The 63,591-nt window shown below is 39.1% G+C and overlaps 2 protein-coding genes across 3 annotated transcripts; both read right to left on the bottom strand.

The window, feature by feature from the left end:
• Positions 1-4,188: 4,188 nt before the first annotated feature.
• LOC135767084 (polymeric immunoglobulin receptor-like) lies at positions 4,189-10,061 on the bottom strand. Its single transcript, XM_065276685.1, has 7 exons — positions 9,992-10,061; positions 9,593-9,706; positions 8,973-9,290; positions 8,587-8,883; positions 8,429-8,494; positions 4,679-4,712; positions 4,189-4,584 (listed from the first exon to the last, which is right to left on the bottom strand). The coding sequence occupies exons 2-7, from the start codon at positions 9,702-9,704 to the stop codon at positions 4,542-4,544; spliced, it is 870 nt and encodes a 289-aa protein (XP_065132757.1). The 5' UTR covers positions 9,705-9,706; positions 9,992-10,061; the 3' UTR covers positions 4,189-4,541.
• An 8,292-nt stretch (positions 10,062-18,353) lies between these two features.
• On the bottom strand, positions 18,354-34,425 carry LOC135767083 (polymeric immunoglobulin receptor-like). 2 transcript variants are annotated; one of them, XM_065276683.2, is made up of 8 exons: positions 34,248-34,425; positions 33,744-34,076; positions 33,320-33,619; positions 33,201-33,234; positions 19,415-19,471; positions 19,205-19,299; positions 18,856-18,911; positions 18,354-18,775 (listed from the first exon to the last, which is right to left on the bottom strand). In XM_065276683.2, exons 1-8 carry the CDS (start codon positions 34,303-34,305, stop codon positions 18,707-18,709), a joined length of 1,002 nt encoding a protein of 333 aa, XP_065132755.1. In that variant the 5' UTR covers positions 34,306-34,425; the 3' UTR covers positions 18,354-18,706. The 2 variants fall into 2 exon arrangements, with proteins under 2 accessions (XP_065132755.1, XP_065132756.1); XM_065276684.2 differs by having other exon boundaries at positions 18,354-18,772.
• Between the last annotated feature and the right edge of the window lie 29,166 nt (positions 34,426-63,591).

The raw sequence follows: 63,591 nt of genomic DNA, 5'->3' as shown, positions 1-63,591 counted from the left end.
GCGATGGAGTACGAGCAGAAAACCCCTCACGCTCACTCTCTGTCTCCAAACTAAGTGCTGTCTTTGCTCTCTTCCTCGCACATATTAATAACAACAAAACCAAAGTGAAAGTGAGATGTTCACTTCAATTGTTTTTTGAGTATGTGTCCGGTCAAGGCATGAATAAAAGGCCGAAACATTGTGTGTTATGTGAGCTTTAACTCATCTTCATCTGTACCGTTTGTGTATATTCAAGAGCCATCATATATATTCATTTGTGACTACAAGACTTTCATCAGCTTTGTTTATTTCCTTTGAAACGTGATCACTAGAACATTCAATGCCTATTATAATGTTTAGTAGTAATGTCACAAGGTGACGATCTTTTTGGGCGGAACCAAAAGTTGGGAAAGTTTGGTTCCGCCCGGATGTTTCCACCCAGACCGGGGAGAGGAAACACCGGACATCCGGCAGCATCGCGAAGGGCTGTAATCAGTAGATTAAGCACAGCTGTGTGTCGTTAAGGAGATCGCCGGGTGATTGGACGACTGGAGTACACGGAGGAGTACTTAAGAGCAGCTAAATCACAGTTGGAGGAGTTGGAGTGTGTGCTGAGGTTCGGAGCTGTGCTCGTGTAATAGACATTGGTGGCTGTCTACATTTTCTCTCTCTCTCGTTTACAGTCTGCGGTGAAGACGCTGGAGTTAAAGGAAAATCCTACGGGTAGAAGAAACATTGGTCTAAGTGGCACATTTAAAGGAGTACAGCAGGAAGGAAACAGACTTTGTATTGCAACGTAAACAAAGGCAGACCGCTGTGAGTATCCACTCTTGTGTTGAGCAACGTGTAAAGCTAACCTGTGCAATTGTTGGATACCTCCAGGAGAAGGAGGGCGGCCCTACCCCTGAAACAGCGTGGTGGGTGAGCTGCAGAAGCGTCCATCCAAGCAGCCACAGCAACGAACTACTTATTCAGGTCGTATTTCCATCGCCCTTATTCCAGCCCAAGTGAAGTGGAGGACGCCGGGCGTTTCCCTTGTTGTGTACACTGATGGTGTGGTGAGTGAGTCTTTGTAATTAGTAAACTTTTCACGTTGAAGTGGTGCTGTGTATTTGCTGTGGGTTGCTGTGTGTCTTGTCAGACGAAACCCCGCATCATCCCTTTTTCACTGAGCGAAGGACGGAGAGGCTAACGACCTCAGGAATTACCAGCTACTATACGCAGTGTGCTGTTTGGAGTGTGAAGTGACGCAGATTAAGAGCTGTCAGCGAGTGTGAGTACGAAATTGGATTAATTGCATTGAAAACTTACCTGTGTCTGCCCCTGGTCGCAGAGTCAGAGGCGGAAGAGTTCCGCCGCCCCGTGGTCTCTACAAAGGGCGCCCCTGTCCAGTGTTTCGATCGCCCTACGGGTAGTGAGGAGAGGGCAGCGCTCGACCCGGTGAGGCGGTGTGTCATCTTCGCCCCTCTGCTTGACCTGTGGAGAAGAAGGAGAACGAGAGTGAACATTAGGAGAACAGACTGTGGAAAGCTATACCTACCAAGAGCTGTACATAGCAGAGCCGGTGAGAGGTATTCGAAGTCCAAATTAACAGTGCTTTTGTGTCCCAGCAGCCACCTGTGGAGAAAAAGGAGAACGAGAGTGAACATTAGGAGAACAGACTGTGGAAAGCTATACCTACCAAGAGCTGGAAACAGCAGAGCCGGTGAGAAGTGTTCGAAGTCCAAGTTAACAGTGCTTCTGTGTCCCAGCAGCCACCTGTGGAGAAAAAGGAGAACGAGAGTGAACATTAGGAGAACAGACTGTGGGAAGCTATACCTACCAAGAGCTGTAAATAGCAGAGCCGGTGAGAGGTATTCGAAGTCCAAGTTAACAGTGCTTTTGTGTCCCAGCAGTCACCTTTGGAGAAAAAGGAGAATGAGAGTGAACATTAGGAGAACAGACTGTGGAAAGCTATACCTACCAAGAGCTGTAAACAGCAGAGCCGGTGAGAAGTGTTCGAAGTCCAAGTTAACAGTGCTTCTGTGTCCCAGCAGCCACCTGTGGAGAAAAAGGAGAACGAGAGTGAACATTAGGAGAACGGACTGTGGAAAGCTATACCTACCAAGAGCTGTAAACAGCAGAGCCGGTGAGAAGTGTTCGAAGTCCAAGTTAACAGTGCTTTTGTGTCCCAGTGGCCACCTGTGGAGAAAAAGGAGAACGAGAGTGAACATTAGGAGAACAGACTGTGGGAAGCTATACCTACCAAGAGCTGTAAATAGCAGAGCCGGTGAGAGGTATTCGAAGTCCAAGTTAACAGTGCTTTTGTGTCCCAGCAGTCACCTTTGGAGAAAAAGGAGAACGAGAGTGAACATTAGGAGAACAGACTGTGGAAAGCTATACCTACCAAGAGCTGTAAACAGCAGAGCCGGTGAGAAGTGTTTGAAGTCCAAGTTAACAGTTCTTCTGTGTCCCAGCAGCCACCTGTGGAGAAAAAGGAGAACGAGAGTGAACATTAGGAGAACAGACTGTGGGAAGCTATACCTACCAAGAGCTGTAAATAGCAGAGCCGGTGAGAGGTATTCGAAGTCCAAGTTAACAGTGCTTTTGTGTCCCAGCAGTCACCTGTGGAGAAAAAGGAGAACGAGAGTGAACATTAGGAGAACAGACTGTGGGAAGCTATACCTACCAAGAGCTGTAAATAGCAGAGCCGGTGAGAGGTATTCGAAGTCCAAGTTAACAGTGCTTTTGTGTCCCAGCAGTCACCTTTGGAGAAAAAGGAGAACGAGAGTGAACATTAGGAGAACAGACTGTGGAAAGCTATACCTACCAAGAGCTGTAAACAGCAGAGCCGGTGAGAAGTGTTTGAAGTCCAAGTTAACAGTGCTTCTGTGTCCCAGCAGCCACCTGTGGAGAAAAAGGAGAACGAGAGTGAACATTAGGAGAACAGACTGTGGGAAGCTATACCTACCAAGAGCTGTAAATAGCAGAGCCGGTGAGAGGTATTCGAAGTCCAAGTTAACAGTGCTTTTGTGTCCCAGCAGTCACCTGTGGAGAAAAAGGAGAACGAGAGTGAACATTAGGAGAACAGAGTGTGGGAAGCTATACCTACCAAGAGCTGTAAACAGCAGAGCCGGTGAGAAGTGTTCGAAGTCCAAGTTAACAGTGCTTCTGTGTCCCAGCAGCCACCTGTGGAGAAAAAGGAGAACGAGAGTGAACATTAGGAGAACGGACTGTGGAAAGCTATACCTACCAAGAGCTGTAAACCGCAGAGCCGGTGAGAAGTGTTCGAAGTCCAAGTTAACAGTGCTTTTGTGTCCCAGCAGCCACCTGTGGGGAAAAAGGAGAACGAGAGTGAACATTAGGAGAACAGACTGTGGAAAGTTATACCTACCAAGAGCTGTAAACAGCAGAGCCGGTGAAAAGTATTCGAAGTCCAAGTTAACAGCACTTTTGTGTCCCAGCGGCCACCTGTGGAGAACAAGGAGAAAGAGAGTGAACGTACGACGGAGAAACGTGAAGGCACGCGGGGCGAAGACCCCCTGCCGAACAGAGAAAGGTACGCAGATAGCGAAAAGTCCACTTACCTGTCACACTGTTTGTACTCTGCCTCCAGGAAGGAAGAAGGAGGGCGCCACAGATAGCAGGGACCAGGCCGGAGCTTGACGTTTCCCTTCCCCCCCCCCCGGCTTAAGGTGGTCTGGACCCCCGTTGCCCTTTGTCCCTGCCTGCCCGTGGCTGCAGCCTCCCTGGAGGGAGGAGCTAGAGATCCCTTTAGTTTTAATTGCCCTTTCCCCATTCCCCTTATTCTTTTAAATATTTAAATAAAGTTTGTTTTATTACTTACCTGCTCTCGTGTTGTCTGGTCATTGGGTTGGCTTTGGGGACCTCCTCGAGGTGGAAGTTGAGAAGGGGCGTGGCTTTAGTCAAACATAGCCAGCCCCTGGGGGTGACAGTAATACAGGAAGTAATAATTGGTTTAGAAAGGAGCTGCTTTCTGTATATGACATCTTTTTGTTCATGTATCTTGTCTTCTTGTAAGTTGACTATAACTAATATTGTACTGTACACTTCCTTTTTGACACAGCAGATGAAATGCTGCTATATTTGCCACATGTATAGAGAACGGACAACAGATTAAAGGTCATTTGTGCAGCTTTGTAACAACAGACACAAAAACACAAGAACAGAATTCAAATGCATTTATCTTTAATAATCCAAATGGTGCAAACAGGGATGTAGGATACATAAGCACAAAAACAATCACAATAACACAAGATCAGAGAGAGAACAACACAAGAGCTGACTACACACAGATGAATCAGAGATAACTACAATGAGCTGCTCTGTAAAACACAGAAGTCTATAATGCAGCAAAAGCTGTAAAACACTGAATGATTGTGAGATCCTGTTGATGACTTTTAACAGAGATTATAGTCTGACACGTTTAAAAAAAATAGTAATACGTTTTAAGCATTTACAAAACTTAAGAGAAACAGGAGAAGAGCATACAGTACATTGTGCATTGTTATACTTCAGTGAAAGATTATTTATTATTTTTTGAAACACAACCTTTCATTAGATCAATTCTTATCCTTTGAAAGACAGAATTGTTTTTGAACCCATCTAAAAAAAGAAATGAAAAATAAATGACTTTTCGGTTTGATCATTAAATACTGTGCATATTTGTTTATTATTATTGATTATTGTTCATACTAACAGTTGTTTAGTGCTCACGTCTGTGCTCACGGCTGCTGTAAAGAATAAAAATAAGTTTCTTTTGAGAGAGAAAGGAAATCAAACAAAAAGTTAGGCCCAGTGTCCACCAAAGTGAAACATGTAGAACTCTAGGGCTTCTTACACCTGAAACAGATAATTCTGGTATTTAACACTCTGGGGTCGACTGCGACGCGGGCGCCGCAAACTCTTCATTTTTCAATCACTCCGCAAAGAGACTTAGATTACCTCTGCTGATTTTGGACATACAGATATGATTTACACAGCATTTAAAACGTTAAAGTGTTTAGGACCAATGTTGCCTATCCCTGGTCTATACGCTAGACACCGAGTTCCATCCAGCGTCCTTGTACGGCAAAGTGGTTGTCGCCATCAAGTGGTCGGGAGTGTGCTAACGCTTCAGACTCAAATATAGAGCGGAAGTATATACGCGGTTGTGAGGTATCTGAAAAAATAGTTTCACTATAGCAAATAACACGGATTGAAATCATACATTGCGCCGATATATTTGTTTTTTGTCAAAATTTCAGTGTCCATCATTGTAGATCATCCAAAACAAACCAGAAATGAGACTCAAAGTGTTAAATACCAGAATTATCCTTTAAGCCTGGGTTACTCTGAACCTGGTTAAATGTAATCTGACCTATTTTTAAGAGATAGTGACAAAAACATGCATATCTTTCTTGGCCCCTGCAATGTTTTTTTTTTAATCACCTTTGACAGTATTTCCTCAAATTGTGAAATGACTGTTTAGACAGTGGAGTTTCTATGACTGTATACACAGATTGTGATGTGAGGTAGATGTGCTCTTCAGTTTCTGATTGGCTGTCTGTTGCTAAATATTGAGTCCTAACATTCTAACCCAGGTTTGTTTCACACTGTACATGTTTGGCATCGCAATGCAGGGTTAAATTCAGGGTTCAACTCCGCTTCTAAATTACAAGTGTGAAACAATTCTCAACCCAGGGTTAAAAGAGGGGATAAGATGGTTATAAGCCAGCATTAAGAACAGTGTGGAAAGCCATTTTGAGTTCGTCAATATCACTTTTCACTCAGTCGCCCAATCACAGTAGAGGAGAGGCGGGACAAATACCACATCAACCAACCAGCCAACCCAGTCTCACCCCATTTCGTCAATATTTGATGACACTTGACCATTCGTCATATGTTGACGTGAAGGGTATACCTTTCGCGTCATTTTTTGACGAACTGGGGACTTCAATACTATTACGTCCGTTGCATTCTCTTTCCTATTTTATTACCATTTGCGCGTCGGTTTAGGGTTAGATTTACGTAATGACATCCCTACCCAAACCTAACTCTAACCCCAACGCCAGGTGACAACTGTTTCTAACCCCAACGCCAGGTGACAACTGTTTAATTTCGCGTACACTGTTTAATTTCGCGTACACTGTTTAATTTCGCGTAATCTAACCCTAAACCGACGCGCAAATGGTAATAAAATAGGAAAGAGAATGCAACGGACGTAATAGTATTGAAGTCCCCAGTTCGTCAAAAAATGACGTGAAAGGTATACCCTTCACGTCAACATATGACGAATGGTCAAGTGTCGTCAAATATTGACGAAATGGGGTGAGACTGTGTTAAACCAGCACATCGTACAACTACTGCTAAACCAGAGGTTGTGTCCGAAATAGCCCCCTATTCCCTCTTTCACTATTTCCTACATTATAGTTAATTTATATATGTAGTTGTGAATTACAACATTGGCTCAGTCCACAGCTCACCCTTCCTTTTAAAACGAAGCAATGGGAAGCTACAATAGACGCCACAGGACAAACACGTCATCGTCTGAGACAACATTGTGATAAAACATTGTAGATCAGTTTATAGTTTAGGGCTACTATAGAAACATGACAGCGACTTCCATGTATCAATTTATCACATTCACCCTGCTGAAAAAAAGCAGGGCAGCCTGTTCTGCTGCACCTCTATGGGGCTAAGAGTAACTGGGGCTCCATGATCCACCATTTTGATTTGATTTACTGCATGAGTCTGTATTATTTGTAGGGATGCACCGATAGGATTTTTTTGGGCCGATACCGATACCGATTTAAGCAGACAACTTCTGGCCGATACCGATGCCGATACCGATATTAAACACTTGTATACAATCTATACAGTTGGTCTATTAGCTAGTTTATTTCTGCATCAAATTATTTTTACTGAACATGGATTTGATCTAATTAACATTCAACTGACCAACATAATAAGAGAGGCACAAATTAAGCTAAAACAAATATAATAAGACAACATGACAACCTTCAATGGTGGTTTTTGCTATTCAGCATTTCTTTTATTAACAACATTAACTATTTTTTTTTACAAATAATGGATTTCTTTAATAAACATAAATAATGCCAGTGCTATTGCTTTAAACAGAGTATAAATATTGCTACTTCAAAAAAGTTGGACTTTTGGTTATACCACTAAAGTGCAGTCTGTTTCTTTTATTGTCCAAGACATTTGAGCCAGCTCAATAAAGGTTTTCTGTCGGTGCTTAAGTATAGTGCACACTAGGGCTGGACCAGAATGTTCGAATATTCGTTCCGTTGGTTGACATCCGATTTTCAGTTTTGAGATTCGAATATATATATATTTTACAGCGTTAATGCAGAGCTTTTGCCAAGCAGGAAGTGCGCTTCACGCTCCAGCTCTATAGGGGGCGCAGAGAGACCAACATCCATAGCAAACAGCCATCAAACGCAGCCAGTAGAAGAGATCAGAAAGAGATCGCCTCGAACGGAAAGCGGGCTTCCTGCTTTGGCATTCACGCTAATAGTGTTGTAAATAACGTTCAGTTTCTTGCAAAAACTGATTGATTTGCTTCACAAGACATCAATATGCCACACGGAGTTATGGGGGATTACTTTTGTATTAGATATACATGTTTAAAGTGGTGGATCGGTTGACTTGCATGCCGGACCACTGGGGTTTCTGCAAAATATCTTCTTTATTGTTCTACTGATGAAAAACATATTGGATGGTGTAAGTGTTAGTAAATAAACTTGATTTTGAAAGTATGCTACCGTTTTATTACAGTTTGTTGAACTTCATTCATTCCTTCATTTATTTACGTTGTTTTATTTAAATAGCCCAAGTTACCCATTACGTTATCAGTAATTAACGTTACTATGCTTCTAATTTCTGATACGGGAGTGTTAGTTTGTTAGAAAAATGTTAGGCTAACGTTACCTTATTAAAAGTATTGCTCGTGTTTTGTTTCACTAATGCTGTTTTCGCAGCACGCGTGACAGGCACGCCGCTACATACGCACACAGATTCCTGCCTTTATTAAAGAGAAAAATATGTTCAGCCCCTCCTTCCGAAGCTTTGAATATTTGATTTGATTTCTACTAGAGCTTTGAAGCTCAAAAAATGGTATTCGGAACAGCCCTAGTGCACACCCAAACATTAAATCATTTTAATTGAACAACAGACATGCAATTCATTGACTTTATGTGGTTAATTAATAAACAATCGGTATCGGCCTTTCTCGTGCTATTGCCGATATGCCGATGGTTTCAAATTCATCAAAAATCGGCCGATAAATATCGGCGGCCGATGCATCGGTGCATCACTAATTATTTGTTGTATAACGTTCTTCAGGTAAAATAGGTAATACATTTATTTTTTTATTTGCTACTGTTATGTAATTACCACCAGCAAACCTTAAATCATTTTCTGACTTTATTTACTGACTCTGTATTACCTGTTGAAGGTTCTGCATCATTCAATTCAACAGGAGTCTGTAGATTTCCAACAGAGACTTTAGCAACTAAACACAGAGAAATTAAACATTTTAGTAATTAAACCCTTTAGTTAGTTTTCTTTATATAGCAGGAAAAAAGATAACAGAATGAGTTTTACCATTGACTGTGAGTTGAACAGGAGCCTGTAGATCTCCTACAGAACAGTAATACCAGCCAGATTCACTTTTCATCAGTCCAGACATCACCACAGTCAAAGATCCTCTCCCATCATCACTGATCTCAACTGATGCATTCTGGGATGTGTCAGATCTTCCCACTGTGTAACATCTCTTGTCCTTATATCTGCACCACTGTTTGTGTTTATTCTTATATTTAACGCTGTAGAGACACTGTACACTGATATTACCACCTTCATCTACAGTTACACTGCTGGACTTCACAGAGAGATCAGGTGCTGTCATCACACAGACAGATGATATTTGTCATTGACATTTATCAGAAACAAGAGCAATCTGATGATGAAGTGTAAAATAAATCTCATACCTGATTGGATTTTGAGATAAAGCTGCTCTTTCACATCCATGTATACAATTCCTTCAATTTCCACAGCACACCAGAAAGTTCCAGTGTTTTTCCACTTCAGGTTTCTCATAGTGACAGTAAATAAACTCTGATCAGGATGATCTATTACCGACACGTCTCCTTTAGTTTCATTTGCATATGCCAGAATAGAGCAGTAATGGTAATATCCTATTGAATGATAGCAGCAGTATTTCTTGTGTTGTGTGTATTTACTTTCATAATGACATGGAATAATAACAGATCCACCAGTCTGAACAGTTATTGCCCTACACTCATCACCTAGAAATCAACAAAACACCTGTTACAATTTTATCTAAACAGGTTTTATACAGTAGTTGACATTTTTTAAATACAAATATATATTTTTTAAATCTGACACATTTGAAAAACATTTAATCCTAACTAGTTTATTTTTTATGGTTCTGCAGTCTAATATTCGCAGTTAAGAGTGAAGAAGATCTGTGTGCATAAAATGAATAGGTACACAATACATAATGTTAAAGTATTTAAACAATAAACTATAACAGGATATATTACAGGATGTGTCAACTGCATGTAAGTAAACTAAATCAAACACATACCTGTAATAAACCAGAGAATAACAATAATGAACTTCAAACCGAATGTCTGCATGTCAAACAGACGTGATGATTTATTTCTCCATATCTTCATCATGTACACGTACATGTTCATTCCTTTTTTAAAATACAACAGAAACAATCACTTGAACATTTTTTTTAATGAAACAAGAAGCTGAAAGAGACACAGAACTGAATGAGATCATCTGTCTTTATAGTGACTGTATGTTGTACTTTTATAGCATCTTTTGCTTCCTGTATTTCACAGTGGAGTTGAGACAACAGTTTACACACATAAAATTGTGCTAAAATAAGAACTCATAAATCTTATTGGTGATCTAAAATCGTACATTTTTATTTCATGCAAAAAATGTTTTAAATTGTTAATGGGATTTATTTTACCTCATTCAAGTTTCCTGCTGTTTCTGGCTGGTAGCATTTAGTTCCTTTTGAATATCTGTCAAAAGGGCAAATGTAAAAAAAGCAGTGTCTGTAGATGGGAGCTGTGTGTGATAAAAACATGCAGCAATATGCATTCTTCAAAATAAAGGTGCTTAAACAGTGTTTCACAGCAATGCCATAGAAGAACCTCAAAGAATCATTAAGTCAACGGTTCTTTAATCATTTTTAAGATTTTTATCATCTGAGAGCCTTTTTTTTTCACCACAAAAAAACTTTTGTGAAATAGAAAGGTCCTTGAGATGTTAAAGGTTCTTTATGAAACCATTTAGAGAGAAAAGGCTTCTATGGCATCGTAAAGCACCTTTATTTTTAAGATCATTCAGTTTTACCAATTATGCACCTTTTAGGTACAAAAATATACTTTGTAGTGATTGCTACATGGGCACCAATTGGGTAGTATACCATACACAAGACACTAGATGTGAGTTTCACCTGTGTGTGTGTGTGTGTATGTGTGTGCGTGCGCGCGCGCGTGTGTGTGTGTGTGTGTGTGTGTGTGTGTTGTTTGTGTGTGTGTGTCTAATGACCCCTCCCTCATTTACGGCTAATAACTTTTTTCCCCTTAACATTAAGAAAGATCCAAAATGGATCATTCAACAAATAAGAAACTACTTTGAAGGATTTTGTGAGATTCTGGTTACCTTGTAGAACCTTTAACTGTATTATCAACACAAGGAAGACACAATGGTAATAAAATGAGATTTGTAAGGTGGTGCCAAACCCTGACAAAAGGTACTTCTAAAGCCAGCAGCAAATGGCTGAATCCACAGGGAACTGCTTCCTAATTCCTGTTGAATTACCATCTGAAACCTCTCTCAAAGAATTCACATCTACCCCCCAAGACAGTTACCCCATGGGGTGAGACAGAAGAGTCACACACCCTACCATATATACCATTATATTTAGTTGTACAGTCTTCGTTACCCAGCTTTGGCTGATTTCAGTTGACTTCGCTCGTTAGCAACACGCTAACGTGTTGCGGTGCACCCAGTCTGAAGACATGTCTCATTAACAACAACAATGTCAGAGCTAGCGTCTAATCTGGTCACACTTCAAATATGACAAGACGACAGCCTGTAAAAATGACTCATCCAGAAATACAAGCAAAGGTAAACATGCACGCTAAGGTTATTTTATAAGATAAACCACCGTGTTTTCTCTAATCTTGGAATAACATAGAAACAAATGGAATACACATCTGAACTGTATTGATTGTATTGGATTGTCTGAATTAATACTGAGTATAAATATTCAGTGTCCTCAAACTGAATGAAATGTGTAACGTTACTATTATAGTAGATGTTGTGGTTTTACATGACTGGACAAAGTGCGTGTGTAAGTGCGTGTGTGTGTCTCTGTCTGTGTGTCTGCGCGTGTGTGTATCTGTGTGTGCATACTGTATGTTTTTCAGGGACCATGTATATTTTTTAGGTAGAGCGGGCCTTATGCTTATTTTATGTGATATTATCTTTTTGTGAAAAAGCCACGGTCAGTTTTTTTGACATTAAGAATAAAATAAAATACGTGTTTTCTTTAACAACCATTAAATCTGTCTCTGTATTGCATATTCAAACCTTAATACCATTCCATAACAGACTAAAAAACTTAAGACTAGACTAAGACTAAAACTCTTATGATATTTCGTTGACTAAAACTAGACTAAGACTAAAATATTTCAGATGACTAAAATAAGACTAAAACTAAATGGTGTGTTATTCAAAAGACTAAGACTAAGACTTCATCAGAATTTGCTGCCAAAATTAACACTGAATGCAAGTGGTACATTTGGGTTTATTTATATGACAACAGGATTTAATGTTAATCTGTGACAATAAATAAGTACATTTAACCTAATGTTGGAAGACAACTCCCACCTAAGACATGTAGACCAATCACCCACTGTATGTATATTAGGCAACACCCATGGGCTTACAAGAACCAATCAGTATATCATATCACAATGCTTTGTTCTCTGGATATTTAAGGAAAATGTCAAAAGATTCAGGCGGGACTTTCGATAGCTAGAAATGCACCCCATAATGCTGTATCATCTTTGATACAGCATCATGTTTCTTTTTATTTTATTTTGAGGAATCTGTAACCTGATCTTCATCTCCTTACCAGGTATGCAATGGCTTTTCGTTTTATTGTTTTTTATTTGAATTGGATACATTAATTGGCTTTGAATTATGTTTTTCCTACCTGTTAATAAATTGTTACGTTTGTATTCATTCTAATTTGCTCTGTATTATTGACTCTTCTAAGTTACTATAAAAAGTATTACGATATCCTTTGTTACCACATATCTTTGATCGGGGTTAATTCATGTTAATTAAGTTCTACCTCTAACTAAGTTGTTACGCAGTCGTGTTTATATGTGGGCCATCAGGGTGATGAGTCATAACCTCTAATAATTTCCTTTACTTTGATTAAGTTGTATATAGTAATTTGATTTAACTATATTCGGCTTGACGGTGCTATGCCCGAACCTCTGATCACTGTAAGGCTTTGAATTAAGTTGTATATAACATATTGTGTGAGGCTATATGGATACGTTTTAATGAGAGTCCGTACACATGAAGCGGTATTGTTAAAATTGCTTTAGTCATGAACCTCTAGTTATTGCATGGTAGATTAATTATTTAACCTTCACTAAGTTGTTGGGTAATCGTATTTGTATGTGGGCTATCGGAGTAATAAGTCATAACCACTGGTCATTATTTCTGCTATAATTAAGTTGTATATAGTAATATGATTTAACTATATTCGGCTAGATGGTGCTAAGCCCGAACCTCTGGTTATAGTGTGAATTTTGTACTAAGTTGTATACAAACGATTGCATGAGGCTATTTTGGGACATTTAGCAAGAGATCGCGGGAGCGACATTGTTAAATTGTGTTAGTCATAACTTCTAGTACGGTCAAATATGTGTTCGGAATCTGCATAACGGCCGATGTGGACCGATACGACATGGGTAATCGAATGAATGAGTTCAGTGTTAACATGAGTTAAATAGAATGATCAAACGTTTATCCAAATTCTATATTTACATCACTTTGATTCATATTACAATACGTTTTATATCTTTGGAGTCAAATGTAAAGTTGCGTAATGTTAAAACGTCATCCACAAGCACCGGAAAAGACCGAATGCGCTATAAACCAGCAATCCTCGTTTGGATTCCGCCGTTGGGCCAAACGGATGGATGGGGTCACATTTGGACCCCCTTACAATTTACTAAGAAAAGATAAACAAGAAAAACTAAAAACACTATACTAAATGATACTACAATACTAAAAAAGATGGAAACTAAAGTGCAAAGAATATAAAATAGGAGTGACGGAACTGAATTCACAGTAGAATGTCTTCTGTTTCTAATACGGTGACAGCCTTATTTCTCATAACACAAATAATTAAATAATTATCTGTTTAACATTTAAAAATCAGTTATGCAATATTGAGAAGCATCAATGGTAAACAGTTACTGACAGAATACACCAATGCCAAGTTTCCGTTCAACAGCCTTGAACAGGAAGTGCTGTGAGATACTGATCCTGGAGCCAATGCTAAAGGTCCTTAATAATTTGAAAAACACAGATGAAGGTCCCGTGAAGTGAAGGTTTGCTCTTCTGAGCTTCACCTAGTTGCAGACGTCTGTGGTTGCCTTTCTGGACGAGAAGCTCAGAATGTGGTGTGACCTGCTTAGTCTCTGGATGCACAGGCCAGAAACTTAGAACTTGTAATCTGCTCTAAACTCCTACCACACGGGCTGGAGATTCAGATTCATTTAGCTTTAACGCTGCATTGCCCACTCCAGTATAAACAAATGAGAAATTGAAGTTGAAATGAAGGTAAATTATAATGCCAGTTTCTCATTAGCAAGAACATCAAGTTTGCACTTGTTTCATTGGTAGTTTGGACTTGTAAGTTTAGACTCAGAAGAACGAACTCCCAAGGACTGGAGGACGCGAGTCCGCTTGTATTGCAAATGGAACAGCAAAGCACTTGAGGTTGTCATTCAGTCTAATACCAATACCTGCAGTACTGGCGATTCCTATTTTAATGTATTTTTACAATAAAACAAAATATATAAAATGAAAAACTTTCCTTGTTTTTGTTTTGAAAATATGCTTTAACTTATTCCCAAATGAAGTATGAAATAAAACAGAACCATTAATTTTTATATTACAAGACATTTGTACAACATAAATAAACAAAAGACAAATATGCAGTTAATGTTAAACTGTTTACTACAGTGTTAAGATTAAATAGAAAATATATTTTATGATTTAAGTTATGAAACTTAACTTCAGTTAAAATGATAATAACAAATAACAGACTTCATATGAATAATAAAAATAAAAATAAATTGATGAGACAAAAAAATGCAGTTAGATATATCTAAAGGGAATATTTAATGTTTGACCATCAGACACCGGAGGGCGGAGCAGCTGGACTGAACCAGCCGCAAATTTCCGAATGACTTGTTTAGATGAGGCTGCCTTCGGCTGTGTATACGGTGCTGACTTCCTTCTGATTCCCTGGAACTCACATATCCAAACGTTGTTGTTTAATATAGGCACTATATTTACTAACTGAGCACAGATTCATTCATCTATATACTTGACAACAGCTCTTAAAACTACATTTTATGACACAGAAAGAGTAATATTTCGAATATGGTGCAAGCTTTAAGCTTCATTGCCGTAGATGAGAAATGCATTCTGGAAAACTTAGCTGTCATACTGTAAGTCCACACAAGTCACGTCCTGATGCATTCTCGAAAAAAGGGGCAAATGATGTTATGTGAACTTGGCTTTATGCAAACTTGGAATTGGAACAGAACTTGGCTCACGACTGATGACGTTTCACAAGTCCACAAGAACACAAGTACAGACAAGAACGCATATTGAGAAACGGCCAATGTGTGCAAATTAATATGCTGAATCTCCCCAAAGAAACAACAAAGTGTTTATTATTACTGTGTCTTTTATATTTATAGTTATGTGATGTAAATACTGTTAAATAACTGATATATTATCTTATTGGCTAACGGCCACTGTTAACACTCTGGGGTGCGTTTCCCAAAAGCATCGTTAGCCAACGAACATCGTAAGTTTCATCGTTACTAACATCGTTCAACGATTTGGTGTTTCCCGAAACCATCATCCAAACGAACATTCGCAATCTGCATCTCTAACTTGTGTCATTGGAACGACAGCTCTTCACCTGTCGTTAGAAGCATCGTTCCTTGTTATTATAATATGTTGACTTACGTTGATCATGCTTTTGAACAAAATAAGCAAAAAACATGTAGTACAGTCTATATCCATCATTCTAAATATATTAAAATTTTATTTTACGTCTTTAAATTTGTAAACAGAATGAAAGCGCTGCATTTGAAAACTATGCATGTGCGCAGACCTACGAGCTTTAAGACCCTGGGGAATCCCTGGGAGGAGTGACGTAAGAGGTAACTTGCGTGTAAATTAAATATCTTGAAAATAAACAATAGATAACTAAATCACGACAACAAAATCAGTCTTCCGATGCAATTTATGTTGTTTATAGCAAAAATCTGACATTAAATCGATTTGCACAGATTAATTAGTACTTCACCTCCCACGTACATCATCATCAACTATGTTGTTAAACCAACATCGTTCAAATGACGAATGTGCGACAAAGTTACTATGCTTTTGGGAAACAGTCGTGACAAGGTAGTTCGTTTCTCCAACGATGCATCGTACTATGGTCGTTCAGCAACGAGTTACGTCATTGTTTACGCACCCCAGATCTAGTCTGCCTGCTCTGCACATACTGTCGTTGGTATATTTAATACAGTGAATTAAAGCTTGAACAAAAAACCTTGCTGAAAGCAAATATCACTTTTTATAGATGACGTCAAAAGTAAGGATCTGAGAAATATAGTTACTTATGTTTTTAGCATTCACATCAGAAATGCATTGATAAACAGTTATAAATTTTGAATCCCCATCTTACAAACAATATGCTTATTTTTGATAATTGTCAGTGCAAAAAGGAAGATAGGAGGGTGGAAAGAGAGAGAGAGAGCACAGAGAGAGAGAGAGAGAGAGAGAGAGAGAGAGAGAGAGGTCAAATTTACTTTTACTGTTTGCATTGTTGAGGAACGCTGATCTGAAATTAGAGCAGCCCAGATTAATACTGTGTGGAAACATTCATTCTGAGTTCTCTTCTATACTGTTACAAAATAGGCTTCAAGATGCTGTTTATTCCAAATTCCTGATCTACCTTTCTTATGTAACTGCATAGTAAATGTATTATAGAAAACATATTTTGCCTATTTTTGGATAAGAGTAGTTAAAGTGCCATTGTCAAAATTTGTTATGTTACAGTTTCAAAATGATAATACAGACAACACTTAGATTAAAAAAATAGTTTATAGATCTGTCATAATGGGGAAATAATATCCTCAGGGGACCATGCCTTAGGAACCGCTAGATTTGGGCAAGCCCCCAATGTCTGACTCCAACCTGCATAGCATAAAGTACAGAGTTTAACTTTGTCTTTAGAATTTCATCTATGCATTTTTCACTTATCAAACCACTTACGAAATACCCTTGCATTGTCCTGAATGTAAAAAGTATAAACATGACAGCAAAATGTTACCATATCAGGCATGCGTTCATTCATATGCTTATAACTGTGATTATTTGAACATGTAATTAAGAATGATAGTTTCTCTAAATGTGTATGACGTTAATATGTGATGGTCAACTTATTGAAAAGGTATCGACTCAGTGACAATTTTTGTACCTTTAACTTTCGTACCTTTCTCTGTGAGTGAGTGTGTGTGACAGCAGACATTATAAACAGACTTTAATATAATTCTGTATAATTTGATATGGGAATATGTGAAAGTAAATTAAGTTTCAACGTTTTGTACAGATCTCAGTTGTAGGCTGAGCTAATATAAATGTAACAAAATAACTTCTGCAAAATATGATGTGAGTAGAAGCCTTGTGCATGATATTTCTGTTCTTGTAAGCATTCACACATCATTCACACATTTGTATTGTATTTTTTAAACAGCTGTGTAGTTCACTTATAACAAAATGTGTGATTGCAAACATACTGGAAATCTATAACATGATATCCATTTTAATTATGTAGATTTCTACTAAATTAAATATGAAGAAATGTTAAATATTACCCCCAAACACAACACCACTGCATCATTGTTATTAGTTATTAACTAGCTACTGTAATATTTTACATTCCAGTGGTGGGGGGTGACTTCTGAGGGCCATGATGCGATAAATTGACATGATGAGCCAGACACATGACAGTCTCAACACACATTTTTTATTCATGCCCCTCTTAAAAGTCACCAGCCTCCACTGTTAATTTCCCTGATAACTAATAACTAATTAATAAAACTTTTGGTGTCAGAGTACTTACCTAATTAAGTTCTTAGTAATAGATGTTATAATAAAATGTAACAATAAAAAAATCAATAATGGCTTCGTACGTGGATTGCTCCGTTAGCTGGATTTGATTGTTGACGATTTGTCTTGATCCTGGATTATTTGGTTCTTCGTTCACCTTTTTAAGCAGAGGTGATACAGACAGTCTGACGCAGTCATGTATTCTTCATTACGAGCGCAATTTGCGTAAGATGCACGATTAATATGAAGAGCTTTTCAAATTCAACACGTAATAAAAAGATGGACAGATAGACATTTGCACATAAAGTGCTTATTAGTACCTCAAAGGTACATATTGGTACCGGGTGTGCCTCATAAATCTTAAAAAGTGAAGCCGCTGGCTCTTTGATCGCCGCAGTGCAAGTCATAAACCCGCCCTCTCCATTCAAACGAAATTATTCCAATACACTTCCAATAAAAGTTTTCTGAAAGAAGGTTTTGGTCCTTTCAAGTAGTATATATGTTCAAGTGTTTATTTTTGGGAAAGGTTTCATTTTAGCTTGTAATTTGATGCTATATAAATGGGGCGTGTCGTTATGATTGGCGTGGTTGAATTGGTTGCGCGAGCATTTGTGGAAGTTTGATACCGCGGCTCCGCATCCTGCTCTACGGATGATTCCTTCTACGCATGCCTTGGGTCCACACTGACGTTTTTACGTAACATGGCGGCGACCATGGTCGGACATTTTTGTCTTCAATTCATTACAATGGAGGGAGGTGACGTCGCATCATCCATCTTTTTTACAGTCTATGATTGGTACCTTTTAAAATGGTAATGCCGCAGTGGCAGCTTTTGTACCTACTTCTGACAGTGAATAGCAGTTCTGAACAAATTAAAAGAAAGGGATTTTATAGTAAGGAAAAACACAATCACAGAGATGCAGTTAAATATGATAAAAGAAGTACTGATGAACAATAAAATTTTCTATCCCAGTTATGAACTACAAAAAAGACATGTGTGCAAATTAAAAGTTATGTCTACAGTTTCCAATCCTAACCAATGAACAGGTTGAAATAAATGAAGCAATCATGCATGAGGGCATTCTTAGTGGTGGTGTTTGAAATAGATATAATGCATTATAATACAGATTAGAGATGTTGTTGGTTAAGCAGAGCTGCTGAGCTGTTTAAAAAGTCTTGAGATTTAAGAAAATTAAGAAACAAGAAAAATAGGTGCTATGATGACTTATTGTTTCTGTGGGTTCTGGTAGTGAGGTTCTACAGTGCTGTACAGGGTGCCATCTGCTGTAACCTGCTGGAAGTATTACAACTATTAAATTACTGTATGGTGTCAAATGAAATGCATTTCTATACGAATATTTGTGGACAACTTACTGCTTTATGCCCAGATGGATCTTCAACAACACAGTTAGTTGTGTCTACGTTGGAATCTGATGGAGAAATGTTTTTAAAAAAACATTTTTATTATTAAACATCTCATTACTTAGCAAATCTCGTTATTTTAATGTCACGTTGATAGCAAATTAGGGTTATCCCTTACAAAAATTAACCATGGTTTAACTACAGTTGAAACAGAAAAATGTGGTTAACACAAAATAATTATGGTTTTACTAAATGCATGGTTTATATTAAGAACCACACCTAATTCAGATAGAGATATAGCTGGGGGTGCCATTCATTGTTTAAAATGAAATAAAAATGCAGGAGTTTATGGCAAACTGACCGGATCTCCTTTTCCATTTCCAGATAAAAACACCAACCAGAATCATAAGCAGTAGGACCCCGGCAGTAACTGGAATCCACAGCGGCACTGCACTCCTGTGAGAAACAATTTAAAGAAACATCAGCAAGAAGTCAATTCTGAACACCAAAATATTAATATCATTATTATATATTTTTATATAAGCAATCTTTAAAAAAAAAAAAAACATACGGTTGTTGTTCATTAAATGCTGGTATAGTATTTTTTGTATTATTTTCTGTTTCAGTTCTGCAAAAACAGAGAAGAAAAATAATTTGTGGGGCTGAAAAATAGTTATTTAAAAAGTTTTTTAATTAAAGACATGTTATTTAAAGACAGAAAAAATAGAGCAAGAATAAAAAAAATAATTTAGTTTGTCGATGTTCCCTACACTCCCAGAAGAAAAGATACAAAAGCTGTCACTGGGATGGTACCGTTTAAAAAGGTCCTAATTTGTAGCATTTGGGTACAGATATGCATTCATTTGGTACCAAAATGTACCATTGAGGTAATAATATCCACACATACCCGTAAACAATCATTACACTTGATTCTGTCACTTGGGCTCAATATTAATGATGTAGAAACATCACCTCAGAGCAATGCTATTTCAGACCACTGCCTTGTCTCGTACACTGTACTTCTAGATAGGATCGCTCTGTAAACACGCTACCTTTTAGGCAGAACAATCATTTTCACTACTAAAGATTGCTTTATTAGTACTCCCAGACATTTCCCAAATGAAACAAGTAGCAGATAACCGTGAAGATTTGGGCTGGGTTCCCCGATACCTACACTCTAAGTCGTCCTTAAGTTGTACCTTAAGCTAAACCTTATAATTAAGCTAATACGTGTTTCCCCAAAACGTTCTTAGTTAAGTTTACCTACTGTAAGTCATACGTTCGTAAGGTTGGTCTGGAGCACTCTTATTGCGCTTTTCCATTGCATAGTACCCCACGGTTTGGTTTGGGTCAGGTCGGGTCAGCTCAACTCACTTTGGCTTGGTTAGCTTTTCCATTGTGTATAGTAACACTTCGCAGTGGGAGGGATTATAGGCGTGTCGGGAAGTATTTGCGCTGCCTGCAGCTGTATCATACATGAGAGCGTTGTTGGAATGCTAAACATCCCCATACATTCATTTATTTCTCAGTCCGCCACAAAATCAAAATTAACCACCACAAAGATGTTTGCACATTTGTGTTTATCACTACCTATGTTCAACATTAATTTCTATACAAAAACCGGTGGCATCATTAGTCGATGCACTCCGCTGAGCCTCATTTAAAGGGAAACTTCACCCATTTGCATTAAGCTTTGTATCGTTAGAACCCCAGTCATGTTTTTGAATGGTCGTGCATTATTCCCTCAGTTTCCCCTGAGACGGGAGAAATAATGATTTCAGTGAGGCACTTCCTTCTTTCAATGATGTAAAAATCGTCATTTTGCGTCATTGAAAGAAGGAAATCCTGTATCTTTGTTGAGTGTGAAAGACTATAGACACTCATTCCTCATTTTTCCAAGGTGGGGGCTATGGGTGGGACCAGCTCACGCTACAGACCTATTACAGATCAGTGGGTGGGACTTACGAAAAAAAAACGAACACAGACGGAAAAAACGCCATCTTTATGCTAAGCTAAGCTAAACAGAAGTCGTGGAGCGAGCCAGACTTCATGTGACAATAACAGTTGAAGTTAATCATTATTATATGGAAGAGGGTGATTTCGCAAGCGTGTTGCTCTAATCCACTGTTCATTGCACCTTTATGAGCCACAATACAGCAAAATTCACAAAATTCTGCATTTATGTTACATTTCGACTACAAATATGACCCACTTTCCATAAAGATTAATGTTCCTATCGGTAAAATGGCCCTTTAAGTTGAATATACACATATAATGCGCATGTGCATTGCGAATGTGGTAAAAACTGTTATGGTGTTCCTGGTTCTCAACCTGTGGATGTTTTTTATTGCTAAAAGGGAGTTTGGGAAATTAAAGCAGAGCACGGATGACAAAATTTTTGCTCAAGACAGCGCAAGCTAGCACGAAGGTAAAGCTAATCTTTACATTATAGCGATGACGCTGGTAGTGACGATTCTCTCAGACCAATCAGTGATCTACAGTGTTTTCGCGTCACGTTTGGTATCAGCTTGGATCACTTGGAACCCCAACCGAGGTGGTACAAAAAAAGTATTGGGTACTTTACTGCACCCAATGGAAAAGCTCCCAAAAGTAAGCCGCCCGATCCAAACTAAACTGTGGGGTACTATGCAATGGAAAAGCGCCATAAGCTATACCTTATCCCACTTGACTCCGCTAGGGGCCATGACTGTGATAATTGCAGTCTATATAACTAAATATTTGTAAAAAAAATTACAGTACACTTAGTGTTCAATTAGGGATTTTTTTTATTTAAAGAATAAACATTTACATAATTAGACATCATTACCCTGATGGTTGTTAGATATTTAATTAAGTTTTCCAAAAGGAACATCAGCTGCAAACTATTATTACAGGCTTAAGAAACTATAAAAAAAAATTATTTTGGGTTGGTGGTCACGTGACCCGCTCTTGAGACCTCGCTCCCTGCTAAACCAAGCATTATAATCCGCTTTTACCCCAAACAAACGTCATTTTTGGCAATGTATGCCTAAACCTCCTCGCGATAAAGATTTTCCTATATTTTCGACGCCCGGTCCCTCCACTGGGAGGAAGAAAACGTCGACTCAACCGACCGCGTGCTCGAATAGTGAGGATCAGCACGGCGAAACTAGGCCCTCGGATGCCACCGGCACGGCAACCATGGATCAGATTTTGACGGAAATCAAATCTGTTGCTTCACGCGTCAATAACATGGATGAATCTGTTGAAGCTCACTTAGAAATGATACACAGTACCTTGGATGACACTAAAACATCCATCGCATCGGTCGAGCTTTCTCTTTCCAATTTATCAAATCGGGCAACAGATCTGGAAAGGCGAATGGATGAGGCCGAAACTCGGATCTCTACTACAGAGGATAACTGCGAAAACCACAGCACCCAAATAACAGCTATGCAAAAGACAGTGTATACGCTACAGCAGGGATGGGCAACTTCGGTCCTGGAGGGCCGGTGTCCTGCAGAGTTTAGCTCCAACTTGCCTCAGCACACCTGCCTTAAAGTTTTAGTATGCCTAGTAAGACCTTAATTGGCTGCTTCAGGTGTGTTTAATTATGGTTGGAGCTAAACTCTGCAGGACACCGGCCCTCCAGGACCGAAGTTGCCCATCCCTGCGCTACAGCTAAAGGTTGACGACCTGGAGAACCGCAGACGTCGGAAGAATTAAAAAATTGTCAATCTCCCTGAGAAAGCGGAGGGTTCCACTTCACTCGCGGACTTTCTCCAATCGCGGTTTCGCTTATCCGGCACGGCTCCGCTGTCTCCACAACGGGCGAATTCGTTTTTTTGATACCCCTGAATCCGCCACCGCCTTCTTGGAAACTCTTACTTGAGAGATTTTATTCACGTTTGTACGGGAATTCTGACTTGATTTAAGTGATCCCCTGTTAACATCTCTTACTTTCTTTTGACTATATTTAACGGAGCTAACTTTATTGAGAATGCACATTCTGTAAGGTTGGATTTAATTTAAAAAATAAGCTAGCTCTCCGTTTACCATATTCCATTAGCGTCCCCTGCTGACTCACTTTTCTCAGTTGGGTTCTTATGTTTCTAATAATTGTTTGGTTTGGCCGTTCTCGGTCGACGTCCGATCTGTTATGGTGGTCTTTAAATTGAGTTTGAATTTGTATTTGTTTACTATATTTGTTGACTTCATTTTGGGGAATTTTACTCTGTCGTTTGGGGACAGAGTAGGGGTGGGTGTGCGCTGTAAGTTGTTTTTTGATATTTTATTTGTCTGTTGTAAGCCAACTCTCTGTCATCTCACTATATCAAAAATGTTTGTTTTATCGGTGCGTTTAACTCGTACTCCTTATGGCTGGTTCACTTAAACTTATTACTTGGAACGTTCAAGGGATTGGTCATGTAATTAAAAGGAAAAAAATCTTAACTCATCTGAAAAAAACAAAAACCCGATTTAGTACTGCTTCAGGAAACAAAATTATCCGACACTGAACATTTAAAGCTGGGGAGAGATTGGGTGGGTCAAGTCTATTTTTCCTCTCGCTCGCAGAACAAAAGAGGAGTAGCTATTCTTATTAATAAAAAACTACCTTTTATTTTAGAACATAAGGAATCAGATCCTGAAGGGAGATTTATTATGATCACTGGTTCAATCCTCAATCACCATGTAACTATTCTTTACGTTTATGCCCCAAATTATGATTCCCCTAACTTTATATCTCAGATAATCTTACTGTTCACTTACCATTGTAAAGGTTTAGGTTTCTTAGCCGGAGACTTCAATTGTATAATGAATGCCTCGTTAGACAAATCCTCATCCGCAAAGGTATCGAATCCTAAATCATCTAAGGTGCTCAACAATCTATGTTCAGACTCTGGTTTAATAGATGTATGGCGTCAATTAAATCCTAAAGTGAGAGATTATAAATTTTCCTCTCACCCTCACGATTCATATTCCAGGCTCGACTATTTTTTCTTCCTAAACAATTTTTACATGCAGTTCAATCTTGTTATATTGACTCTATCGCCCTATCAGATCATGCAGCAGTAGGCTTGCAAATTGATCCTGCTTTCAATATTCCTAGAACCTCAAGTTGGAGGTTTAACACATCTCTTTTGAACAGTGATCCTTTTTTATCTTTTGTTTCAGATAGTTTGTCTTAATTTTGGCTTGACAACAGAGACTCTACAGTGTCTCCTGCCATGATCTGGGACGCAGCCAAAGCCACTTTACGCGGTCATCTTATCTCTTATACCTCTCATCTTAAAAAAGCCAAAGATATTAATAGGAGAAGCCTTGAAACTGAGGTAACCAGATTGGAACAAATACATAAGCAATTTCCTACTGTTTCGAGCTTAAAAGTTTTAGTGAATGCAAGAGCTAAGCTAAATATGGATCACACCTCCCATATTCAGAGGCTTCTGCTCTTTACTAAACAAACATATTACGAATTTGGCAATAAATCCAGTCGGTTACTGGCATATCAACTAAAAAATCCAAATAATGACCGGTCAATTAATAAGATACAAAATGTATCTGGTGTCACTTCGAGTGACCCTTTAATCATAAATAGCACTTTCAAGGAATTCTATAAATCTCTATATAGTTCTGAATCAAAAGCTTTAGACTCTGACATTGATGCCTTTTTAAGTAATATCACATTACCGGTATGCTCTGAGGAAGACCGTCTTAATTTAAGCTCTCCGTTTTCAGTAGAGGAGGTTTGTTCAGCAATACAGTCCATGCCGAATGGGAAGTGTCCCGGCCCAGATGGTTTCCCATTGGAATTTTTCAAAAAATTCTGGTCTAGTATCCACCCGATTCTCATGCCTGTGATTAATGACATCTGGAAAGGTGAAGTTCCCCCATCTTGGAGACACGCTTCAATTAGTCTACTTTTAAAAAAAGATAAAAACCCTCTAGACTGCTCATCTTATAGGCCTATTAGCCTTCTAAATGTGGACTATAAGATAATTGCAAAAGTTCTGGCCCGTAGATTGGAATCTATTCTTCCCAAGGTGATAAATCCCGATCAAGCAGGCTTTGTGAAATCTAGGCATGGTTCGGATAATGTACGTCGTGCTCTTAATGCTATACATTATTTTCGTACTCAAAAAAAGGCATCAATGATATTATCTTTGGACGCCGAAAAGGCTTTCGACCGTGTGGAGTGGCCCTTCATATTTTTTGGAAAAATTCGGATTAAGTTCTAAATGTATTAATGTTATTAAGTATCTTTATTCAGATTCTGTTGCCTCTGTTAATACAAACGGTCTAATGTCTGAAAGCTTTCCAGTACTTAGAGGTTGCAGACAGGGATGTCCCTTATCACCTTTATTGTTTACTTTATTCATTGAACTAATCCTGATATATCCGGAATTAAAATTAAAGGGAAAAAACACGTCATCTCTCTATACGCGGATGACGTTCTTTTATACCTAGAGAATTTGCAGACTTCTACTCCTGCCGTTTTGAATTCCTTAGCCTCGTTCAGTAATGTATCAGGTTATAAGGTCAATATGGAAAAATCTTCGTCTATGTTTTTTAATTACTCTCATAACTCTCTGATACAATTTCCTTTTAAGGTTTCTAAAAAAGGCTTTAAATATTTGGGCATTTTCCTCACTCCAGACTTAAATAATCTGTTTGAAGCAAATTACTCTTCTTTAATTAAAAAAGTTAAAAAAGATTTAGAAAAGTGGACACCTCTACCAATCTCCATTCTTGGGAGAGTTAACGTCATTAAGATGAACATACTTCCTCGACTAAACTATCTTTTTCAAAATCTCCCGTGCTACTTAGCTACATCATTTTTTAAATCTTTGAACTCCTACATATCTCGTTTTATTTGGAACAATAATCAACAGAGAGTCGGTTTTTCTAAACTCTGTAAACCAAGGGACCTTGGGGGTCTCTCCTTACCCAATTTCCAGCTTTATTACTGGGCTGCTCAAATCAAAATGATAACAAACTGGGTTAGGAATAGCCAGGACGCTCCATGGATTGATTTTGAATCTTAATTTTGCCATCCAAGAAGATTAGATTCTTTGTGGTTCATTAACAATATAACTCAGATAAGCTCACTTACTGACAATATGATTGTTTATAATACATTATTAGTTTGGAAGGATGTGAAAAAACATTTAAATATCCCTCAAAATATATCCATCCACTCCCCTCTGGCATTGAACCCGGACTTTCCCATTCAGATCAGGAGCATTGGACTGCTGGACCGGAATTTTAAAGGTCTGTCTGATTTCTCAGGATTGTTTACGTCTGAAACTTTGAGATCATTCGCAGAAATCAGAACTGAGTTTGATATACCTTCCGAAGACTTTTTTAAATATCTTCAAATTCGGCATTTTACAGAATCTCTTATAAAGCAAAACATATTTCGATTCAACTTATCAGAAATGGAAGAAACCATATTGTCAGTTAATTCCTCCAAGGGGCTTATCTCCAAATTTTATACCTTACTAGCTCATTCTGATTCCTCAGTTTATGATTCTCTGAAACCTTTGTGGGAACGGGACCTAGGAGTTCTGTTTACTTCTGAAGATTGGTCCAGGATTTGTGGTGGTATTTTTCCAAAATGCACCTCAATCTCCATACATGAACAAAATTTTAAATTCTTCCACAGAATCTATTTTACACCTGTTCGCTTGTATAAGATGTTCCCAGGTTGTTCCGACCTTTGTTTTAAATGCAAGTCTTGTAAGGGCACATTTTTTCATGTATTCTGGTCGTGTGTTCACATCCAACCATTTTGGAGAGGAATTCACTCTGCAATCCAGCAAATAACAGGAAGACGTTTTATTTTATCCCCCTCATTTTTTTTGCTGAATGACATTCCTAAAGACCTACTTGACTCAAACTTCAAACCTCTGTTTACAACCTTTATATTTCTGGCTAAGAAATGTATATTTTAAAATGGTCTACACCTCAGGATCCCCTACTATTTCTATGTGGATTTCTCAGCTGTCAGCCTTTCTTCCCTTGGAGAAACTAACTTATGATCTCAACCACAAACAGGACAAATTCAGGAGTCTTTGGGATCCTCTCCAATCCATTCTACAAAAACACTAACCTGTTTTATTGTGAGAATTTTGGCTGTTTTGTGTGTGTGTGTATATATATATATATATTTATGTTTTTTTGTAAACAGACAGTTTTGTAAATTGTACATCTTAATTAACTTACAGCGCTTGGGGTTTGTTTGTTTGTCTGTCTGACTGTCTTTGTTTTTGATGTTTGTATTATTTGAAAAACCTTAATAAAAAACAAAAAAAAAATTATTTTGGGTGAAGGAGTTGGTGAAAATATGGGAGCTATACAGCTAATCTCACTATTTCATTTGTGCATTTGATATCCGTTAAATCTTTAGTCTAGTATTTTAGCTGCAAATAAACAAATCAAGTAAAAATCGCATGCCACAGGAGCACATTCATCACAAAATCATAATTGTTGATTTTCCTAATTATGATTAGTGTTACTCATAAATCATAATGTTAATTTGACTTTGCATCAAAGTTTTTAAATGTTTTATAACTTTAATAAACGGCTCCACTTGATTGTATAGTTTTTTTTCAGTTTTTTTTCATTTGATTGTATACTCTTCTATAAGATCAACAAATTTTCCACATTAAGACTAATCAAACTTAAATCTGAAGCAATCATAATATATATTTATATATAATATCAATATACTGGAAAACTATATTGGCATCAGTGGTCAGGTTTAGCCTGGTTTAGATTGTATCTAACCAACTGCTATCACTTTGTTTATGTAAATGAGGAAGAGTCATATCACTCCCTGGTTAAATACGGCGTACCACATGGATTTGTTTTAGGCCCTCTCCTGTTTTTGTTATATGTTACCTCTAGGAGACATCATCAGGAAACACAACATAAGTTTTCACTGCTATGCAGACTCAGCTTTACATCTCCTCAATCCTAGTAAAACCCACCAGTTTTCTAAGCTAAGCTAAAAGACTGTATTAGCGATATTAGTGACCGAATGGCAAATAACTTCCTTATACTAAACTCCAATAAGACAGCGATACTTATTATTGAACCGAATCACTCCAAACAAAATATGTAAGAATACAAGCTGCCCATAGATGGCTGCACTGTGGTGCCATCTTCCACAGTCAAGAACCTAGGTGTGATGTTCGACAGCAATTCATCCTTCGATAGTCATATCTCCAAGGTCTGCCGCACAACATTCTTCCATCTTTAAAATATATAAAAAATACACCATACCTGTATGCTATCTGCATCGGATGCAGAGAAGCTTATCCACGCTTTTATGACCTTGAGAATAGATTATCGTTACTCAGGGGATGTCACACAAATCAGGTAAATAAGCTTCAGATGGTTCAAAACGCCGCTGCTAGAGTGCTCACTTGATCTTAGAAGTATGACCACATAAGCCCAATTTTGGCATCTGTACATTGGTTACCAGTTAAATATCGCATACATTTTCAAATATTGCTAATTATCTACCAAGCCTTAAATGGTCTAGCACCTTCATAGCTTACTACTATCAGAATACAATCCATCACATACACTGCGATCGCAAAATTCTGGTCACTTAATCAGTGGCGGAGCCAGAGGGGTGTCCAGGGTGGCACTGGACACCCTTGACATGTCACTGGCCACCCCGTGTGCCACCCCAAATTTAATGCGCTACTTTCACTTAATCGCTATGTTTATTTTCGACGTGCGGCAGCGCAGCACATTGTTAAAAACATTATGAATATCAACCCTCCCTGTGGTCGCGGCGCAAACTCTTTAATTTGCAATCACTGCGCAAAGAGACTTGGATTACTCTGCTGATTTTGGACATACAGATATGATTTATACATCATTTAAAACGTTAAAGTGTCATTTTTTGTGTGTCTATAAAAACTGAATGCTGTGCTTTTAACGAAATTAAGAAAATATACATACTGCGCGTTCTGTTATCTCTCCATCAGTGATGTCTTTTCAAAAACGCGTAAGAAAAAATACTGTAACTTAACGAATACTTATCATACCATCAGAAGATAAATGTCATGTCTACATAATGCTTGGAATCTCTTTAAAATGGTGTAAGTGAAATCGTACATTGCTAATACTACATGATTTCACCGTATATGCTGGAAGTGTGGTAATTTTCTTGTGGACTGAATAAAGTCTAAGATTGCCAATTCTTTTTACAACAAAACCCAGCACCATGTTTTCATTCTTGACGTGATCTTTATAGGCTACTGTATGATTGTTAATTCGACTGGATTGCCACATTGAACTTGAAAGCGCGTTGCGCATATCCGATAGTGCGTGTGCACCAGAGCTTAAACGACTTCATGTTCGCAACTTCGCGTCTTTTTGGCTTAAACGGACAAATGCTCATATGTCAAAATATATGAGAAAATTCTGTCATCATTTTTACATCCTTATGTTGTTCTAAACCTGTACAAATTTCTTTTTTCTGATGAACACAAAAGATATTTTGATAAATGATGGTATGCACACAGCTGTAACCATTGACTTCCATAGTAGGAATAAAAACAACATAATGGAATTCAATGAATATACCATTAATTGTGTGCTTACCATCATTTATCAAAATATCTTCTTTTGTGTTTATTAAAATAAAATACAGGTTTAGAACAACATGGGTGAGTAAATGATGACAGAATTTTCATTTTTGGGTAAATCCCTTTAACAGACAGTAAATCAGATGTATAAGAAATACAGTAGAAAGATTTAAAATTCACTCTTATTATGTTTATATTTAATGCGATCAAAAGATTCATTTATGCTAAAGTAGCTTTGGCCACCCCCTGGCCACCCCATTAAAAAATTCTAGTTCCGCCACTGCACTTAATTATCCATAGAGTATCAAAAGTGTCTAAAGTTGGCATATCCCTTTCCTACTTAGCCCCTAAGCTCTGGAATGAATTACCAAATAATGTTAGAGAATCGGACACAGTCAATCAATTTAAGTCTAAACTAAAGACATTTCTCTTTAACAAAGCATTCACATAACTCGCCTGGGTAATATACCTATGCTGCAATAGTTAGCCTGTCTGGAACTGAACCGATATTAAACCACAGTACTGTATGACACTTGCATTACATCCGATTGGCCCCTATGCTAATAGAATTTTGTTTCTCTCTCCCTGTCTCGTCCTCAATCCCGAGAACAATGAGACTAACAGACCCAGTTCTGGCTGCCATGAAGGTCATCCCACCACTTCAACGTGATGCCCAGCTAGGGATGGGAATCGAGAACCGGTTCTTCTTAAGAACCGGTGCCCAGTGAATCGATTCCTTTAAACCGTTAGCATGCCTGCTTAACGATTCCGCTTATCGGTTCCGCTCGTTGCAAATGTGTCATGACCTCACACATACGCTGTGTTGTTTTGGTTTAGAACGCAGCAAACATTGCATTGAGACAGAACGATCCAAAGTTTGGTTATATTTAGTGGTGGGCAGCGCGAGGCTTCGTGAAACACTGAAAAAGTTGAATCAATAACTTATATTTCACACGAAACTACGACAATACGGTCGCGTGTTTGATACAGTATTACACAACTACACCAGCGAGTTAAGCACCAGCGGAGCTAACGGGACGCCATCTGTTATTAATGCCGAAGGTAATGTGTTAATGTTAATGTGAGGGCCATTTCATTATGTAAACTTTTACTATACGGATAATCTCCGTTGTCATTGTCCATCTGGCTGGCTCTCACACTGGCTCAGAGGCTGCAGAAAGTGTCTCTCGTGCACCTCTAGCTACTCCGTTTATAGAAGCAGGGAGAAATAAAATGACAGAGGCGAGGATAAACAAATTTCACCGAGCAGTAGAGGCGGACACTACTTAAGTACATAATATATTTAAGTACATTTAAATCTAGTAATGTTTTTTACTTTTACTTAAGTAAAAAGTGCTTTTACTCAAGAAAAGTAAAAGTACACAATTTTTATGTAATTATGTATTAAATCAATTTTAATATGCAATATAAAAGGAATACACAGTATGATTCTATGCTTTAGAATGTATTGAAAATTTTTTAGTAAAGTAAATTTTTTCCCAAGACAACACTCTGATAAAGCACAGATGCTTGGAAAATGAAACTCAAGTAGTGTCCACCTCTGCCGAGCAGTGACTAAGTTTGTGGTAAAGGGTTTGCATCCGTTTGCCACAGTAGACGCTTCTGCATTTCGGTAGCTTAATTTGCTGTATTTTGTCCAGCATCATGTCTTTTCAAAAGAAAATGATAAATGCATGCATGACCAAAAGTTGCATGTTTTATGTCAGTCTTTACTTTAAGAAGTAGCTCACCTACTTTTAAGTTTGTTCTGAGGTTGCTACACATAATTTGTGTATACTCTGTTCTGTGTCTTCTAAACAGATATTAAAGCGAGTTAATACAAACATACAAATTTGTGCTTATTCCCTCACCCAATGAGAATCGATAAGACAATCGATAAGGAATCGGATTGATAAGCAACATCGATAATGGAATCGTTAAATTCTTATCAATTCCCATCCCTATGCCCAGCCAATGTCAGACAAACAACCACCGACTGCCCCCGTTTGATCTACATATTCGTGTGTGTGTATATATATAGTGTTTTAATTCCCATAAAATTTTATATAATCATAACTATTATATAATACATCCTCTATATCAACCCCTGGGGAGTCAGCTGAACTTAGCACCTCTTCTATGAGTTACATTAATACTTACACTGATTCTTGAAACTTTGGCAAAAACATGTCCCACTAAGAAAAGTGATAATTCTGTTGGAAATCAATAACATTTTCATCAAGAAAAAGAATCAAAGTTATAATCAGGGGGTCCTTTGCACATATGTAAGGGTCTCTTATAGGTTTATTTTGATTTTTTATTAATTTAATGATTATATGCTGGCCCATTGCCTACAAAATCAGCTGTCCTCGGTTAAGAGATAATAATTTCAACTTGATTAAAAAAGCCAAAAGTAATAATTGTATAGAATAATATATTTACCACATGAACAAACAGTGAGTTTTGAACAATATTTACTATTATTTTGTGATTGCTCAAAATGTGTCCCACATATTCGTCACCACCGTCAGATATTTATAAAAAGCAAAAAAATCAGACAACTATAGGGTCAACTGCATTCCTGAGGACTCCATTTTCAAACCTTCAGCTCTACTGCATGCTTCAAGATCACTCAAGCTCCTGTATGTTTGATATTTTCTCTTTAACTTGTTCATATTTTTGGACACTGCTACTGTGACAACCATAACATGTCAACACCGTCATCTTTGTAAAAAAAAATATTAGATTAGATTATGAAATAAATTTATCATTTTTAAAAAGAGGTCTGAAGTAGCTAGCAACAGAGGGGAAACAAGATGGCTAATGTGAACAACTCATCTATTTCATGTGAAAGAGTAGGTTTTTCTCACCACCGTCAGATGTCACCACGTCTTTTCTGTCAGGTTTTATGTATTTTAGGAATTTATGATTTGATATTTGTTCATCACAGTGCTCAGGATTGTTATTTTTTGGACCGAATATTTACATAAAGTTTAAGCAAGAAGCCATTGACTTGACTGGTTTACATTTTGGAATAATGAGGCCACTGTCACCACTGTCAGATTATTGTCACCACCGTCAGACGGAGTTTTATTTGTTTTAAATGAATATATTTACAATATGTTTCTTCAGTGCTGTTGAGTTATTAAATTAATAGTCTATATTAATACAAAAATATGTTTATTATATAAAAAAAATCTTTACTTCTTCTTTTAAGGCTTAAAGTAAATGTTGTATGAGTAATAACTGGAAAAATTTATTTTTATGAAAAAAAAAAATACAAACAGGGGAGGTTGCACCAGTAAATTGCTTAACAGCCAAGACCTTGGTCTATAATGATAAACCTTCAGATTTTGTAATTATACTTACTTTTTTTTTTTAAATTTAAATCTGTTTTATCCAAATTCCCAAGAATCACTGTTTACTCTCGCTAGTATGGTTTAATCTAAGCCACTGTATTTTGCTGCTTTTGTTTATCGATTTTTCTGTTATTATGTATGATTTTTCTTTTATTAATGTAAATCTGCGTGGAAACAATTGTGAAAAGCGCTACAGTATGTATATATTTATATAAAAAATTGAATGCAGTACAATCTTTCTGAAAGGGTACCACCTCAGTGACAGCTTTGTACCTCTTTTCTGAGAGAGTGGCATCAAACCCATGACATTGGCCTGTTGCAGGCAGCCACCAGTGACTTTAGCTACTGAACTGTTTGATTACCAGAAACATTACTTTAATCTTAATGTAACTAGAAAAGACTTAATACTAACTTGCTTTCAGTGCTGTTGTCTGGGGTTGCAGCAGCTGTAGTAGAAAAGAGCAAAACAAGTTTAACTATTAACTAGTTCGTATGCAGAAAGTCTTGATTTTATTGATTATTGAGTTTTACCTTTGACTGTGATTTGTACAGGAACCAGTAGATCTTGAACAGGAGGCTGTTGAACATTTACAGAACAGTAATACCAGCCAGAATCACTCTTCATCAATCCAGACATCACCACAGTCAAAGATCCTCTCCCATCATCACTGATCTCAATTGATGCATTCTGGGATGTGTAACAGCTCTTGTCTTTATATCTGCACCACTGTTTGTGTTTATTCTTATATTTATTGCTGTAGAGACACTGTACACTGATATTACCACCTTCATCTACAGTTACACTGCTGGACATCACAGAGACATCAGGAGCTGTCATCACAGGAGTGTTGTTTCAGATCATCATTTACATGAGAAATGAAAGAGATAAAAGAATCTAAATTACAGTAATATTTCCAAAAACTACTGCAATTAAAAGTAAATTATTTTATAATACCAGGTTGAACATGGAGATAAAGGTCATCTGTGGTGGTCATGTCTCCTGGTTGTTCACCAGTCTCTACAGCACAATAATAAGTCCCATTGTGTCCACCCTTCAGGTTTCTCATAGTCACAGTAAAAAGACTCTGAGCAGGATCATCAATTACTATCACATCTCCAGCTGTAGTGTTTGTGTAAATGCGAATGTTATCGTATTCTGAGTACCAGAATTTCATCTGTTGTGTGTATTTCCTGTCATAATAACATGGGATAGTGACTGATCCTCCACTCTTTACTGAAAGATGTCTTGTATCATAACTGTATGATCCATCACTAAAGCATTCAGGACCTAAACAAACAATACATCAACTATTATTAGCTTAACACTGACACAATAAGTAATAACACATGTCACTGTAACAATATTATATCATCACATGAAATTAAATTATACACTTGAATGTTTATTTATAGACCTGATCAGTTAACATCAGAAACACTGAACATTGAACAATCTTACCTAAAATATGGAAAAACCAGATGATGTAGAAATAAGTTGTTTTTCTGTATGCGACCATCTTTCAGCTCTCTCGTCCTTTTTCTAAGTTGAGTACTGTAAGTGCAATAACTTCTACACTTCCTTTCTGATAACCTTTTAGGACACAGCAGACAAAATGCTCTCAGATACACTGTGCCTGGCTAACATCTAGGAAGGAAAGACAAAAAAGGGAAATAAAATCTAAATATTCACATTCATGAGCTTCTCTATGCGTGAGAAACAGAGGTCAAAAAACTTTAAACCACTGTGACATCAAGTTTGTTGACTTTCCAATAACAATTATCTGGCTTTTCATTAAAACTATTTTTTAACATGTCTATTACAGTATCATATTGGATTATTTAAATGAGTTTTATTTATATTGTGCGTTATATTCTTTTAATTTCACTGTGTAATTCCTATGTATGTCTGCAATATGTTTGTCTTTCTTCTGCACTGAAAGCTCCTTTAACCAAGACCAATCCCCTTTTTCCCCAAGTTTTTATACTTGGCAATGAAGCCCTTTCAGATTCTTTGTGTGTTTTCTGTCAAAATAACATGGGAACATATAATAAGAACATTCAATACCTGAATAAAACGTACTATTAGAAGTATTCAACAAAGGATAACATATATTTTAATATAAAACTCAATACATCAACATCTTGACTAAAATGAACCAAAAGCAGATTAGGGTAGGGCTGGGCGATATGACTCAAAAAATTATCGAGAAAATGTTTTCCATATCAGTCGATATCGATAATTATCATGATAAATAACAAATCTTTACTCCTGTCAAATTTAAAGGCAGATTTTTGCTCCTGAATGAAAATTGTAAAAACCAGACAGTTAATAATGGTTTTAAACTACTTTTTATTCAGAACATGACAAATACAAAAACTAAAATCTTGTTTTAATGCATCTGTATTAAATGTAAATCTATTTGTTATGAAATCAACACTTTCTGACACAAAAGCAGCAGACTACTGTCCCTTTAAGACCCAAGACAGACTGCTTTAAGTTTCAATATACTGAGTAACAGCTGTTTATGTTCACTTAAACAAGAAAGAAAACTTAGTTCAGTGATCACGCGTGTGTTATACATATAGACCGTTTCAGCAGTAACAACATAAACAAGCGGCTGTCGCGGTCCGCACGTAACTTCCGGTAAACTCCGCTAAGAATAAATAATAACAAAGTTCTTTAAACGTAGTTTATTTATATAACAAGCAAAACAAACAACACATAGATTACCTAGGAAACCAAAACATTTGTTATTTTCGACGAGGCATTCGTTCAAGAGATCAGTTTAGTAACTAGTCAGACCATTAAAAAAAACGAAACCGGAAGTAAGGTTCGGATCCAGACGTGTATCACGTGCGTCCGATGAAACCGTCTATACGAGCTATACACGCTGATAAATGGATGTCAAGGGTGTCACTTTGCTGTGGGAGCGCACATACCCAAACACTATATTCACTGCAGTGGTGGATCTGCTGCTTTTCCTCAGTTTCCTGAATTTGTGAATGTCCTGTAAATATACTTTTAAAGCTGGGCGGACGTGTGCGTGCGCAAGGCGGACGCTGAATGAAAGTAAAGTATACTGCACGCACCTGTGTCTGCTGTGTTTGACGAACCCTGTTTGCGCGTCCAACATTACACACAAGAAAATGTTTCCGCGCATTTGGATTCCGTGATTCCGTCCGCGTTATCCGCATCGCGAAAATCATAGGTCTCTACTAATAAATAAATAACTTGCCTCATCTTCCACTCCTTCAAGTCTGACTGTCACTGTGATTGTAAACCAAGAGCGCGTGCCGCATCCGGAAGTGCTCGCGCAACATTACGCACAGTGCTTAAACATTATCGATCACTTATCGAACTGTCCTTATCGTTTTATCGAAAAAGTTTATATCGGTAAAATTATCGTTATCGAATTATCGCCCAGCCCTAGATTAGGGTATAGAAAAGAGCTGCTTTTTAACATATTAATCTTGTATCTTGCATTAACCCGGCCAATGTTGTATTGTGCACCTCCTTTTTTTCTTAACATGTAATTTAATCAGACACACTATACAAAGTGATTAAACAGATTAAATTTGCCTTTGCATCCAGCTGGAATTTTTCCGGCATCCCTCCTCATCTCCTTCCTTCTTCTTCGTCTGTGCAAATCTGAATGGGGGGATAAAGGTTCAGTCTCTTGGAAGGTTAAGAACTCAGGTTCAGTGCTCCCTTCGAGGACAGCAACTTGTTAATAAATAAATAGTTCTGTCATAAACAATAATTATCAAACTTAAGAAACTACCTAGCTTTGTGGGTTCACATTAAATTAAACTGTCATTTAAATGTCATTAAATGTTACTAATATGTCAAATATTATTAATACTCGGTCAAATAAACATTATGAACTGAAGAATATTCATGATGCTGTTAAAAAACTATTTAACAGAGTATTAACACTTAATGACAAATTATATTTGTACCACTGTAGTTGTGGTCAAGAAAAATATTCATGAAACTGTTATAAAACTATTTTACAGAGTATTAACACTTAATGACATTTTAATGACAAATTCAATTTGTTTCACTGGTAAAAAGTGGTCAGTTATGTTGTCTTGGTTATATCAAGTTGTCATGACAAGTTATGATGTATTGGTTAATGTCAAATTGTCATAACAAAAACATCTCAAACAATGTCATCTTTGCATTACAAATGACATAATTGAACAAATGACACTTAATGACAGTTGTCATAAATGTGCATACAATCTCCTTCATATTCATGACACGTGTCATGTCATGGTTATGAAGGTGTCATGTCAGCCTTATGATCATCCATTCAAGTAAAGTGATGTTTTATAAAAACATCATAACAACTTTTTCATGTGTTGTCAAAATGACCCATAACCTAATCAGTATATGTGAAGAAATCCATGTATTTTCAAACTTCTCACCAGACGAGTGATTGACAAATTATTCATCAAACTACTTCCTCTCATTGCTGCTTTTTGAGAACAATTACTCAAGAGTCGCCCGCTATCATTTCACAGAATTACACAACAAAGAGCATGCCAAGCATAAAAGTCTTGTAGGTTTACTGAGAAGCCCGCAGGTTCAGCAGGTTCACGCCGTAGAGTAGAGCCCTACGAATTGCAAAAGTGTAAACAAGGCTCCAACTGCACAAGGCTAAAGAGAAAGCAGCAACTGTGTGCTGATTCCACCACTTGCCGCGTCCTGTGTGAAAGGGCCTTTAAAGGACAAGTTTGGTATTTTAGACTTAAAGCCCTGTTTTCAGATTGTTTATGGTGAAATAGAATGGTTTTGACTGAAATTTCGACATTTGCGGCTGCCCTGAGAATTTTCGCGTGTTTGTGTTTCAGCTCAGACCTCTACAATGGGTTTAATGGTGCACTGGAACAATCCTTCCTAAAATGCATTAAACTTTCGTTTACAAAGACGTAAAAACTCACCGAGTGGTCAGGGGTGTACACTGATATGCTCACACAAAAATCGCTGCAAAAGATGCTTTCCAACAGCTGTTTGCAAACGAAAGTTTAATGCATTTTAGGAAGGATTGTTCCAGTGCACCATTAAACCCATTGTAGAGGTCTGAGCTGAAACACAAACACGCGAAAATTCTCGGGGCAGCCGCAAATGTCGAAATTTCAGTCAAAACCATTCTATTTCACCATAAACAATCTGAAAACAGGGCTTTAAGTCTAAAAAAACCGAACTTGTCCTTTAAAGGAAAACACCACCGTTTTTCAATATTTTACTATGTTCTTACCTCAACTTAGAAGAATGTTTACATACCTATCTTTTTTCAATGTGTGCACTTCATCTTTTCACAGCGTGTCATGAATGTGTTACCATTTAGCCTAGCCCTATTCATTCATTCGGATCCAAACAGGGAAGAATTTAGAAGCCACCACTTCCATGTTTTCCCCATTCAAAGACTGTTACATGCACTGTAAAAAATAATTGTGTGAATTAGTTATTTCAACTTACTTTTTTTTTGTAGACATAACTACACTTTTATAAATTGTTGAAACAACAAGAAAATTTAAGTTTTTTTTCCTAAACTAGGGTAAAAGTTGAATAAACTAGGATAATTGTTATTTAAACTAAAAAATGTTTGTTGAAAGAACTGATTCACATTTTCGCGGGCTTTACTTAAAAAATCGCATCCTTGGTGACTGACGGACGTTGTGCAGGCGACATGTAAGGTACGTTTTTTAAGTTATATTGTTTCATATTGGTTTAAACTATAACTGTATACTGATCTGGCCGAATAAATATCCAAATTAATGAAGTGTTTGCAGCTTTTGTACGCAAACCGAATCTATATACGAGTAAAACTGCGCCGACCACCGAATATTAAGGAAATTAACTTAAGGATTTATAAGGAAAACCTGTTTAATTTTGCGGTCAGCCAGTGTTGGTGGCCAATTGAATCAAAAAACGCGGGTGTTACTGGCCAATCATATCAAAGAAGGCGGGAGTTACGGTTTACAGAAGCTGAGGTAAATTCCCTTGTGAAAGAGTGCAACACACAATGTAAGTAGCTAACGTTAAACATTTTAATAATTGACTCTTTTTTTTGTCAGAAATCTTAAATAACATACAGTGTTATCTCGCGATGGAAACTACAAAACGCTGTTTTGAATTTAGAGTTTATTGACGCGGTTAATGTAATGTACTTTGTAAGTTAATTGTCCAGACCAGATTCGACGTGACGTCGCAAGATATAAGAAAATGTATATTTTCCGTGTTATTTAGAGTTTTTGTCCTCAACGAAAATACGTTACAATTGATGCTACGTTTTGAATGTTGCGCGTCGCGTATGGAGGTATCAGTGTGACGAGACATAAAACAATAACAAAGCCATGCCATTACACAATGTCCACATCAGAAACGAGGCGACGTGCAACATTTAATACGTTTGTAATGGTGTTGACGAACCAATGGAAGTTATGGCACTCCGCGGTCATGTTTGCAACGCCGTCGTGCAGATATTTCTGTCATGCACGCGCGTGTTCTCTCTCTCTCTCTCTCTCTCACACACACACACACACACACACACAAACGCACAGTGTTTGTTTACAAACTTTTACCTCAACTTTTATATAAAGCGTCAAGAGAGTACAGTTAGAATGACAATTCTACTTATGTCATTTAAACCAATTCTATTTATTATGAAGAGTCTAGTTCATTAATTTTCATATAACTATGAATTAACTATTAGCCATGTATTAATCCTTAAGCAGATTTGTTGTGGGACCTCTGTAATTCTGAAACGCTCCATAGTATATGGCCCTGATCAAATGCATCAGATTTTAGGCTTGCATAAAATAACCATTTAAATAATCTTGGTGTTGTTGTTTTTTTTACAGAAAAATGACCAATTTCCCAGGATTCTGACAGTTTAATGAAGTGGACATGCAAGCTCTGCTCATATACAGGGAGTGCAGAATTATTAGGCAAGTTGTATTTTTGAGGATTACTTTTGTTATTGTACAACTACAGTGCTCTTGGTCAATTCAAAATGTTAACAAACCCTCAAACCTGAGCATTTAAGTAGTAAAAGTGAAATTTTGGCTTTCTTAAGAGAATATTTCTATGTACACCATTATTAGGCAACTATTAGTGTGCAGAATTATTAGGCAACTAAATGAAAAACAAAGATTTTACATCTCACTTGTTTTTTTTTTCACCTGTTAAAGTGAGAATAATAAACAAACTCTACATTTACAAAAAAAAATTAATAAAACAATAAAACATAAAAAATATATAAACTCAGTGACCAATATAGCCACCCTTCTTCTCGATAACAATCACAAGCCTTCCATTCACGGATTCAGTCAGTTTCTTGATCTGATCTGAACCCACATTTTGTGCAGACGCAACCACAGCCTCCCAGACACTGTTCAGAGAGGTGTACTGTTTACCTTCACTGTAAATGTCCTGCTTAAGAAGGGATCAAAAGGTCTCAATAGGGTTTAAGTCAGGTGAAGATGGGGCCATGTCATTAGTTTTTCATCTCTAAGGCCTTTACTGGCCAGCCATGCAGTGGAGTACTTTGATGCATGTGATGGAGTGTTGTCTTGCAAAATAATCAGTCTTCTTGAAAGATGCAAACTTTTTCCTGTACCACTGCTTGAAGAAAGTGTCTTCTACATTACAGGCAGGCAAGCACAGACAGGTATTATTAAAGATGAGCTAGTTGGAACTTTTTGGGTTGAAAATGAAAATAAAAAACAACTCTAAAGGGGATCGCACACCGGCCGCGCAGCTCAGCGCCGCACCGCGTCGCGCCTAGGAGAACTCGGAGGTATTGTAAACCGGAAGTGCACATTAAATAGCACAAGCTTCGTCAGATAGCGTCTACTTCAAAATGTGAAATATACGTTAGCAGCCAATGTTAATCATTAATGATTAGGGTTGGGAATCGTTAGAAATTTTCCGATTCCGGTTCCGGTTCTGCCTAACGATTCCGGTTCTGATTCCGGTTCCATATAATAAAAAATAATGCACAATACTTAAACAATTCAATTTGTGTTTATTAATTACTGATAAAATATTTTACATGTAAAATGATTAATATTTTCACTTTTTCAGTCACTAGGCCTATATCATTTATTCCTGTTGTAGTCCTCGTAAGATCCTACCTGTTGAAGTGAACATGATAGCAGCAGTAGTTCTCAAACATATGATTTGAGATTTATATGCTGGAGCAAGTGTTTTGTCATATATCCTGAAAAGGCTGCTGTACAAGTAATAATTTTTGTATGTGCATGTGTATAGGCTTATATATAATGCATACATATATTTTGAAATATAAAAATGTAAATGAGGATCATTTCGCCGGAGGCTGCTCGTCACAACATCAAGCAATGCTTAGGTTACTTAGCAACGACAGACGCTTTGGAGCGTCCACGCGTTTTGGAGAAAAGTGGCGCGATCACGTTGTGAAAATGTGAAGCAATTGAGCATAATGTGCATGGCCATTTCGGTGGGTGATGCTCGAGCCCCAGAGCGACTACGGGATCGGCGCAGCTATGTGCGTGTTTATTTTATCACTTTCATCCGTGAAACAACACACGGTTCAAGTGAGGAACCTTTTTGGAGTTATAATGTCTGCACAGTGCTGAAAACGCATGTTGCTATACTGGTAGTGCAGATTGATACTTTTTCGCAACCTTGACCAAGAATATCTTACCTCATTGTTCCGCCCCCAAGCCAGCGGGTCATCACTGATATCGGTTTATAGCGCATTAACTCTTGAGTCTTATGTCCGTTTGCTTTCACGCGAACTTGAAGACATCTCGCTGGGTGAGACTGTATTTTATATTTTTCATAGTTTGTGAAGTGCACGGCATCGCGGGTCGCACTGTACCGTCAACAGCCCTAGAATCCACACTTTTGACTTTTAAACATATTTAACAAGAAGTATACAAAGCTTACCTCAGCAGCCCGAATGTTTTCTGTGGTAAGCTGGGTTAATTTGGTTGCGCGAGTATAAACAGTGGCTCAACGTAATTAATATTCATGAGGTAAGAGAGGTAAGAGACATAAGCGCTTTGCACGTGCCTCGCATCAGAACCGCTTTTAGAACCGAAACTTAAGAATTATGTGCGGTTCCGGTTCAGTTTAAAAAACGGAACCGGTTCTGAATAAGAACCGGTTATCGGTTCCCAACCCTATTAATGATGTAGGACACGTATGATGTTATTTAATGTTAAACTATGTGCGTGGCGCTTTGTGGCACGACAGGGATTTGAACAACTTCCTGAGTCACAGCTGGGCCGCGCGGACAGGCGCCACCTGTCGGTGCCGGTGTGCGTACACTCATAGAAAACAATGTGTTAAATTTTTTTAGAACGGCGCGGCGCTGAGCTGCGCGGCCGGTGTGCGATCCCCTTCAGACCTACTGCCAAGTTTTAGAAGACACTTTCTTCAAGCAGTGTTACAGGAAAAAATCTGCATCTTTCAAGAAGACTTTTTTATGCAAGACAACGCTTCATCACATGCATCAAAGTACTCCACTGCATGGCTGGCCAGTAAAGGCCTTAGAGATGAAAAACTAATGACATGGCCCCTTCTTCACCTGACTTAAACCCTATTGAGACCTTTTGATCCCTTCTTAAGCAGGACATTTACAGTGACGGTAAACCGTACACCTCTCTGAACAGTGTCTGGGAGGCTGTGGTTGTGGCTGCACAAAATGTGGGTTCAGACCAGATCAAGAAACTGACTGAATCCGTGAATGGAAGTTTTGTGACTGTTATCGAAAGGAAGGGTGGCTATATTGGTCACTGAGTTTATATATTTTTTTATTTTTTTTTTTTTTTTTTTTTTTTTTTTGTAAATGTAGAGTTTGTTTATTATTCTCACTTTAACAGGTGAAAAAAACAAGTGAGATGTTAAATATTTGTTTTTCATTTAGTTGCCTAATAATTCTGCACACTAATAGTCGCCTAATAATGGTGTACATAGAACTATTCTCTTAAGAAAGCCAAAATTTCACTTTTACTACTAAAATGTTCAGGTAGAGGGTTTGTTAAAGGAACAGTATGTAGGATTGTGGCCAAAACTGGTACTGCAATCACAAAACTTGTGGCTAAAACTGGTACTGCAATCACACAACTGGTGGCCAGTACACAACATGACAACATAAACATTAGTTGAGGGCTGCAACTCCACTTTTTAAATGACAATATCCTGGCCAGACCACTGTTGTCAGTGATATAAGTATTTGAAATGAAAATGATTTCTTAATGTCTAGTGACATATCAGGGCCATTTTATGATTAATTGATATAAATTTCTTACATACTGTTCCTTTAAAGAAACTACCTGCAAGTGCTTAAATAACTTTACTACAATTGCATTATTCTTACAGTATATACACTGTTAGACATTTCTGTAATTTTTACAGTTATTTACTGTATATCACCCAGTATAATACTGCAAACTATTTATACAGGGAATAATGTAATAAGAAATGGTTAATGTAACAAATAAGATCAACACAAAGTTGCACAAACAGTCAACATATGATCAACATGAATTATCACCTTAGCATGACAAATAACTACACAGACTTCTTATTGAAAGGGATTCCGTTCTTGGGAGTTTGTAAACAACTGTCTGCAAAAACGAGACGCCTGCTCCGCCTCCCGATCACCATCAGAGGGAGCCATCCCCTGAATATTAGCGTTGGTCAAACTACACTACCCACAAACCCACATACCGGGACTGATTGCCTGCCACCTGATCCACATCAAAGACTGCCTATTTAAGCCAGACTCAAATGCCACCTTAAGGGGAAATCTTGATTTTTGCTCTGTCTGTCATTTCTGACATTTACCCTGTCTGTGTTTATCTCAGTGGTGTAGTCTACGTGATACGCAGGACTACGCCGTATACCCACTAGAAATTGTCAAGGATTTCCGTATACCCACTAAAAATAGTGTGAGGATGCGTAACAGCATGGTTTTGTGACATTTCAAACTTTTAGTCATAATTTAGATGTGAAGCACTAACCATTTTCATGCTACACTTGCTACTTTAGCGGGTTTAAATGGATATACATAATAAGCTATATATTTGATGACTTCCTGCGAACTGCACGATCCGATCGGCGTATGAAATCAAATTACTAGCGGCGCTAGAGTGACTGGGGAACAGACTGCTGTGTCGCCACAAGAACCCACAGGCGAGTGACAACAAAGTGGCGCGAGAGCGATTCCAGTAATCACATGGAGAAATCTGCTTTGAATCGCTCTCGCGGTACTTTGACTTCACCAAGAGGTCTGCTTAGTGCCAAATGAAGTCGAACCTACAGTGTAGCTGCTCACGCGACACTGTAAACAAACAGTCCGTGGAGAAGTGAATGAGGGTTATCCGGAGAGTTAACAACGCACATGTGGGTAAACAACATTTAAATCATCAGTCCAGTTTAATACTTTATCTGGAGGCAAGGTTTCAAGTGCAATAAAATAAGCCCGTTTATGTCCTGATGGTTTCAGCATGCTTGTGCTTCACAGTGTTAAACTTCCCTTCTCTGTGTTCATTTATATATCTACGTTCAGGATGTATATGATCTTAAACTTCTGTGAGGAAATTCATGTCTGCGTTGATGTTCAGACTTGCAAATTAAATATCATTTTCTTCACTTGGTTTTGGTGTCTAATATTAGGCTACATGATGGTCTTGTAATAATAATTAAGTAAAAGCCTATTTTCATTTTTAGACAATGCTTGTATTATATGCAAAAATAAGCTTTTTATATCAATGACTATGCAAATTTAATTATTAGAATTTGCTGTATTAGAGTTAATTCATGGTCATTTTAAATGTGTATTAATTAAAAACATTTACACCATTAAATTACACATGGTAATGTTATCAATAGTTATGCATGTGTTAGCCACGGATTGAAGATTGTAAACAGTTTATTTAATTTTAATTAACAGTTGAGTAAGTTTTGGCCCTGAGTTAGATGTTGATTAACACTAAACCAGTCTAAAAATCAGTCCAGTTTCTCCAGCTGTAAACCCATTGGCTGTTAACTCTATTTTTTCTTATAATAAACTGATATGTTGATAACACATTCAGTTTATGTGTTTATGAGTACACTTTCAGAATGCTCTGTTACATGAAGATCCATACTGTATGCATCTGTGAGTGTGGTGCTGCGTTGCGCTGGGACAAGTGAGCATAAGGGTGAGAGGGGAAAAATCAGAGTATACTCACTACAAAAATCTAGACTACACCACTGGTTTATCTGGTTACCATTTTTGATCTGTTCTTTGTTATTACGATTGCTTGCTGCCCGCCCCGACCTTTTGGTATTGATGGGGAAATTTCTTTTGGTTAATAAAACATATAGCAGTAGCTTCTGGAAGAAGCTCCGTCAGTAAAGCTGATGAAATCCAGATTAATATTAATATTATGTGTACAAATAAAGCTTAGACAACATGTGTGTGAATGGTCAATATAATAAATGTATTTAAACATTCAAGTGTGGCAAAAATTTCTGTATTAATTAATAAGAGTTAATATTCATACTATTCAATACTGTATTTATATTGAATAATGTTCACACACACAAGTATATGTACATACAATACTATATTCAGTATTATGTGGGACGGCACCACTTTTCCCTCATTTGATTATTTCCTGTTTCGCCGAGTGTTTCAACATACTGCAGGAGGAAATGTGAGTTCCATAGCACCTCAACATCCTTCCTGGGCTACATAATTTCAGCCAAAGGGGTCGCTATGGACAAGTCTAAAGTGCAAGCTGTAATCAACTGGCCATAACCCACTACCATTGAAGAACTCCAACGCTTCCTAGGATTCGGCAACTTCTATCGACAATTCATTCGTAAGCATTACTGCAGCACCTTTAAGGGCCATGACTAAGAAGGCTCTCACTCATCTCACCTGGTCTCCCGAGGCAGTCATCGCTTTCCAAAGGCTCAAGGTATGCTTCTCCACGGCACCCATTCTTCATCACCCTGACCCTGCCATACCCTTTCTCGTTGAGGTGGATGCCTCCAACACCGGCTGGGAGCTGTACTGTCACAACGACAGGGTCCTGCCCAAAAGATGTACCCATGCACCTACTATTCCCATAAGCTTAACTCTACTGAATGAAATTATGATGTGGGCGACCACCAACTCCTCGCGATGAAAGCAACCTTCGAGGAGTGGCGCCATTGGCTGGAGGGTTTGCAGCATCCATTCACCGTCCTAACCGATCACAGAAACTTGGAATATCTTCATTCAGCCAAGCGTATGAATCAACGACAGGCACGATGGGCCATGTTCTACACCCGATTTAACTTCACTGTGACTTATCACCCAGGTATGAAGAACGTTGGGGTTACTTGACTGTAACCTTGTTCCCTGAAAAAGCGGAACGAGATGCTGCGCTGCTAAGCGCTATGGGGAAACACCTTTATCGTTGACCGGCTGAATATAGTGTGCAAACACGTCAATGAAATTGACCCGGAGGTATTATAGCCTCGGTTGATGACGACATCAAAGCGCACGTGAAGCGAGGCTATAAATAAATGAACACCAGCTGTGTCTCGTCAGATCTTTTGTTTGAAGACCAGTCCTCGTCCATCTACTGTACGGCAAGACAGCGCAGCATCTCGTTCCGCTTTTTCAGGGAACAAGGTTACAGTCAAGTAACCCCAACGTTCCCTTTCAAAAGCTACTCTCAATGCTGCGCTGCTAAGCGCTATGGGGAACGACAATACCCACGCTGCCGTGCTTGGAGATGTCTGGACCCCTACGGATGTGTAAGTGTGCACAAAGAACGTAAGGAAATCTCAGACATAAGTAACCAAACTAAGTAATGGATGTGTGCGGAAAGGAAGCTCCCGCCGCCTCACAAACACCTATAATAAGAGGAAATAGCTAGGCATTAGCTTGTGATGTTGACTCGAGGACGTGAGAACCTGGAGTAGCATGAGCATCTAAACTATAAAATTTTATGAATGTATGCGGAGAGGACCAGCCTGCCGCATCACAAACACTCTGTAACGGGGCACCTCTTACTAGAGCAGTAGAGGAGGCTACCCCTCTGGTGGAGTGGGCTCTCAGGCCTACTTGACCACGTGCCTCATAGGCAAGAGTAATAGCATTCCTGACCCAATGTGATATAGACTGCTTGGTGGCCGCGGCACCTCTGTTGCGGCCCCCAAAACAGACAAACAATTGCTCTGACTTACGCCACTGGCTAGTGCGGTGGACGTAGGCCTGAAGAGCACGGACAGGGCACAACTTATGGTATAACTCCTGCTCCGGTGTGGCAAACGGCGGAGGGCAGAAAGTCTCAAGGTTGACCGGATGTGCAGTCGAAAAGGGAACCTTAGGCAAGTAATCAGGATAAGGATGCAAAATGACCTTCACCATACCTGGGGCAAAATCTAGGCAGGATGTAGATGTAGTGGATGTAAATCTAGAGCCTGCATATCCCCAATTCTCTTAAGAGAAGTTATCGCCATTAGGAAAACCATCTTTAGTGTCAGAAGTCTATCAGACGCTGACTCTAGAGGTTCAAAGGGGGTCTGAACCAGACCCTCAAGGACTATAGCCAGGTCCCAAGAAGGAATCTTAGTTCTTGTTGGAGGCCTCAATCGTTTCGCACCTCGAATAAAGCGAGCGAGCAGAGGATGCCTCCCGAGCGGCGCCCCGTCCACTAAAGCGTGGCAAGCCGACAAAGCGGCCACATATACTCTAAGAGTGGATGGGGATAAGCCCGCTGACAACTTTTCCTGCAGAAAACTCAGAACTGTAGCAATCTGGCAGTTAACAGGATCTGCATTATGTGCCGTGCACCATGCTTCAAAGACACCGCATTTAAGGGCATAACTCTTCCTAGTGGCGGAGACCCTAGCACTTAAAATGGTCTCAATAACATCAGGTGACAGCCCTGTGCCCCTCAGTTGGTACCCTTCAGGGGCCAAACATGAAGATTCCACAGGTCGGGCCTGGGATGAAATATCGTGCCCCCCGCCTGAGCCAGAAGGTCCCTCCTCTCCGGAATCGCCCACGGCGAGCCGTTGAGGAGAGATATCATCTCCGAGAACCATACTCTGTTCAGCCAACGTGGTGCTATCAGTAAGAGGCAAGAGCCTTGTTGGCGAACTCTGGCTAGCACCTGTGGGAGCAGTGCAACTGGGGGGAACGCATAGAGGCGCTTGTTGGGCCATGTGTGCGCCATTGCGTCCAGACCCAGGGGGGCTGGGGGACTCAGAGAGAAGTAGAGGGGACATTGCGCTGTCTGAAAAGAGGCGAAGAGGTCCACTTCCGCTCTGTAAAATCTGGTCCATATCTGAGAAACTATGTCTGGGTGGAGTCTCCATTCCCCAGTCAATAGTCCCAGTCATTCCCCAGGCATGTGCATGACTTTTACTCTGAGTTAGGGGTCCAGACGGGGAGCTTCTGTTTTGAAAAGGTGTCGGAGGCACTTGTTCTTGAGAAGCTGAAAAGTCTGGATGGCTCTAAAGCCACAGGAGTAGATTCTATTCCATCTAGATTCCTGAGGGATGCCACTGAGATAATAACCCCAAGCATTACTCATATTGTAAACATGTCGATAGAACAAGGATGCTTTCCCAATGATCTTAAGATTGCCAGAGTGATTCCACTATATAAGAAAGGGAGTAAATTAGACCCCGGCAATTATAGACCGGTTTCAATTCTTGGTTGTCTGTCAAAGATAATTGAAAAGATCATTTTTGAACAGATTGATAAGTATATAAAATCAAAAAACTTACTTTATGAGTTTCAGTCGGGTTTTCGGAAATCACATTCTACAGATCTGTACCTGTACCTGTTTACTATTTCTAACTGACTATATAAAAAAGGAGGTAGATAATGGAAATCTTTGTGGCATGGTCATGTTAGATCTGCAAAAAGCCTTTGATACAGTTGACCATGGTGTCTTAATGTATAAATTGAAAGCTATGGGTTTTAGTGGACAAGCATTGAAATGGGTGTGCTCTTATTTGGAGAATAGAACGCAAGTTATGGATATTGGAGGCAAAATGTCTCAACCAACAGGCATGGATTGTGGGGTACCTCAGGGAAGCATTTTGGGTCCACTCTTCTTTTTGTTATATATAAATGACCTAAAGTCTGCATGTTCATGTAACCTTTTTTGTATGCAGATGATTCTGCTTTAGTTGTCTCTCATAAAGATAAAAATATGATTGAAAGCATACTCAGGGCAGAACTTCTAAATGTTAGTATGTGGATGGCGGATAACAGATTATCCCTTCATTTAGGGAAAACGGAATCTATATTATTTGGAACAAAGATAAAGTTAAAGAAAGCCTTAAGTTTTGAGGTTCGTGTTGGAGAAACAGTAATTACTGCCAAGGAATCAATCAGTTACCTTGGATGTATGTTAGATTGCCACATGTCTGGGGTAGGTCAGGCTTTAAAGGTTATCACCAAGGTAAACCAGAGAGCCCGCTATATGGCCAGAATATCAAAGTTTTTGGACGAAAGAACTAAGATAATTCTGGCAGGAGCGTTAATACAGCCTTATTTTGATTATGCGTGTGGCTCATGGTACAATGGTGTCACAAGCAACCTAAAACATAGGCTTCAGACATCTCAAAATAAATTAATAAGGCTTATTTTAGACCTCCCTATAAGAACTCACCTGGAAACATGCCACTTTGAAAGGGTGGGATGGTTGAGAGTTGAGGATAGAGTACATCAGTTGCAGCTGGGTATGATACATAAAATTGTTTATGGGGATGTTCCCAAATATTTTAGAAATTATTTTAATAAAGTAAATGAAGTTCACAGGTATTCCACAAGGGGTAGTGCAACAGATTTTATACCACCAAGAGTCAAGACCAATTTGGGCAAACAGTCTTTTCTTTATGTTGGAGCTACCCTTTGGAACGGGTTACCTAGTACACTTAAGACAGTTAGAAGCATAGGCAGTTTTAAAAAGGGTTTGAAGGTGTGGCTTAGGTGCCAAACATAGGTTTTATGCTTTTATTGTTTTTGTGGTATAATATTAAATGGTTGTGTTAATGTATGATGAAATGATTGTTGTGAGATCTGTTGCCACTTGTCCTTTGCCCTTAGGGACCACAATGGAAATAAGTCTTTGGGCTTTATTGTGTTATCCCTGACTATTTATGTATTTTAATGTATGACTCGGAGTGTTGTTTCATATTTTAATATTTAAGTGGTCAAATAAAATCAATCAATCAATCAATCAATCAATCAATCAATAATGTCTGTCTGGACAGTAAATCCGCTTCCACATTCAGGTTCCCCGGTATGTACACTGCTCTGAGCGACAGGATCTTGTCCTGAGCCCAGAGAAAAACCTGCTTCGCTAACCTGTTCAAGTTGCACGAGCGCAGACCTCCCTGGTGATTTATGTACGAGACTGTTGCTGTGTTGTCCACCCGCACTAGGACATGACAGCCTCTCAGTTGAGGGAGAAAATATTCCAGGGCCAGAAATACAGCCATCAGCTCCAGGCAATTGATGTGCCAACTGAGCAGATGACCCTCCCATTCCCCTTGAGCTGGACGACCATCTAAGATCGCACCCCAGCCTGTCAGGGAGGCGTCTGTCGTTAGCAGCCTGCGATGACAAGTCGCCCCTAGTGTGGGACCCAAGGCAAGAAACCTGGGTCTTATCCACATAGTCAGTGTACGAAGCCCGCGGCGCGTCACTTTTATTAGCCTTTGAGGGTTGGCCCTTGGATGAAACCCTCTGGCTCTGAGCCACAACTGAAATGGCCTTATGTACAACAGCCCCAAAGGAATCACCGTGGATGCTGACGCCATGAGTCCTTAGATCCGTTGATACTGTTTTACAGTGAGGTCCTGGCCTAGCCTGAGTCTGCTCAGGTAATGTTGAATGGTCGCGATTCGTGCGGGAGACAGATGTGCCCGCATCGTAATCGAATCCCAAACTATCCCCAGATAAGTTGTTCTCTGGGCAGGAGAAAGAACGCTTTTCTTGGCGTTGAGCCTCAACCCTAGAGAGAGCAGGTGTGCTAACACAACATCCCTGTGTTGGAGCGCCACTTCTCGTGATTTCGCTAGTATTAGCCAATCGTCTATGTAATTTAAAATGCGGATTCCCCGGAGTCTCAACGGAGCCAGTGCTGCATCCATGCATTTTGTGTATGTGCGGGGCGATAAGGCTAGGCCGAATGGAAGAACCCGAAACTGGTATGCTTCGCCTGCAAAAGCGAACCTCAGGAACTTCCTGTGTTGTGGCAATATTTCTATGTGAAAATATGCGTCCTTTAAGTCGATTGTGACAAACCAATCGTAATGTTGAATTTGTGCCACAACCGTCTTGACGGTTAGCATCTTGGACTTGAGAGCTCTCACTGCTTTGTTTAAAGCTCGAAGATCTAAGATTGGACGCAACCCCCCATCCTTTTTGGGAACCAGGAAGTATCTGCTGTAATAACCTGACTCTCTCTCTGGGAGGGAAACATGTTCTATGGCCCCTTTCATCAACAGAGATTGAATCTCTTGCAACAGTATTTGTGTTCGCTCCGATCTCACGGAAGTGAATATCATGCCGTTGAAGCGCGGAGGACAACGAATAAACTGGATTCTGTATCCTAAGTGTACTGTGCTTATTACCCAACCAGAAATACCTGGCAGAAGTTTCCACGCTGCCAGACTTTCTGATAATGGTATTAGTTTCAAGATCGTCTTGGGGGGATGTTAAAAGACCTGCTTTCTGATTGGGAATGGGAGAACAGGGGGCCTTTAACATTTGGCTGGAAACCGCCTCCCCCCGCAAGCCCAGAGGCGGCGGAGGTGGAGAGGTTTCGTAAGGGCAGCGTGACGGGGCGATCGGATGTAATATGATACGCCCCGCCCCGCGAGTGAGCGCTCGTAAGTGAATGCAACCGTCAGGACTGCTTTTTCCTGTTAATAACAGTCCTGAGGTCTGCTCTGGGGGGCTGCTGAGGGTGGCGAGTCGATCCCCACCCTTACAGAAAAAGCACATGTATTTCACATGTGCAAAACAGATGTGCTCACATGTGCAAAACACATCTGCTCACATGTGCAATACACATGTGGCCACATGTGCAATACACATGTGGCCACATGTGATCACATGTGTGTGATTTTGCACATGTGAAATTTAATGTGTGAACACATGTTAAAATCACATGTGACACATGAAAACATGTTAAAATCACATGTAGAACATGTGTTTTGCACATGGGAAATGTGTGCTTTTGGAACACTTTTGTGTGAATCACATGTGAATTCCCATGTGAAACACATGAGATCACATGTGAAACACATGCAAAATCCCATGTGAAACACATGCAGATTCACATGTAAAACACATGCAAATTCACATGTGAAACACATGCAAATTCACATGTGAAACACATGCAAATTCTCATGTGAAACACATGCAAATTCACATGTGAAACACATGCAGATTCACATGTAAAACACATGCAAATTCACATGTGAAACACATGCAAATTCTCATGTGAAACACATGCAAATTCACATGTGAAGCACATGCAAATTCACATGTGAAGCACATGCAAATTCACATGTGAAGCACATGCAAATTCACATGTGAAGCACATGCAAATTCACATGTGAAACACATGCAAATTCACATGTGAAACACATGCAAATTCACATGTGAAGCACATGCAAATTCACATGTGAAACACATGCAAATTCACATGTGAAACACATGCAAATTCACATGTGAATCACATGGGCTCACATGTGAAACACATGGGCTAACATGTGAAGCACATGCAAATTCACATGTGAAACACATGCAAATTAACATGTGAAACACATGCAAATTCACATGTGAAACACATGCAAATTCCCTTTCACTTTCACATGTGAAATGTGTGCTTTTGGAACATTTTTGTGTGAATCCCATGTGAAACACATGTGAAATTAGTGGATCACATGTGGCACATGTAAAAAAAATGGTCACCACATTATGCACATGTGATCACATGTGTTTCACATGGGATTCACACAAAAATGTTCCAAAAGCACATATTTCACATGTGAAATTTATTGTGTGAAAACATGTTAAAATCACATGTGACACATGAAAACATGTTAGAATCACATGCAGAACATGTGTTTTGCACATGGGAAATGTGTGCTTTTGGAACAGTTTGTGTGAATCACATGTGAATTTCCATGTGAAGCACAAAAAATTGTCATCACATTATGCACATGTGATCACATGGGTTTCTCATGTGATCACGTATTTTTTTACATGTGAACTTGAGAGTTAAAGTATATAAAGTAGGCCATACAATTGCTTATCACAACCCAGGACTCAAACTCACCCTTTGACCCCAAGGGTAAGCTATAATCTTGCTAAGATGTCGGTGATATAAAATAAAGGCACCATGATGTGACTTTGACATAAGACACATTTTACTGTAAGGAAAAACTGATTCAAATGGAGAATTTATTTGCAAACATACAGAAAAGTATAAGATGTATCCAAACATATTCATAAAAAAACAAGTATCAATAAAATGCTGTCCATACAACAACAACTGTATATCTGAGTGTGTGTGTATGTGGGAGAGAGAGAGAGAGAGAGAGAGAGAGAGAGATGTGTCTTTATGCATGTCCATTGTTATATGTGCATCAGTCCTCAGATTCTCTTCCAGCAGGCTCCCTGTTTTAGGATAATAAAAAAAAAGAAGATTAGAGCAGTAAAAGCATCAGTCTCTCTTGATAGCATTTACTTTTTCTTTTTGAATTTCAGGATTAGCTGTTTTTAGTTGTATGGTCTTTGTAGGAATGGCCACTCGAATGTGGCATCGACGATCGATTATGAAACCATGATCGTGTGGGTTTATTTATTTTTTGTGGTTATGGCAGCATTTGGTTAGCATTACAACTTTTAAATATTGATTATGATGAACTATGCATGTGCATAATGAAACACCTGTTCTTGTCGCAGGTCCTGGCATATACAGGTAGATACAACAATAAAATGCTCACTACTGTTTCACCATGCGAGAATGCATGAGAAAAGTCAGGAATCGATCAAAAGAATCAAAATGCGTGCATCGTAACGAATCCCCGGTTCTTTAAAGTTTTAATCGGTTCTAAAATGAAACTGATTCTTCATACCCAACCCTAGTAAGTATTGTTATTTGTATTGGTGTATGATCTTACTCTGCACTTATGGCGCTTTTCCATTGCATAGTACCCCACGGTTTAGTTTAGTTTGGGTCGGGTCAGCTCACCTCACTTTGGCGTGGTTAGCTTTTCCATCGAGTTTAGTATCACTTCCTAGTGGGAGGGATTATAGGGGTGTCGTTATATTTGCGCTGCAGACTGTGACATCATACAAGTGAGAGCATCATTGTACATTTCCATACATTTATTATTTTCTCAGTCCGCCACAAAATTAAAATTGGCCACCACAAATAGATGTTTGCACATCGCGCAAGCTCTTTGCGGGGAGCACGTTTTGCCACGCTCTCTTTTTTCGCGTCCCTGGGTCTTGAGGGGGAAGAGATCGGGAGACTGTGACAGATAGCCCCTCCCTTTGCGTGCGGCGAGGCAAAAACTGCGTAAAAGCCTCCTCATGCTTTTTAACTTCTGTAAATTTAGTGACCACGGAATCAACCGCATCGCCAAACAGACCCGATGGGGAAACAGGGGCATCTAAGAGAAACACTCGATCTTTCTCTTTTATTCCAGACAGATTTAACCACAAGTGCCTCTCCGTGCTAACCAAAGCAGACATTGAACGGCCGATAGCGCGAGACGTTTGCTTGGTAGCGTGAAGAGACAGATCTGTAGCCCTACATAATTCATTGAATGCCTCTTCATCTCTGTGTACCCGCGCGTCTTCGCACCCACGATAGTCGAATAAACCGACGTCGAAGGCACGAAACTACGCGAAGTGTATGGTCTCTTCCACGATTTATCTAGCTCAGCGTGGAGATCTTCAAAGAAGGGGAGAGGCTCATGTTTCGTCCTCTCCCCTTTGTCAGTAGACAGAAACCTACCGCCTAATTTGCTTTGTTTGGGTGTCTCTGGCTCGCGAGGCCAGTCAATCTGTAATCTGGCCACTGCACGGGTTACCACCTCGAGAAGCTCCTCGACCGACCCATGATCGCGCGAGGAACGCTCGGAGGCTGGCTTATCAGAACCGAGAGAGAAATCATCATCATCATCGTTATTATCCCCCACATGAACCGAAGAGGCACCGGAGTGCGCTTCGGGATCATGTGAAGGAATAGATGGATTTGGTGACAGAGCAAAAGAAGAGGACTCGCCCGTCTCTTGCTCGTCAGCCAGATCCATCTGGGAGCCCCATGATTTTAAGTTTTTAGGTGCGGATATAAAGTAATCACGGCGAGCACGAAGCATCTTGATGGAAAATGACTCGCAATGCTCGCACTCATCTGTTTGTAAAGCGGTGACCGCATGCTCCTCCCCCAAACACACAAAGCAGTAAGTGTGTGTGTCGTCCTTAGCGATAGCACGAGAACAAACACAAAACTTAGACTGCTTGTGGCTCTTCTTACTCATCTTTTAGCTTAAACTCTTCTGATATCGGAAAGAGAGAAAAATCTGCACTCTCTCTCGTTGGAAACTAACTCCTAACAAAGATCTCGAGTGGAGTTCAAAAGGTAAGAGAGATTTGTTCAATGTTATGCACACACACATCAGTAGCGGTCTGAAAACAAAGGACCTGACGAGACACAGCTGGTGTTCATTTATTTATAGCCTCGCTTCACGTGCGCTTTGATGTCGTCATCAACCGAGGCTATAATACCTCCGGGTCAATTTCATTGACGTGTTTGCACACTATATTCAGCGGGTCAACGATAAAGGTGTTTCCCCATAGCGCTTAGCAGCGCAGCATTGAGAGTAGCTTTTGAAAGGGAACACTAAAGCTGACGCTCTCTCACGCTTGTACACAGACTCCAGCGCACGCTCCTCTGATGAAACTATCCTACCAAACACCATTATCATGTCTCCAGTTCAGTGGGATCTTATGAATGAAATCGACCAGGCTAACATGCTCTCTCCTCCTCCCGATGGCTGTCCACCCAACAAGACTTTCATACCCGAGGCCCTTTTCGTTCTAGATTACTCGCCCACATTCATGCATTCCCCAGCTCCAGGCATCCAGGTATTGCTGCTACGATCAACCTTTGGTGGCCTTCTATGTCAGCCGATATCACCACATTTTTCAGAAAATTGCTCCGTATGCAACATCACGGAAGCCTCTCACCTACTCCCCGCTAGTCTCTTACAACCTCTGCCCATTCCACAAAGGCCCTGGTCCCACATTGCCATAGACTTTGTTACCGATCTGCCGGTCTCCAACAACAACACAGTAATTCTCACGGTCGTCAAGCCTGTCGCCTTATTCCCCTACCTAAGCTACCTTCAGCCTTTGAAGCAGCGGAGACCCTGTGTAACTATGTGTTCAGATTCTACGGTCTGCCTGAAGATATTGTATCTGACAGAGGTCCCAAACTTAAATCACGCGTATGGTCAGCCTTCTTCAACCCTCTGGGGTCTAAGGGGTTTTTAGGGCCCCGGGAAAGTTTTGACATGCACTGACATTTGTGCTTTTTTCAGTTGCTTAAAAACATATTAATGGCAAAAGTCTCATAACACTGTGTTCAGCACAAACTGGGCTACATTATTATATAATCAACATGTATGTACATGTTTGTATTTTTGAGAGAGAAATTTTAAGCGTGGTTTTTGAAAAAGCAAACTTTTTAAGTCACTGATATAAGTCCACAAATCTCATTCTAAACATGTTTTCCCAAGACTTTTCAAAACAGGATCTAGTAGTCTAGAGTTTTTTCTTCAAAATTATGTGAAAATCATTTGGCCTACTCATTCACACAAAGAAATATATTGATTTACAATTTCTAAGACACTTTTGCTTGGTAAAGGCCGAATGCGTGGAGGCGGGAAAGCTCCTGAATAATCAGTGATTGACAGCTGAGAGACAAAAGACTTGCATAATGAGCCACATAATGAGCCTTCTAGGAATGTTCAACAGGAATGTAAATTTCTCTGTAGTAAAACCATGTTAAGGTTTACTTTTCAATATAATGTAAATACACACATACACACACACACACACACACACACACACACACACACATTATATATATATATATATATATATATATATCCCTATTGAAGTATTTTCTATGAATTTCACAAGTATAAGTTACCTTTTAAAAACCATAGTAGGCTTATCATGGTAAAGGAACTGTTTGGCCATCGTAAAGTAACACAGGGTTAGTGTTTGGTTGGCCAGCGAGAGGTTTACTTTTGTGCAGTAAAAAGCTCAAAAGAACAACTGCCTATCATTGTCTGGACTCTTATTTGTGTTTTTGTAATCATTATAGTAGAAACACAACAAGGGACAACCGTGATAAACTTATCAATGTTTGTTTACAGCCGCCGCCATTACCTCACGTGTTGATCATGAATGCAGTGAACGTGTGCACACGCGAGTGATCCTGTGTTTAATAAACTTGCTGTGCGGAGATAAATGCTTAGACGCAACTAAATAAGGATTGTACTGATTGCAATCGCGTATTTTTTAAGAATACCAAAAAGCGCGTCGAGTTTCCTGACTCGTGTGTTTGTGTATGTGCGTTCCAATCGCGTGAACTGTTTGACGGAAGAACAAAGAAAACACTCGCGTCTGGAGATACTGACACACATACGCAAGTAAATAAGGATTTAGATATCATGTTTGATGCACTTGGATAAAACAACAAGGAATGGAGAGACTGGATTGTGGATTGCGTATCCATTGACTGCAGGAAGCACGAGTCATGCACATGGATGTTTCTGCTCATTCACTTCAATAGCGCGGGGGTGTGGCAATCTCATCTCATTACAGTTAAAAAGGTAACAGGAAAAAGAGGGTAGCTCTCCTCCTTCTCATACAGTTTACACCGAATGACATTATCTGTTTTCAATCTCACATACATCCTTTAAAAGAAGACATTCTAAGCATTATGTAGACATTTATCTTTTGTTTTTATCACAAGTATTCGTTAAGTTACAGTTAATTTTTCTGACGTGTTTCTGAAAGGACTTCACTCAGGGAGAGAGAACAAAACGCGCATCATGTTTATTTTCTTAATTTTGCGAAAAGCACAACATTCTGTTTTTATTGGGAGTGGACAGAAAAAAACTAGACACTTTAAAGTTTTAAATGATGTATAAATCATATCTGTATGTCGAAAATCAGCAGAGTAATTTAAGTCTCTTTGCGGAGTGATTGAAAAATAAAGGGATTGCGGTGCCCGCGCCGCAGTCGACCCCAGAGTGTTAAACTCATAAATATATATATTAGCCTCACTTCTAGGTACCATCCACAGGCTAAGGGTCAGACAGAGCATCTCAGCAAAGAAATCACTCGCTTTCTAGGTTCCTACTGTCATCAGAACCAGGCGGATTGGAGTCGTTACCTGATGTGGGCAGAGTTCGCCCAAAACTCCCTCATAAAGCCAGCCACCGGTGTCACTCCCTTTAAATGTATCCTCGGATACCAACCTCCTTTCTTCCCATGGACGGGCGAACCCTCGGAACTACCTGCTGTCGATGACTGGTTCCACAGAAGCGAGGAGATATGGAACGAGGCACACCACCATCTGCAAAAAGCCATCAGAAGGCAGAAACTCCAAGCGGATCGTCTCCACAGAGCTCATCCTGACTACCAACCTGGGCAATGGGTCTGGCTCTCCACTCGAGATCTCCGCCTTCAACTTCCCTGCAAAAAACTCAGTCCCAGGTATGTGGGTCCATTCAAAATCATTAGAAAAATAAACCCTGTTTCATATCGATTGCCATTACCTTCCACTTACCTTATATCTCCCACTTTCCATGGGAGCGAGAGGAGGTGGCCGCTCTGCTGGGTTCACCGCCCCTGCTGATCGGCAGCGAAGAAGTGTATCAGGTCCATGACCTTCTCGACTCCAGACGCCGGGAAGGTTATCTTGAGTACTTGGTCAACTGGGAGGGGTACGGCCCCGAGGAACGCTCTTGGGTTAGGGCGAGAGACATCCTTGACCCTTCACTCACCGCGAGTTCCATCGGAATCACCCAGACAAGCCGGCCCCTCAACCTCGTGGTAGACCCTGGCATCGCACACAACCTCGCTTCGGGAGCCGCTCATGGGGGGGGCTCTGTTGTGACCGAGATGCCTGCTCCGCCTCCAGATCGCCACCAGAGGGAGCAATCCTCTAAATATTAGCGTTGGTCAAACTACACTACCCACAAACCCACATACCGGGACTGATTGCCTGCCTTCTGATCCACATCAAAGACTGCCTATTTAAGCCAGACTCAAATACGAAGTCTTGATTTGCTCTGTCTGTCATTTCTGAGCGTTTACCCTGTCTGTGTTTATCTGGTTACAGTTTTTGATCTGTTCCTTGTTATTATGATTGCTTACTGCCTGCTCTGACATTTTGGATTGTTTATTGACTACGAGACTGCCTTATCTATATTGTGGTGTATGCTGGTGTTGATATTCTGCCTGTCTGACAACGAGAGTAATAAAGCCTGCAAATGGATCTTCCGTCTCAAGGTGCCTCATTACACCAATGGTGTGCACTGCTTGGTAAATTTAATGTCCAAAACATTAAAAAAAAGTTTAAAACATGTCAACAGCACCAAGGAGGGTGTATCTACTATCTAGTTTAATTGTCATGAAATTTATACATTTCTGTTTTATTTCATTAACCTTGCAATATACCTTTTCTTCATGCCAATAACTCAGATTCACAGTAATTTCAGATTCCGCCACGTCACTTTACCTGGCAGTAAGCCCAATTTTCAGATTTCACAACAACCTGCATACTATGGTCGCATCAGAATTCAAGATGAGAGTTGTCTAAATACAGAGGAGTCTAAGATGGCGGCGGTACCAGAAGCTAGTTATTTTAATTTATAAAGTTTTAAATATAGCTTTTTCTACAACAAAACGGCGCATACTACCCCCAGAAGGCCTTTGTTTATCATCATGGAGCTGTTTGGATTTCTTCTGTAAAGGATGTATGCACATTTTTTGGACGTGAAAAAGTGGACCCTGTAACTTTACATTTAATTAACTGAAAGATCAAAACATTTTCTTAAATAACTGAAAATGTGTTTGTCTGAAAAAATTATGGATATATGCATCTCGGACGGCTTGGGGGTGAGTAAATCATGGGTTTAATATCATTTTTGGCCGAATTATTCCTTTAATTGTGCAACCTTACATACCACTTTTGAAAATGACATACTCACAGCAAAATAAGCAGGTATTCTTAATAAAGAAATGCTGTGGTATGCCTCATTGTAATATCAACATATAACTTTAAATAATAAAAAGACAAACAAGTGAATTTTCATGTTACTTGTAAAGAAATTGGTAAAAGCTGATATCAGAACCTCAAAGTTCTGTTGTTTTAGCTTTTCCAGGACAAAATTATCCATTCTTCCAGGGTCTGTGGAAAAGGAGCCAGAACTGTGACTTAAGTGGGCATCATTTCTCAGAAATAAAAACATTTAAAAAAGACAAAAATGTCTGTAATTTAGACAGACCAAATGGAGTTCACAAAATGTGACCCTGTCTGTGAACGCAAGGCTAAAGTTTCATAATATAAACATGAGATTAAAAACATCAGTTTGATTTCAACTTTTACAACAAACGATTATTTATTTAAAAATGTACATGTTTCTTCCTCATATTAATGTTATCTGTTTTAAACTGGATTTCGAAACCATTATAATACATTACATTCTAACATTATCTAAATGACCAGGGCCGGCGCCACCTATAGGCAGAGTAGGCAATTGCCTAGGGCCTCGAGCTTATAGGTGGGGCCTCCATAGCCATAAAATCCCTATACGCTAATCAGGATGGACAGTAGGGGTGGCACGGTTCACAAAACCCTCGGTTCGGTTCGTATCACGGTTCTATGGTCACGGTTCACGGTTCAGTACGGTTCTTGTTGTTATGTTATTTTTTCTTTAAATTTTTAACACTCCAGAAATGTATTATTTTATTAATGTATTAATTATCCATAATTTAGGATACAGTATTAAAAAAAGTTATATCATGTAGTCATGCACAAACTGAATTTGACTTTAAGCACATTGGACCATCTCTGAGGAAAGCCAGATGAGATTTTGATAGAGCAAGAGGGAAGACATTGATGATTTCAACATGCTTTTCATTTATTTGGAAAACAAGAGAATGTGTATTGCCATCTACATGAACTTTATGTGCATTTTTAGCACACAAAGATAACTTGCATTTATTAAAATGCCAACTTCAGTGTAGCTCTTAGGTTTATCACTGAGAGGCTGCTTTAATACTCAGAGTATATGTGGACGAGAGAGAAACATAACCTTTGCACCAGTAATATTTAAATCTCTTTAAGTCTCTTTTGTCCACTTTTGACCACTTCTGATTACTTTGATGGGCAATTTCTGAAATAAGATCGCGCAACTTTCACACGCTAGCAAAATGAAACTACGCGAAAATCAGCCGCTTTAATTTTATCAATGAAAGGCTAAAAATAGCGCTGAATATGAAAAGACGTAAAACATTGTTGTCAGTACCTCAGATTAGATAAATGGTCGGAGAGAAGGCGATCTCCTGTGGCTGTTGGAGCATATTCAACCCATAGACTGCAGTTCTATCTATTGTTTTATTTCCGCTGTCATCATAGGTAACATGAAATAAAAATGTTTTCACACACCAAACTTCTACGACGCTGGCGCATCCTCCAACTGCGGGCAGACTTCCTTTTCTCTCCCACTTGCCATTTCTACACGTAACATAACCCGCAGTACTTATACTCCAAACCAGTCACTTCTTTCGCGCGAAAGGGAAACACGCTATCTGAGGTCACATACAGGGCATGAGACTACATTGCGCATGCCATGGACCGTTGAACCGTGCGGTACACACGCGCTCCGAACCGAGACAAGCGAACCGAACGGTTCGGATTTTTTTCATGGACCGTGCCACCCCTAATGGACAGCAACAAGTGTCTCTTTTTCTATTGGCTATAAATGATTTGTCACTCAACCACTTATGTGGGTCCCGCAGCTCCCGCCCTCCGAACGTAAGATAAGATCGATATGCAAAAAGTAAATGATTTATGATGGCGCATAAACGAGTGCATCCTTCGGGGGCTGCTAAGCGAAAAGCAAAGCAGGGACGCAAAGAAAGTGCAGCGCGTGATGAAGGTATGTGATTTGTCATCATCTTTTGAAGTAATTTTTAATGTAACCTGTGCCAAATCCTGATCATTCGCTTAATGACTTTGCCAGTTTAATCTGACTGAGGCGACCGTCGTAACGCGTCCACTCGAGACTTTCAGACGTGATGAAATTGCGCGTATAAAACATTGCGTCAGGAACTGATTTGCATTATATTACAGTAAATAAATTTGAGTTCAAAGACAAGGAGCAAATACAATAAAGTATGTTTAATTGTTTCAAATATCTGTATATTGTAAATAAGCTACGCTGTTGTTTAGTTGCTCAAACATACTAAATTATTTAATCAATAAATACATAATAATCATAAGCATATTTTTTAACAACAAACTGTTCTTTTTGCTTAGTTTGTCCGTTTCACTTTCACTAGCAGTTTATTTGTGTATATATACATAGTGTGTTTAATGTATTGCAATGGCATAATGTGGCAATATTAAATTATTGTTTTTTAGGGGAAATCCTGTTCATACCTAGATAGAAAATAACTATAAAGGCACTGATGTTTATGAACTGAAGTGATGTCCAGCAAGTGTACTTCTGTAAATGTAATGTTGTTCTGTATAGATCTTTTCCTTGTTCTGTGTTATTGCAAAATAAATAAATTACTGAACAAATACAGCAAAACTACTACTAAAATCCTGGCTTACTTAAATGCTTACTCATTTTAAAATGATAATAACCAGTTACAGACTTAAATTTTTAATAATGTTGAAGTACATGCCATAACTTACTCGTACTAAAGTTTATTTTTACTCTGTAGAAAACAATGTAGACGTTCTCATGACATTACTGGTACACTTTTTAAAATATGTTGTAGGATCAATGATGAGGTTTTTGAAGAACACTGGAGAGTCAGGTAAACAACAGGGCAAAGAGAGAGAGGAGCAACATAGTGATTGTGAGGAAGAACAAATACAGGGAAAAAAAGAGAGAGAAGAGCAAGAAAGGTTCGTGAAGAAACACAAATACAAGGAAAAGAGAGAGAAGAGCAATAAAGTGTTTGTGATGAGACACAAATACAGGGAAAAGAGAGAGAAGAGCAAGAGAGTGTTTGTGAGGAGACACAAATACAGGGAAAAGAGAGAGAACAGCAAGAAAGCGTTTGTGAAGAAACACAAATACAGGGCAAAGACAGAGACAAAGAGAGTAAAGGGCCAGAGAATAGACTTAAAGGGATCAGTAGTGAAATCTTACCTCTCTCTCTCTCTCTCTCTCTCTCTCTCTCTCTCTCACACACACACACATACACATACACACAAAGACGCGTTTGAAGGGAAAAGCGCGTGTTTTCGGCAATTGCGCAGCCCAATTCGCGTCATTGGCATTTCGCATCGCCCCTTGCGAGGACGCGTCTGTCTGATTGCGTCTTTGCATTGACTTTGTATGTAATCTACTCGCGCAAATCGTTGAACTTGCGTTTGGTGAGTATGCCCCATAATGAATGGAAACACATTATTCCCTTCGCGGCACCGCAGGCAGTGAGTGCACATGCACA

Source organism: Paramisgurnus dabryanus, chromosome 6 (genome assembly GCF_030506205.2).
Source record: "Paramisgurnus dabryanus chromosome 6, PD_genome_1.1, whole genome shotgun sequence".
Classification (NCBI taxonomy): Eukaryota; Metazoa; Chordata; class Actinopteri; order Cypriniformes; family Cobitidae; genus Paramisgurnus; species Paramisgurnus dabryanus.
The sequence above is the reverse complement of the archived record's forward strand: the minus strand, read 5'-3'. Positions and strand labels throughout refer to the sequence as shown.

What these genes read in the sequence shown, in the direction of transcription:
- LOC135767084 (XM_065276685.1), bottom strand. Translation starts at nt 9,704, where the DNA reads ATGAACATGTACGTGTACATGATGAAGATATGGAGAAATAAATCATCA. An exon ending in TTATCTCAAAATCCAATCAG is followed by an intron (nt 8,884 to 8,972) that starts GTATGAGATTTA and finishes GTGTGATGACAG; the next exon opens with CACCTGATCTCTCTGTGAAG. An exon ending in GACGTGAGCACTAAACAACT is followed by an intron (nt 4,585 to 4,678) that starts GTTAGTATGAAC and finishes TTCTTTTTTTAG; the next exon opens with ATGGGTTCAAAAACAATTCT.
- LOC135767083 (XM_065276683.2), bottom strand. Translation starts at nt 34,305, where the DNA reads ATGGTCGCATACAGAAAAACAACTTATTTCTACATCATCTGGTTTTTC. An exon ending in GAAATGGAAAAGGAGATCCG is followed by an intron (nt 18,912 to 19,204) that starts GTCAGTTTGCCA and finishes TTTCTCCATCAG; the next exon opens with ATTCCAACGTAGACACAACT. An exon ending in ATCCATCTGGGCATAAAGCA is followed by an intron (nt 18,776 to 18,855) that starts GTAAGTTGTCCA and finishes TAATACTTCCAG; the next exon opens with CAGGTTACAGCAGATGGCAC.